The following is a 58,613-nucleotide window of genomic DNA, read 5'->3' on the forward strand; positions in this document are numbered from 1 at the left end:
TTGCCACAGCTGCGCGTGTGCGAACTCGCCGAGGGACGTCACTAGAAGAAGCACAGGTGTTTGAAGCGAAAAGCTTCACTACGACGGTCAGAGCAGAGCTTCGCGTATGCCGTGACGTCACAGCCAAGGCCAAATGCGCAGCCCCCTTACCGAGCTCTGCAGGTGTTGCTTAGAAGCGCTTAACAGGTGTGCGACTCCTCCTTATAAAAAAATCGGGAATCGAACCTCCATCCCTTGGATCCCAAGCCGAGCGCTTTACCACTGCGCCACGCCGCGGGTCATGAAGCGCTACTCATAATTCACTTGTGTACCGCAAAGATGATAGCGGGATTCTGCGCGTGACAGATACTACGATTGCCGCGCAATTTGAAAGTACCAAAGACTAAAATAGTTAAGTCACTCAATTAGGGTGACGTCAAGGATGTTACGTCACCCATCTGACGTCAGCCATGAGGACCAAGCGGGAACGAGTGCGCTCCAATGCCACCGGACGGCGCTTCTTGCTTTCCGCGAGTGACAGATGCTGCACCTTTCCTTTCCTGTAAATAAATTATAGAACGCCGGTGAACTTAGACGCGCTCGACATGGAAGCCATGGAAAGTTTAGCTTCTGGCCAGTCACAGAAGACTGGAGAAATTACCTTCTTATGATGCCGAGGTAGTCACTGCTTTTCGCTACGTATATCCAGGCATAGCAGAGCTAAGCCATGTTTAATTTTTTAACATTCATTTGCAAAGCACAGTACACGGATGTCTTGCGTTTCGCTTTAATCGAAACACGACCAGCGAGGTGGGAGACTTCCCTACAATGTGTATGCGGTTGAGTGTTTGGCGAAGCTGTTAAATATGTCATTGCCGCGCAGTTCTCATCTCACAACGAAAGATCGTTGCAAAATTGTACACAATAAATTTACAGTGATGCAGTTAGTTTCATAACGCTTTTCTCGGGTCATTATTAATTTGGTCTTCGGCTACTTTGGAGAATTTTTAAGTCCGTTAAGTCCTTATTAAAGAGATTTTTCTGTGCCACTGCAAAGTGTGACTTAGAGAAATATGAAAGCACCTTTATGGAAAGGACATTTAATAAGGGAGTAATCATTAATTCAAAATCAGAGGACATTGAACAAATGGATAATCTTAGCTACAGAGTAGTAAATTTGTAAACGTTACGGAGTGCTGGCATGCCAGTACTTCCATGGAGCCTACGATGTGAGAGACATCGGTTTTTAGTATATAATACCTCGCCTTCAGGGCACCTTCCGCGTGGCTGCGATGAATATCTATTTTGTCTAACGAGTGTGTCGTAGTGAATACATGGTTTAGCTTGCAGTGTTTCCCGTACATCTGTAGCATTTGTCGGGACAATCAGGAACCTCAGTGTTGAGCCTATACTCTCACAGTAAACTCCATATTTGCTTTTGTAAGTTAGGGAAAAGACGATAATTGAGGTAGTTCAAATAGTGGTGCTCATAACTACGCCTCGATTTGTATTGTTGTGAGAAGGTGACAACACTTTGGACAATGGACGCACAGACTGACGGAAAATTCAGTCTCACTGGATTGGATAGCGCCCGCAAAGCACTGAACAACACGGCGTCGACGGAAGGAAACAAGCGTCCTCAAAAGCCTTCGAACCTAATTACCGCCGCTCTCGATCGCTTAGTTGGAAGGTCAAAGACGTTAGAGATAAGGCGCAGCTATTATCCGCGACAACCTCGGATAACGCAGAAGCAGTGATCTATTGCTGCGGTCATTCCAGGCAAATTCGGTTGCATGCCGGGTCGCGAAGTAATGAAGTATGCTGGCAGTTTCGAGCTTAAGCAAAGCAAGCATTCTAAAGTTTTGTGCCAACATTGTTTTCTACTCGCGATTGAGTGAAGCTCTGAAATGATGTTTTGGATAGGTATCAAACAACAAATAGCGATGATGTAAATGACGCACAAAATTTGGTGAATGAATTGATAACCTTGATGAGAACTCAGTGCGACTGCGTGCGGTGATCCATATGTGTGAAACCCCTTAGCGGTCTGCTATAGTAACCTATTCACTGCTGTCCTTGAAGCTTCTTACCTTACCCGGTAGTATCTCATTTCTTCATTTTGCTGTCACGCAACATGTGCAGTGTGATACGTGACGAAACCCCTCCATATCCATTCGGTGCATTGCTATCGTATCCCTTTATCGCGGCTACACGCATGCCGCCACCCAAGAGACATCGGCCCAACATTGGAAAAGCGCTGACAATGTGTGGTTTTTTCCACAGGCACCATAATTGAGTCAATGCTTTGTGATCCCTGGAAACCCTGCATGTATCGCACTCGCTTCGGAAACCAACAATGAGGGCCCAGGATCTATCACTAATTTCCATTATTTTAGCAATTTTTCTCATAGAACAATTGATTCAATTATTTGCTTGATGATTATAGCGTAGTTCTGGCGTGGGCTGTGAGACATCTGATGTCACATACCCTTTCCCATTAAATATTTTTGTCTGCCTTATTTTCAGCTGAAGGCCCACGAAATCCCTGTCCAGTCTTCAATTGTTGCTCAGCGGTATTTATTTAGTGGTATTCGGGCTCGCGATAAAAAGAGCGTGTATTTAATTATTTCTTGAAAATAAGCAAACATTCTGTAAATACGCACAGTTACATGTTTTGTACAGATCTTCCCAAGTTTCTGTGTTCGACGTGAAAAAATACGAAATATATAATGGTACTGCACAGAAACAGCATGAAACAAGACTAGGATGAAGGGAAAACATGAAGATGAGCGCTGACTACCAGCATGAAGTTTATTGTTGCTTGACGCGCGGAAATAATTTAGACAGGCTCAAACAGCAACATGAAACGCACACGAAATACACATCATAGTTGGAGAGTTATTCCCGTAACCACTGTTGATGGCAACAACAGCAGCGTTATTTCGCTGTGACCAAAAACGATGTTTCTATTTTTTTTTTTATTGTTCCCGAGGAACTGCTGACGCCTGCCTCCTTACCCTTGTCATTCAGCAGCTTTAGCAATTTCGCGTGTGGCCTGATTGCTGGGCTTATTAGCTTTTTCTTCACATCAAAGTACATCTTGCGTGGTTTGTGTTCTCCCCTCGTCCAAGTGTCGCTGCGAGCTGTTTCTAATAGTGGATTACTAACTCACCCAAGCCTCTGATTTAGCTTAACGAATAGCACACAGCAGTGCGTCCTTTTCAGTGAACGCATCGCATGAAGGGGTAAAAAAAAAAAAAAGCTGCCACACAAGCACCTCATGCATTCTATTCACATTACAGATTGCGGCACCTCGCAGCTGTTCCCGCGAATGAATGACTAAGTCTTGCGATGCCGTAGATTTGCAGCTGTCCTTTCCGCACACACCATTTTGCTTCGCATCCACCTCCAGAAATCTCGGAAAGAATGTGCAGCCGCTGGCCAACTGCAAATAGAAATCTTGTCAATGAAATATGACCTCACGATTTCCGCTTTCCTATCATTGAAATAATTTTCAGCAGTCAAAAGAATTCAATTGCTTGAAAACGCACAGGACCCTCTCGGCGAAAGCGTGTATTGGTATCAGTTCCGCGTGCGCTCGTGTGCACTGCGTCAATATTATAAAGGATCCCTGCGAAGGTACTACGCAGCGTGCTGGCAATGAACGTGAAATATTAAAACTTTGCTTCTATTTGAGAATTGCAGTTTTGCAGAGATAGGAATCATACGCAACTGGTCGCTAAGGATGACAGACTGGATTCCAAGTGAAGAGAAGCTTATGGTGCGGCATAAAGCTATGTGGGCGCATAAGTTTAGGAAGTTTGCAGGGACAAGTTGGGCTGCCGATGGCGATGATGACAGTTGTGTACCTGTAAAATAACAGGAGGTGTGCCTTAATCCTCGTTAGGTTAAAGGCCTGAGCAAAGTATTTACAACGACTTACAAATAAAAAACCTCCTCTTCACGGCAGTTGAAGGAGGCCGAGATAAGCCGCGCCAAGCGTCGTAACACTAGCGCGCGAAAAGATAGCGACAAGTTCATTAGATCTATGATCTACCAACGTTAACCACGCCAGACAGTCCTTTCGCGCATTATATTAACTTTAGCCACATTAAGCATCTGCAACTTTTTTTCATGACTGTTTAAAGAAGTCCTGTCATTTTTCGCTCGTCATTTATACATGCATGGAACAAAATCAACTTTCGTTGCTTTCTGGCCCAACGTCTGCATAAAAATGAAGTCGCATACTTACAAACAAAACGACTGCACATGTGGCTTGGAGATACTACCCCACTCCATTAAATGGACTGCAGAACTGGACAAATCCTGAGAAGAACGTCAGTGTATCAGGGGAATACATCGAAAAAAAAAAGTTACAGGACTGTGCTTAAGTCTGCTTATGAACGGAAATGGCGAAGGCCATTGCACAGGAGTTTTTTTTTTTTTTTTTTTTTTTAATAGACCCTTGTCCTTTTAATCCCTGCTACTATCCTCACTATCACTTCTATCATCATTATTGACTAAATGCACTCCCATTGCCATCACTACTACCATCGTTATCAATATCACTGACTGCATCGTCATTGTCAACACTATCATCCTCACGCTAAACAAGGAAAATTACGATCGGTTTCTCACAAGCCCGACGTGGTGTAATGGCTTGCGCACTCAGATAATGTGGCTCGATTCCTGGTGGAGACAGGTTTTTTCAAAAGCAAAACATCTTACTACGCCCCCCCCCCCCCTCCCCCCGTAGCTGCTTCGCCGTGTGCGCAATGTTCACCTTACACCGAGAAGAAACCACGTGACAGCTGTGACGCCCCTCAACCGCCACCTTAACTGAGCTCTTCCTCTGCCTAGTCACGTGACAGCCATTATGCCACACAACCGCAGGTACGCCGTAGCCATGCGCTCGCTTTTTCTAGATTGCCTCCGCGGCCTCTTAGCCGGTGCCTTCGCATTACGACAGCTCTCGGCAAATTCTGCAGCAGTCATCTTGAATGACCCAAGCATGACGCCGGCTACTCACAAGTGGCGAAGACGACAGGCCGAATCCGATCATCCAGTGTGCGGATAGCTCGCCGAGAGGCTGCCCCACACAGATTAAAAAAGGCGGGTGGAGCGAAACGTGCCGTTTTAGCTTTGGTTACTTTCATTTCGTGCGAACATTTCCTACGCACATTTACTGCGAACACTTCCGCAACCGTACATGGCAAAATTACTTTTGAAAAGGAATTAAATTACATTACTAATTACTTTACTGAAAATCGCAGAAAAGTAATTAAATTACATTACTCATTACTGCTCCCAAAAAGTAATGAAGTTACATTACAATTACCTCTACTGAGTAATTCAATTACTTTTAAATTACTTTCTAGTTTCCATCCATGCAAAAACTAAGTAAAGCTAGTAAACGAAAGAACAACTTGTTCTCCAGACGTGATGCACATTCTTTCGTCTTCCCGCCAAATTCCGTCCCAGAGAGCTATTCCTTCCTTGTTTCCTACAGCACTTGCCATTACAAAAACAAGACAACGGCAAAAAAAAAAGACAACAACAACAAAAGCAGAAGCATGGTCGAATGATCGTGAAATGACCGGCGAACCCAGCGTCTTGCTGACCCGGAGCTGTCTCCGCCATTTGAAGGGCCCAAAGAGGGTAGGTTATTTATTGCTTCCGGAATCCCAAGAATCGACGTCGGCACCTTGTGCTCGCTGCTCAGGAATGCTCAAGCCAAGGTGGCTCCCGCCATGGACCTTTCCGCCTATCTCTCCCAACCCCGATCCTCCCTCGCCCCATGGTGACGAGTGTAACCAGGCATCGCTGTGCCCTAGCCGACGTAACAGGGAGTGCCACTGCGCCACGCCCCCAACTAGTTTTCAACCAGCCTTCTTGCACCATCTCTCCCTTCAGCATTCCCTTGACGCCTTGTATCCTGCTGCTTGGAGAATGGTTGCCATGGGATAGCCGCACTAAGCAACTCTGCTACACACGAGGTCTCAGACGCACTGTTGTGCTCAATTCCGTCTCCTTTTGCCGATCCGTTACGCTGGCTTCGGCTTGCAGCACGTCGTTCCTGCTTTCGCGGCACTCTAGTTTGTTGTCTATTGAAGGAGTAGCGGCGCACTTTAGTGGAAGTAATTTCGAAAGAAATTAATTACTTTTGCTGCGACATTACTACGAAAAAGTAATTCATTACATTACAAATTAACAGAAAAGTAATTAAATTACAGTAATTTCATTGCTGTAATTCAATTACTGCCATGTATGTCCGCAACCCATGATCACAAAAGGGCTTTCACATCAACAACACGCAATATTCATCTTTTCTGACAACGCATTCGTGTTGCAGAAGACGAAATGCGTCGCTTCGACGAGAGCACCCGTCAAGCTGGGCATGATATTGAATTGCTATCCAGGGAAGCTTTTCAGTGTCGACGCAAGTCTTGATGCGAAGTACGAACGCATGAACCAATCAAGAAATCTCGGTATTTTAGGTGCTCTTTCTCCTCTTTAGCAGTGTCACTATTTGACTGTTGAGCACGCGTTCTAATGATAAAGTCATGTTATGTACAAGCTAAGCTGAGCATAAAACTTTAGTGCTTCCCTGCTGCTTATTGTTTTGCCTCGTCAATCTTCTAAAACGACGACTGTACCTGAACGGCGGACGTCTGTTCGCAATCTCCCAAATTGGCAACCATATATACGCAGCCCAAGAATGCAGCTTTCCAACAAAACATGTTATTTCTTTCTTGGTTGAAATGCGCCGTCATTATGTAATAAAAGACGTTAATGTGTGTGCCTTTAAAATGCTATTTTTGGTTTATGCTGCCGCGACAAAGCCATACGATGCTTTGTTATGTGCGTAAGTATTTCAATATAGGGCTTGATGCCAAAGCTGATGAGGATTTTTTGCGTTAGGATGATAGCAAGGGGTTGGGCTTGCAAGTAATTTCACACTTTCGCCTCATACCAGCAATACTGGTATGCACGTTTCCAATATCAAAATAATCGACCATCCCTTTCAATATTAATACTGTGAGGTCAGTGCACGAAATTTCACCTCTTTCATCTGTATAGATCCATCATCATCATCGTCATCATCATCGCTGACTGCTGCTCGGAGCGTCGCGCGCTGTGTGCCTGCTGGTTCTAAAAAAGAACAGACGTTCCTGCAAGTGCTACCTTACAATACTTCAATTCAGAACTATGTACTGACAATATGCCTTTCGGAATAGGAAAATTTGAAACATATTGTGTAAGCAGCTAGCTATTTATTGAACCAATGTATTGACAACATACCTATCAGAAAAGGAAAATACTAAATATGTCATGATCAGGAGCTAGCCATTTATTCTGCCGTACTGTATTCTCAGTGACGCATGTTTGCGCCGAATCGTATGCTTTCTTTACAGCGTTGCACAACATATCATTGAGTAATGGCAACGTTTAGGTACTGTGCAGTTCAATATTTTCTTGCTGCAGTAAACTATACTTTAGTCAGTCCGTCAAATCATTTTTTGTCTGTTTTTTTTTTTTTTCAGTTGGAGTCGCACGAGGAAGCATTTCTCAAACCAACCTCGTTCGAAGTGGACGCAATGCGACCATTCACAACGGTACTGTATGCCTTCTCTTCGGCGAATCCATATTGCCTGCCAAGGCACCTCACCTCTCTATCTTCTATAACGGTGTAATTCGTGGAGCTATCTATTCGCACCCCGTACACACCAACCTTGAATAGCCATTCATGTTAGGTGATTTGCTCCCAAAAGCCAATAGCACACATATTCAACTGCTTGCTGTCGAGCAGCAAGCATAGGACGTATTCATCACGCTAAATTTGATTTTCTCCTCTAAAATAAAGAACGGGCCAGGACTAAGAGTCTTTGAAATAGCTTGACGGGCAAATTTCGCTGCTCATGCAACAAAAGGAGGGACGTGCGTAGAAGGAATAAACTGCTACCAAAAGATTTTGAATTTAGTCATGAGTCTTAGTGTTGGTAGTAGAGAGAAGGTTGCCGTAGCTAGGCTATATCTGGCTACGTGTGATCAGGGTGTCATCGTGTTTACCATGCAGGAAGAGGTTTCTGAAGGAAACGCATAACAAAAACATGACAAAAAGTAACGGGGCAACTGGCCACGCGGAATGTTCCCTTAAAGGAGACCTGAAGACGTTTTAAATCCGACGGGATATGCAAGCAGTCCAATGCTTGAAACCTGAAGATTAGCAAGCGCAGTCTATTTCTGCTAGTATTGGAAATGTTTACATAATCGTAGAATAAAGCCGCGAAGCATTTAGAACTTGAGCGCAATGCGCAACCCCCGGCGGGGATGCTTGATGGCATTGGTTTGAGTGCAGAAAATGAAAGCTGCCGAAGGCAATTAAGGCCAGTGGAGCATTGTTAGGCAGCATCCCACGACACACTAAAGCAGCGATCTCGGACACGCGGAGCTGCGGGATGGGGCCCGCTAGCCACGAAAAAATCTGGCTTTGTTGCGAAAACATACTCCAGCTTCACGAGTCAACTCAGCTTCAGCGCTATCAATATACGCTTCTTTGAGGAGGCAAAATGGCCCCTTGGAAACTTGGTGGACGCGAGTTGCCTTCAATAGCGAAGCGTCGCCACAACGCATCCTCTCTTTCATGTACAAGTATACTTCTTTTCTCCTTTTTTTCTTTTGGAGACAGGCAAGGGAAGTTTTAACGTTTGCACGCTTTTCCGAGCCATATTGAAGCGGCAACCATCCGGCGCTTTGGTGGAATGAGCGCGCGCCTCCTTTCTTTTCTACGAAGAATAGGAGAGTGCGGTCTTGCAACAAGGTGTTCTGGTAGATGTTCTTCATTTTGTTGTTTCATTTCCAATGTTTTGGATTTATTTCAGTTATTAGTTTTTTTCCTTTTCCGGTGGCTGGCCGGCGAGGACGGAAATTTTCTCAATGCAGCCCGCCTAGCAAGATCAGTTTTGAGACCCCTGCACTAATGTGTGTGTGCAAGTTTGAATTTGACCGATCAGAGCATCAGCCCCAAGCCTCGCCGCACTTTTCTAGCATTGTGAAGTTAAACATAAACTATTACGGTGCTATTTTTAAACGTTAGAACAAAAACAAAATAGCACGTTTTGTCTGAAGGCTTAGCCCTTTCGAAACATTGAATCACGTGGAACGGTAACAAAATACACAGTTGAGGTTATCTCTAAATGCCTTTAAACATCAGCAACTCGACTATGAGCTTATGTGTGCTATAATATAGGGGGAAGGGGGGGCTTATTGCGCCTCCTCGGGTTGTAGAAACATGGCGATGGCACTAGCGCTGTCACAGATTTTGTTTTGAATTTCCGTTTCAGTGGAAACTGCTTCAGCATGCAGACATTATATGTTGGTATTTCATAAGGCAGTACTAACCACACTACACCAAAGTTATTTGTGTAAATGTATTATGCCTTCAACTGGACGAAACCCGTAACAAAACTTGTGATTGTAAACTCGGTAATTAGCCAAAAATCATCTTCACGAGTCTTTTTATTTAAGGGCGTTAGAACGCATGTTCACACTTATAACTTGGGAGCAGTGTTATCGAAGGCTGCCTTATTTTGCGCACATTTATTAACTCGCTTGTGTCCTGAGGTACGTACGTTTCAACCTTCAACCCAAAACCGTCTAGTTGCTTGACTAGAAAATGGAGGAACTGGGGACTTGAGATTGCTTCACGTTTCTTTGGTAGCATATTACCCACTATATGAACCATCTGTCTGCTGCTGGTGCAGTTTCAGTGAAAGGCTGTAGGAATCGCGTCCAGAAACGAAAATAACGCGCCATATAGAGATGACTTCTGCGCAACTACAGCGTTTGGTGTACAGTGCTTAAATGAGAACAATGTAGGGTGCGGTGGGACATGCATCACCAACAGTAAAATTTGTGTTGCAATGTTTCTTTTTCAGGCGAGCAACATAAGAAAGATCCAGTCAAGGTGCGTAATCGATTATTTTTCTGGTTCTAAAGTTTGATGAGTCATTTCCACCTTTAAAACAATCTCTCGCGTTGTTTCGCAAGCAGATATTTAATGTTGCCTAAATCTCGATGAAACTACTCTTCAGAAAATGTTGAGAAAATGCGAAGCTTTCGTTAACAGTATATTCTGCTCTTTTTATTCTCGAACGCACATATGTATTAATAATGCAAACCATAATAATATTGAGTAAAATAATAGTACTAAGTGCACAAAGACATATAATTTAATATTTCTAATGTGAAGGAGAAAAAACACACAACTCTCATCACTGTCTAACGCAAGATTCATTGAGACTACAAGGAACTTTCATCAGACAATACTTTCTTTTTAAATTGTGTTTAATTTCCTACCAGCACGTTTTCCTCTATTTGCGCTTCTTTTCTATCCGCCGTTCCAGTTCTGTAGCACTGCCCTCCAGATGTTTCTACGCTCTCTACGTACCCCCTTATATGGTAATCAGCCTCCGAGTGGTTCCATGCTAACCATTCTCTCGAATGCAGTTCTGGGTTATCTACATACCCTCCTCCTTCCATGGTAACAATTGTTTGAATGGCTCCAGTGGCAACCATTATTCATCCCTCCACTCTCGTCATCGCCTCACCTTTCCACGGCAACAAGTCTCCGAGCGGATTCCGTCACAACAACCTGCTAGTAACTCTGTTCTATAGGTTCTCGCCATACAAGCTTCCTGTGGTTGTCATAGCAACTACCCTCTAGTAACGCAATCATATAGATTTTTGCCATGGCCTCCTCCTGCTATAGTGACAACGATACGAATAGATCTGATGGTAAATTTGCTGCGGTTATCTGCTCTGCTGTTCTCATCGCCTCAGCATTCCGCAGCAACCATCCTCCGAATGGCCACTGGGGCAGTCACCCTCTGGTTCTGCAATTCTAGGGTCTCGCCCTCCTCTCTCCTCCTCCCATAGTGACACGTGTCCACGGCTCCGATGGCAACGGTTCTTCTGTCTCAGTTGTCATCATCGCATCACCTTTCAGCGCTAATCTGCCTCCAAGCGGTTCTCGTGGCGATCACCTTCTGGTAATGCTGCTCTAAATTCTTGCCATATATTTCTCTTCCCAAGTATCAACAATGCAGACGTCTTCGGGGCCGGCTAATGATTGTCTGGTTACCAGCCCTCCTCTCGTCATACTCATATTCTCGCGGTAACCAGCCTCATAGTGACCTCGTCGTAGTGGCGCAGTGGTTAGGAAGCTCGGCTGTTGTGCCTTAGAATGCGGGCAGCTTTTCGATGGAAGCGATGGAGGCATCTGTGCTTTGCGATGTCAGTGATCGTGAAAGATCCTCAGGTGGTCGAAATTTCTGAAGCCCGACACTATGGCGTCTCTCATAGCTTGAGTCGATTCGTTACGTTACACCGCACAAACCAGACCAGACTAGCCTCATAGTGGTTCCCATGGAAACCACTCTCCGATTACTCGGACTCCTACTGTTACTGCGAGAAGTTAAAATGTTGGCTCCTTATTCTCTCATTTCACTTTCTCTCCCACCTTTCTCCCTTTTCTTACGATGCGATTCGAGTGTCCGCAGAAACAACTGTGTGACAGGTACTGCGCCTTTCCCTTGCTGTGAACCAATTAAAAAAAAAATGAGGCTTAACGGAAATATGCTGCGCTGCAGTATGCGTTTCAGGTCTGAGAAATGCTGGTGCAAAGGCTAGTTTTCTTTATGTCGTGCTTTTAGCAAGTGACAGCCGCGGCCGCTAAGCCTTGCCGACAGAGGTCGAGCTGAGCTGAATCTATTTCAAGTGTCTCTGCTGAGGAACAAGACAAACAAGTCTGATCTGAATATTTAGATTCACGGGCAAAAAAAAAAATATTCAGTTTTCTTTAAACATCAGCTAACACGTTTAATGTTGATTGTGTTCGGCAGCACGTGACATACCAATGTTTGAAGAGGGGGAAAACTGGACGTCGACAGCGTTGATGATGATGATTGTGACTTAGGCCGTGATAATTAACGATTCGAACAGATGGCAGCTTTCTGAAGCCTTCTTGTCCAGCAATCAGCACAAACGAGAATTAGCGCCAGGAGGGAAGCCGACGACGATTAATCTTTTTTCCCAAGCATGGCTCATGAGATTGAGGCTTTCTTCTCAGCGGTTACGCAAGCTTGCGTTATAAATAAGCATTTCTTGCTTAGTACGTACCAAGCCTCTCGTGACGGAAAGCTTCGTACGTGCGTAAAAGGTCGCACGCGCCGCGGGCCTCATCTGGCCTGAGCCCAAACACCTCAAGATTGGTCGCGCCATGCTGGTAATGGACCCTGCCACCTTCCATTTGGGCTCCTCGCTGCCGTGGTCCCCAGCGGCTGAGGAAGCTGGAGTTTCCAGAGCGCCCCCATGTCCCCTGCTGGAGCGTGCAATGCAGCGCTACCGCGAGCGGCTTCTGTTCGGCCCCTGTGCGTCTCTCCATTCCGAAGATACCGATGGTTCCCGTGCTCGAACGAAGCTGCGATGGAAGCGGCGAAGCCGTCTGCTGCAAGCGTCTCCTGTCCAGACAATCTTGGAGGCGCTGGTCGTGAACCTCACCGGCCGCTGCGAGGACACACCGCACGAAAACATAGATGAGAGCTGTGAGTATTGGAGTAGCCTCAACTACATGCAGTACAGTGAGCTATGGTACGGAATGGCACGATATGGTATGTTGCAATATGTTTAACATCTCATAGCTCCACGCGACTACGAGAGGGGCCCTATATTCTGGCGGGCTTGGAATTAAGTTATGCCTCGTGGGCTCATTCAACGTTCACTGACACATTATGCAGGCGTTTTTGAGTTTCTTCAAAATCGAAGAAAATCCAACTCCGCGACTTTAGGCTCGACACCAAAATGCCACTGCCGCATACACTTTTCTATCAGAGAATTGGTTAGAGCTAATCTTCACTGCTCAGCCCATAAATCTCTACTTGTATCCTGTTTACTTCTTTACGTGTCGGGCTGAAGATTAACAACTCCTAAAGGAGTTGTTAATCTGACGCTTTGCTCCGTCCGGTTTTTTTTTTTTTTTTTTTTGCCTTCGGCTTCCCATATGCGACAGCGCGTACGTAATACATTGTCTTCTGTGCGCGAAGAATTTTATGTTGTTGAGCGGCAAGCTGTTCCTCGTCGGCTATGGCACTAGCAGAATTAGAAGCGAGACACGTTCAACTCGTGTTTTTTATGCAGCATGGTCTTTGTCGTCATGATGCGCACACTGCTGTGGCTACGGCACTGTGTAGGTGCTGCATTGTTGCGGCCTTGCACCAGACGCGTCATCGGACCACACCGAACTAGGGTTCAACCCTAGTTCAACCTTGTTCAACCCTAGTTCGGTGTGTTCAACTGTTAAACTAATTCGGAAACTTCTAATTCGGAAAGACTGAAAAACTAATATATCAGTGCGAAACCAGCACTTCGAGAGGTACAATATCAGTAATCCGGTTTGGTTGCTCCTTGCGTTGTGGCCTTGTCACCCTAGCATATGAATAGCATAGCCATAGTCAAACAAACAAAAATAAAACATTTCGGAGCAAAATTGATTCGAAACCAGATATTTCTCGTGCAAAGGAGGTGCGGAACCTCGTAGGTATATCATCGCATTTTGTGATATGACAACCAAATGATAGTATGTTTACTGAAAAACCGTCGCCGCATTTGACTTGGCGATAGCGACAAAGTCCAATCACACTGCATATTTTACAGCCACTCTTTCGTGGTGTGAATTGCACGTCGCCGTCCTGATCAGCTTGCATTCGTGCACAATATATTCAAGAACACTGCTATCGCATTGAAAACTGAAATTATAAAATTGAATTTAACCACGTGCGAAACGGACTGGCGCACCCTTGATATTTGGCTGACCCACCGCCAAACGTATGTCGGAAAGTTCTTAAATTGGATAGGGAGCCGAGGTTTGGACGCTTTCGCCGGACGTTGCTTGGCTGAGTTAAACCTAATGTCATATTTGTTCTATGCCTGTGTAGCATAGTATCGCCTTACCCATTGTTTTTCCTTTAATATTTTAAGCTCCTATGCGGAAAAGTACATAATTAGCCAGCGATGAAGACTAGTCGTGCTCTAACTAGCTCGATGAAGTAGGGCTGGAAAACTCTTCGAGGCACCTGATTGAAATTACTCTCACTTTACAACCGAAGGCTCGCTTCTCTCGAAAGATGAAGCGTCAATGCTCCTCAATTCTCCTTAGGCTCAAAGCGCGCAATGTGCATTTTTTGCCACTGTTTCTGTTTATAGTGCTGCTGTTATCGCCAGTAGCCGATACGGCACCGAATGGCGTCCATTATGCCACCTTCCCAACCAGTATTTCTGTGCCGTGTTATTGCAGATCGCCTTGTTCTCGCACCTTTGCGGCCGTCCAAGCTGACCGCTCGCTCTGTGTGGGGGATCCTGCGCGGTCTTGAGTCCTTCAGTCAGCTCGTGCGTCGCTACAACGCCACACACGTGCGTCCTCCTTTCCCTCATTGCCCCTTTGAAGCGCTGCTCTCACGTACCACAGAATGCAGGGCCTAACTGGTCTACATAACAGGCGTTGACCTGAGACAGGAAAGAAGTGGCAACTACAAGCGACTCTAAGATGCCACCTAACAATCACAATGGAGAAAATCTATAGACATACATTTTGTACGCGCGATCAGAAAGACCTGCTTCAGCGTTTTTGCTGCTGTAAACGTCGCTGCCGTTCACGATGTTACGCATGATGTTAGTTAGCTGGAGCTATTCAGTAAATAAAATTGAAGGAGAATGTATGCAATCTTGAGGAAGCTATGCACTCACGCACCATTCGTGCAGTCATAGCCGTGTTCTCATGATGGTGAAATCTGTGCTTCCTCCTCGCTGCTGCTAGTTTTGGACCAATGAAAGCGAGCTGGTGGACGCACCGAGGTTCCGGCACCGAGGAGTATTGTTGGACACCAGCAGTCATTTTATTCCTGTGGCCAACATCTTAGAATTGCTGGTAAGCAACGTTAGTAAGGCGACTCGCAGTGTCTCATGCTCCCAGACTGCATGGTACAGGCGACTTGACAATGTCTCTGGGCTGAAACATGGTCGGAAGTTGATGTGTGGGTACGTGGTACTGAAGAGTGCGTGCGGACACAGAATGAATATTTATTTATATATTCGTACTGCACTACTGTATCATCCGTGCAGCTACCGCAGAAGTGCGAAGGCAGCGAAAAAGTCAAGATACAAACACATAAAAGCAAAGAAAATAAAAATGTCATTAAGAACCAATTTTCTTCACAAACTATTGGTTTCCTATCAACATCTCGGATAAGATCGTTAGTAAGAAATGCTAGGCGAGTTTCGCACTTAATATATCTTCCTAAAAACTGCGCTGAAGAATTTCTCATGCACTAAACAGAGGATTAAATCAGACGACGTATTTGAGAAACCCATAGAAAACACCTTGTGCATATATTAGATGGCAGTTGAATCAGCAATGTATACTTCCAGATTTATGCTCCGAAATAACAAAGAACGGCACTTTCCAGTAGATTTTCGGAAGATCGATCACAGCAAAAACTGCACGAAGTCTATTGATTAGTCGAGAAAAGCAAAAACTGCACGATTAATGCGACCATTAAAAATTGCGGATAGTTATTCAGCTGTGCTTCTCAAGGAAGTGGGACTTCTTTTGTCTGATGCTGCAAATATGAAAACGTACAATCTTAAGCTGCCCGTTTATTCCCGCCTCATCGATGTCAATCGAAAAAAAAATTCATGGAGCGAAGATGAAGTGTCCAATTAGTTCAGGGTGCTGGCGTATGAAAAATGTGAGCCAAACTTTTCATTCAGTAAGTACCCAGCAGAAGGTTTCAGTGCGAAGGATTCTACAGCAATTCGAACACAATACAATATTTATGTTCAATTTTTCTCACTTCATTCAAAATAGGAAGGGGGGGGGGGGGGGCGAGAAATAAACGAGTATTTCATTTTTGGTTCTCAGCTCGGCGCGTCGTGTTGTCTTTCGCGGGCATGATGGCCTTCACACGTAGTCGCCAACTACAACCCGGGCATCCATGCTAGTAACAAACCTGGATGGCAAATATAGGACGAGTGAGGTGGGAACTGAAACCTAAGCGCGGGAAAGTTATCACAGGTTGGTTAATACGGGGTTTTTAATTTACGCCCCCTAGTGAAACAATCCGTACGCAGTGTTATGGAAAACTTATGGACTCCGTAAAATTTCCACAAAAACTTGTGCGGATGCTATATGAATTTGAGGAGTCCATACATTTTTTCATTTTCCGGTGTTTCACGTAATGTGGTAGATTGCGGCTGTATCATATCGAGTATGCGTTACGTTAGTGGCACGCTAATTAAAGGTGTCGTGATTAAGCTAGTAGCCAAGTGCATGTTGGTTGATTAGTATGTGCGAACGAGGATCCGCAAGAACCGCTGACGGCAGCCATTAAGGTTCAGCTTAATTGTCCGGTAAATTCATTGCAATATCTGTTTAATTTTTTTCCACAGCTTGTCTTGTTAAAGCTCCTGCCAGCTCAATGTAAAGCTGGCAGGGATAATTTGAGATAAGGATCCAAACGTATCAAAAGATATCTAAAACAGTGTCGAATCACTTGCACGTGACTAACATTATTCATGTTATAGTTCATCACGTCTAACGGGACAAACCGATAAAACTACGTGCGAGCGGCTTTGTGCGTAACAAACAGTGTTCACAGCATAGCCGTATTATTCCTTTTTCAAAGAAGCATGAGATGCTTTAATTTTTTTTTTCTAATGTATCTCATGCTTCATTGAAAAATAAATAATATGGCGATGCTGTGAATACTGTTTGTTACGCACAAAGCCGCTCGCACGCAGTTTTATCAGTTTGTGACGTTAGACGGGGCGAGCTATAACATAAATGATGTTGGTCACGTGCAAGTAATTCCACACTGTTCTAGATATCTGTTGATCCGTTTGGATCATTGTCCTAAATTATCCCTGCCAGCTTTACAATGAGCTCGGCAATGAATGGAGATCAGGCGCGCTGGCTGCTTTCGCCGCTGATTTATTCAGTTCTTTGTGAGAGCAAATGAGTCCAACGAACGGACGAACGAACAAACGAACGAACGAACGAACGAACGAACGAACGAACGAACGAACGAACGAACGAACGAACGAACGAACGAACGAACGAACGAACGAATGAACGAACGAACGAACGAACGAACGAACGAACGAACGAACGAACGAACGAACGAACGAACGAACGAACGAACGAACGAACGAACGAACGAACGAACGAACGAACGAACGAACGAACGAACGAACGAACGAACGAACGAACGAACGAACGAACGAAAGAACGAACGAACGAACGAACGAACGAACGAACGAACGAACGAACGAACGAACGAACGAACGAAAGAACGAACGAACGAACGAACGAACGAACGAACGAACGAACGAACGAACGAACGAACGAACGAGCGAACGAGCGAACGAGCGAACGAGCGAACGAACGAACGAACGAACGAACGAACGAACGAACGAACGAACGAACGAACGAACGAACGAACGAACGAACGAACCAGCAGACGGGCTGGCGGGCGAAAGGGCGAAATTACCTAGTGTGCAAATGAAGAAACGAAAGAGCGAGAGTACGCCAGTTGAGAGTTACTGCCAGATCATATGCTGGCGCTCACCATGTAGGAGGTTGGAATTACGCTCGCGAACATACCGCTACTAGCTTCTGACAAGAGCCCTGCAGTGTCGAACAAACCAGGCAGCACAAACTACTAGCCCGACACATGTGAGGCGTTTCTAATTTGCTTTCCTACAAATAACCAATGCATTGCCAGCATGTTCCAATATTGGATCAATGGTTTCTGCTGCTTGTGATCGTATAGCGTGGTACATCATCTCGGTCTATCAGCAACGAATTTAGCGCAGTTAATTAATTTTTGAACACGAAAGGCGTTTAACCAATAAAAATTCTTCGCCAGTTGACGGAAGTGTACGGAGAGTCGCGCGTGGATGCTGAAAACGTTCGCAAGTGGTGTGGGGAGTTACCAGCTGGTCGCACTGAAATTCACGCCGGAGAAAGAAGCAGTCAAGCGCTTGCTCAACAGCATGGCGGAGAGCTGGTATGGCATGGGCATACAAAAACTGCCCCAAAGTATGCAAAAATACGTAGACCGCAATGGCGATTATGTGGAAAAGGAGAATGGTCTGTCTTTCAAATGATTTGTAACTTGCTTAAAATAAACATTTCCTTCGGCTTATAAAAGAAATGGGAGATCTTAATTTTAGGATGACCTTCGTAGGTTGTCAAGTAGTTGTGTTTCATATAACTACATGCGCATCAGACAGATATGCCCTGACGTAAACGTTTGAAGGTTTTTCTATTTTCATCTTTTAAACAGTAACTATTTCGTAACTAACAGTAACTAAGAATCCCTGTGCGGTAAATTTTAGTTCGTAACAGGCGCTCGGTCTGTGTGGTTTCTTCGTCCGTTCTCATTTCATACCCAGAGTGCCCTACTAAGGAAGTGACAAGCTCTAGTATCTTGTTTCAACCTAGTTGCACCTGGTAAGGGGAACATCGGTCGCTAATACGCCAAACTGTCTGTAGTAGTTTGACACTGTTCGTGCGCAGGACCTTCTGGCCTTCAACAAAATGAACGTGCTACACTGGCGAATCGTGGGCGACCACTCCTTCCCTTTCGTCAGCGAGGCCTTCCCGGTTCTCAGCGTGAAGGTAGGTCAAGCACCTACTGCGGTGTGGAACACAAGTCTCTGGAACACCGCAGGCAGCGCATTTGTTCGCCGACATGGAGGGAGAAGCGACGCCAAGACTGGCGCTTTAGGCATAGGATGACTGGGTTTCGTTCATGTACACCGCAGCTCCCCTTTCTGAGTACGACCAGTGTTGCTGAGGTTTCAGTCACTTTCACCGTCCCTTTCCGATTCATTCATTACGACAACGTTGTTCTGGCAATAACTGACTGCTTCGGCATAAAACTGATCACGTCGATATAAAATTTGCACTGAGCTGTGTTGATCTCTCCATAGCGGTGATTGCTGATTTGTGACATGTATACTTGTTTCAAATCGGTGTTCATTTGTCGATTTCTGAGATGATTTAGTGAACGTGTATACAATTTTGTGCTTACCCGGCTTCACAGAACTAGAGGACCTGGCCATTTTCGCTGCCTCTTCTTTTCTCTCGTCGCCTGCTAGTGTGGAAAAATGTTTTCGGTGTTAAGATTACGTTTTATTTTAACGACGTTCACCTTACCAAATATGCAACTGTCGATACATTTGTAGTACGGGCGAGGTCTCTCTTCTTAGACCAGAACTACTACTCTCAAACTACCAAGTGTTCGGAAAATAATTCCACCAGAATACATAAAATGCACAATATTTTGTAGTACAAACACCCACGTCGAGTAATTTTTCCGAACTGCATATGCATGCCTTTAAAAGCGCACATCACAAGGAGAAATATTGTTCTATGCATGTGTGCTAGAACCTTATGCACTGGAAAAGCGTTGTATGGCAAAAAGGAAAAGATTGTGCCGTTGTGTTCCAAAAAAAAAAAAAAGAGAGAGAGAGAGAGAGGAGGCAATGGGGGGCCGCTCAGTTAAAGATCGTATTCTCTGCAGGACAAAATGTGATACCTCAGTATCCAGCCAATAGCATCGTGAAACGGTGTTCCCTGTTGACGGAATCCGCATCGCTAACTTAACAAACCATCGTCTATCTGTTCCCCTACTGCGTGCCGGGCACACATAAATCTCCTCTACCTATTTACTTCTTCCAGCCCAATGACGGGTTCATTAACTGAATCTCTAGTGCCCCTGCTTTCTGTGTCTTAAAATTGAGTTTTGCGGCTTGCCGCGGTGCTTTGAACTTAATGTTTGGCTTTCTAGTTTGTTGACCGCTATGATTGATATTGCGCGTGAGTACGTACTGGATTGACCGGTAATACTTTCGAGAATATCACTTAATTTTAACCATAACCAAGCAGAGAGCAGGTTCATGTGACCGAGAGTAAAAAAGAAAGGAGGAATAACATGATCGTATACCGGCCATCTATACACCTTCCTCCCCTCTCAATCTCATCTTAATGACTACAAGCGTTGTTGCTTAACAAACAAATAAATCGCAGTGCTTAGAAAATCATTTTGATCCTAATCCTTTCTATACATTTACTCTCCTGTCCAATATGCCGACACTAATTGATCTAGCTGGATCCAATTTCTTACTCTTTATTGGACTGAATTGCTCATGGGAAGCTTGATTCTTTCCAAGACGGGGCTTTTGTTTTCTTAACATTCATTGGTACTCCTCCTATTGGGCTCGGCGAGCTCAGGTTCGCAACCATTCGATCCGATGTCAGCCTCAAAACACCAAGGAATGTAATCAGCTGTTGGTAGTTCATTAAATACACTTCACCGGTCTTCATCTTCACACCTATCCACTCAAGCTTTCAAGATAACTTTTTTTAACGTCTTCTGAATAACATTGCACAGAAATAAAATCCAGCCTGTCATCTTCTGATGCGGTGTTGTAATCACTTACATTTGCTCTGCAGTTCCAAATATAGGATATTGTTAAGTGGCGGCAAGCCTGTGGACACAGGAGAACAGAGGACAAAGACAAGATGTTTGATGACCGTGAGATGACATTTAAGGAATGGTTAGCGGGCCTAGCGCGAGCGCAATCCTGCCCGCGCCACTGCCCGCTTCTTCCTCCTTGCGCGTCCATAACATAACCCGGGGCCGCCGAGCGATCGTACCGATTGTGGACGAGAAAGTTTACTGATGTTGATGAGCCCATGACATGATGATGGGAGTGTCTGGATGACTGAAGAAGAAGAAGGAAGAATAGAACGGCTTGCCGGCACGATGATTCTCGATGAACCTTGGTCCAGGACACTATCGGGCCACACGTTGCCACGACTCGATGGCGGAGGCCATGGCACGCACCGCACGGCATATGCAGGGGAGGATGTCTTGAAGTGTAGCGGTGTCTCGGGTCGTGGGGTCGTTGGTCGGTACATCAGGGCAGTGGGGCCACATATGGTCGTTCGGGTCACTCCTTATGTCTTGTGGTCATGTGTGGCGTCTCGGGTTCGAACCCGGGCATTCCGGACATTTCTGTTGTTGTGGCTGTAGGAAGAAGGAAAAGAAAATGCACAGGCCACCTCCGCTGCCTCGTGCGGACAGAAGAGAGTAAGTAAAGAAAGTAATAAAAAGAAGAGGGAGAGGAAGAGGAACATGTGCGCCGCAACAGCCGTCGTCCCACCACTGAAGTGGTGGCGGGTGCAATGACGGCCTACAACAGATAAAAATTCGGTGGCAGGCGCTTGCGGCGGGGGCTAGCCAGCCGCCGATTTTTATCTGTTATAGGCCGTCATTGCACCCGCCACTGCTTCGGTGGTGGACGACGACTGTTGTTGCGGCGCGAGTCTTTCTCTCCTTCTTCTTTATTCTTTACTTTTTTTCTTCTCTCCGCACGAGGCAGCGGAAGTGGCTCAGCTACAGAGCCAGTAGCAGGCCCGTGCATTTTCTTTTCCTTCTTCCTACAGCCACAACAGCCGCAAGTGGCAATGGCCTACCTGTCTCAGCCCCATCAGGGACAGGATCAGCCACCCTCCATCGCCTCCCCCCGACATTTCTGTGGAACGCGCAATGACCATATTCCGTATTTAGAATATAATAATAATAATTGGCTGACAGGAAAGAAAATGCGCAGTATCCGTCACACTTTTAGAAGGAAGGTGGCAGTGAAGTGAAAAGAGGAGCCGGAGAGAGGGGGGGGGGGAGAGCTACGCGTAATTTTGACCACCTGGGGATCTTTAACCTGCGCTAACATCGCGCAGCACACGGACACCTCTTCGTTTCGCCTCCATCGAAACACAGCCGCCGGCGATCGGGTTCGAACCCGGGTACTCGTATGCATGCTTCGTTTCTGGAGGCCACGCGGTTGTTGTTGCTGTGGCTGTAGGAAAATGGAAAATAAAATGCACGGGCCTGCTACTGGCTTTGTAGCTGAGCCACCTCCGCTGCCTCACGCGGACAGAATAGAAAATAGAGAAGAAATGTAAAAGAAGAGAGAAAGCGAGAAAGACGCACGCCACAACAGCCGTCGTCCACCACCGAAGCAATGGCGAGTGCAAAGACGGCCTGCAACAGATAAAATTTGACGGCTAGCTAGCCCCCGCTGCAAGCTGCGTTGACCCACCGTCCCAGCCCCGTAGGGCCACGAACTGCCCGAGGCCACGCAGGATGTACAGCAGCATGGTGTTGCTTGCTATTGTTTTTAATCATTTCGCTTTCACTCCCACCTTCCTCCGTTCCCTTACGGCGGGGTTCAGATGTCCACAGAAAAAAGCGAGACAGATACAGCGCCTTTCCCTTCCTGTGAACCAATTAATAATATTATCATTTCCTCATTAGCGATCTCATCAGAGTATTTCATCACCAGCTCTAGACAGAGTGTCCATAATATTCTTCTGGCAAGTATTAATTAAAAAATTGGTTCCACGCTAACAATCGAACCGCGCCACCCTTCCGGGTCCCAGCCGAGCACTCTAACCACTACACGCCGATTTCTTTCCTAATTCTCCTTTCCTAGCGTAAGGCCGCCGGAGGGCGCTGAGAGAAAGCAAGGGAAAAGATGAGACTTAAAACAAAAGTGAAGTAAGTACATAAGTGAAAATTTAATAAATAAAAACAAGACAATAAATACAAATTGAACAATTTAACACGACTAAAATAAAAATTAGTTGTGGTTAACCTCAACCTCTTACCTAACCTCTGGTTAACCCTAGTTGAATTGCGCAAGCAAGGGTGGAAGCTTTTTTCCTTCTCACGCCCTGTCAGAGTAAGGTGCTACATTATTGGATACACAAACTCATCATTTCAGGGTATGACGCAAGAGCGGAAGCTACGAGCCCACATATAAGGTGATTACGCTTCAACCAAGCCGTATGGGCCCCGCCGGGGTGGCACAGTGGTTACGGCGCTCGAATACTGTTCCCAAGGACCCGGGATCTAATCCCGGCCTCGGCGGCCGCTTTTCGATGGCGGCAAAAAGCAAGGCGCCCGTGTGCTGTGCGATGTCAGTGCACGTTAAAGAACCTTAGGACGTCGAAATTTCCGGCGTCTTCCACTACGGCGTCGCTCATAGCCTGAGTCGCTTTGGGACGTTAAGCTCCACAAACAAACAAGCCGTATGGACGTGCCTGCGTGTCGTAGGCGTAACGAGTGCAAACGGTTCTGGCAGGCTGATTCTGATATCACCCTCCCATATGAAAGGAGCAACTCGAGTTGGAATCTCCTGCCCGTGGCATTGGGGTAACGTGAATTCAAATGTCATGGCAGGCTGATTTTCTTACGAGGAGACCGTAGCTACTCCTCTTCACGGCGTAGCTGCGGCCATCCGAGGTCTCGCTTTGGCTGTCGTAGTATTGCTTTCGTAATAATAAACCTATGCAAATCGGAAAAGTAACGAAACGCAGAACGAGCTCATAACGCAACTAGACACGCCACTCGAAATGATTTCGCATCACGGCACGTAAGCAGACTTAAGTGCATCGTTGTTATGTTTGTCGTAGAAGGACATCCTTTCCGCATCCTTCCCCACGATGTTCGGTCTTCCTTGAAAAAAGTGACTTCAGTACTTATACCAGGCTCGCAGGGGGCGTACGACAGCGACACGCACGTGTATCATCCCGCAGACGTTGAGCGCATTCTCAGGGAAGCAAGCGACCGCGGAATCCGCATTGTGCCCGAGTTTGACACGCCAGGTAAATGCTGCGCTTTTTGCGACGATTACTTTACGGCTCGCGTTTTGTCAATGCATCGGAAGCAAACAAAAAAATTCACTGTGCAAAGATTTGTTCTCACGCGTTTTCATTGTTTGGTTTGTTCTATAGCTTAATTCACGGTTAACTAGCAGAAATAAGTGGACTCGTTCATTCTGTTGTCAAAAATGCTGAATGACAATGGTTCTTAAGGCGAAAAGCAGGCTAGAACAACAGTCAGTTCTGACGGAAGACGAATACATATGTTACTTTTCCTCGTTGTTCCTAAATTAACTTAGGGCTGTGCAGTGTGCGTATAGTATGAGTCGATATGATAATGTATACTGGCTGCATCTTCGCGTCTACGCGACGTTGCGCGATTTTGGGGGTTTCATCTACGGACCTCAAGGCCAATGTACTGAAATGAAATGAAAGAGGTTTAAGGTGTAATCTCCAGATTCGGCATCTTGTTTTCCTCCAGTTCATCGCGGTTAATTCCCTCACGATCTAATTTTGTTTTTCTTGAACGGGAGCTAAAATCACTTCAGATCTAAAACCTGGGAATGCTCAACATTCGCGCTAAATATCATGCATAAAATTCGGGACAACGAGCTGATGATCACGATTATGATTAATATAGGGCCATACCCTTTGTATTGGGCGATCAACGGGGCTCCCTGGATCTGATCAAAAATGTAAGAAAAAAATAGAAAAACACGCAAACGACAAAATTTTTTAAGATTATTACGCTCACGCACTGCAGTCGCGTGTGCTCCACCAGCGCTTCTATCATCTCTTTGTCGCTTCCATGACTGGGACTTTGTGGAGCAGTGTGCGTTCACATAGTGCTCGCTGTCTTCCAAAGCCTCAGTACGATTTACCATAGAGGGAATAAGCAAAACGAAAGAAACAAAGTTACACAAATTTATAAGAGTGAACAACGTATGTGGAGCATGTAATAGTGCCCAATAAGCAATGAAATTGCTGTAGGCAGCTATGCAAGTATGCAGTTTTCAATAGCAAAAATGTTTCCGCAAGAAAAATTTGTTTTGGGACGTGCAGTTGCTGCCCCTGACATATTTTAACGCCCTCTCGGACTAAAGCCTCTTTAGAGGCAGTTTCCACGAATAGAATTTTTTAAACACTATGCACCATTTTCTGTGGCGAAACAGGCACATCTCATTATCTACGCGATGCCATATTGTCTTTAGGGAATACAAGGTCCTGGGGTAAGGCGTTTCCTCAGGTGCTGTCCCTGTGCGAAGAAGAAGATTCCAAAAGCCACATCGCAGGTCTTCTAGATCCCACCAAAAACGCCACGTTCGTTCTTTTGGAACATCTGCTGTTGGAAGTGAAGCGGGTGTTTCCCGACGGCTACATCCACCTGGGTGGGAACGAGCTCAACCTTGACTGCTGGTAAGCAAAGGTCACAGCGATTAACCACACATTTTGTGCAATAAATATGCTTGAGTACGCTGGTTTTGTAGTGGCTTCGCCGAATACTGTGCCATGTTCATAACAAAATAAGAATTTCATCGCGTTCCCATTTTCTTGTTCCGAGACCAATCGTGTTTTCTTGATTTCCGTTTATGAGCAAAGTGTAATGTTGCCTAAATTTTATCTCTTTGCGCAGCGCAGATATTCGTGCACCTTTTATTAAAAAAAGCTTAGTGTGCATGATTCCGAGCGTTTCAGCAAAAAGTTTCAAATCTTCCTAAAGGCTTAAAAAACTGCAAAAGACGCAAAAAAAAAATCAGGAATCAAATGTCAGCCTGGCAGAACGTCAGTTAGTACGAAAGTTATTCTAACTGACTATATAATTACCGGTAGTTGAATATTTAATTGTTCATTAAATATTGAACTAACCCCTCCCCCCCCGCCCCCGTTACGCCGGTCCGCCAGCTGCTCCTCTTTGGTTCCCGCGCATGCGCATAACCGCACGGCGCCGGTGCGGAAGACAGCGGTGGCCGCTAGAGTCACTCGATAGTTTTTCAGAGTACCGCGATTCTCTTCCCCGCGCCGCTGGGCCACGAATTGGTCAGTTTGGGTCACGTGGTGCGCCGCGGCTCGCTTTCGCCATCAAGCTTCCGAACAGGCACAACGTAGACGTCTTTCACCGCAGTGCATGTGCGGTGATTGCTTTATTTGGAGTCTGGGATCTATTGCTCGGCTTTTTATTCTTGTAAGAAGTACTTACCGGCACAATTACGGGCTACAGCGCCTTCGGCTACAGCAAAGCCTTTCTAGGCTAGCTCGTTTAGCGAAAATGTGTGTGCGTGATCTGTGCTTCGCGTCTGTGCGCGAATGTGTCGCTCGCAAATAGCGGCCATGTGAGGAGGAAGGTTAAGAATGAAAACGATTGATAGTGATAGCTAATGAATAAAGGTTATGGACATCGACATAGTTAATGACTAATGCTAATCACTTATACTGATGATTATAACGACTTGTTATGACCATATGCCACGTTTACACGTGGCATGACATCTGCATGTAGTGGTTTGCGTGCTCGGCCTGGTACCGGACGTATAGTCGGTCAATTTCCTGTAGAGAAATTTCTTTTAGTGTGCGGCCATGCGGACATTTCCTGCGAATATTTGCGCAGCACATAATCCAAGAAAAGAAAAATGCATCACTCGTTTCTCTAGAGAATAGATCTTCCTGTTTTTTTTTTCTCGTCTGCTATGAATTCGTGAAGCAGTTGAGATGCCTAGATATTCCCTTCGATAAGGCTTTTATTTTTAATTTTATTTTTATTTACCACCGGTATGGTTGTCGACAAGACGAACGATGCCATCTTGTGATTTTCTTAATCATTTGTTCGTTTCTCTTCCTATTTAACAATTGTTAACGTCTTTGTCATCATTCGCTGCGGGTCATAATAGGCGCGCGTAACATGCGCATTTTCAGGAAACTAGACATGGAGATTGCGAAGGCCCTGGTGAAGATGAACATCTCTGGACACTACGACTCACTACTGAGGCGTTATTACAAAAGGTGAAGCGAATTCTGTTCCGCGTTCATTTGTTTCATGATGTCGAAGTTCCCTTTACGTTGCTCCTATATTTTGGATTCACTTAATATCACGAATATAAAAACCATGAATTTGCTGGTAGTAATGTATAAATTGGGAATGACGGCAAAAATTAAAAAAATTAAATCATTTGGCAAGAATGCGCCCCTATAGGCTTAGACGATCATTGCAGCTCAGGGTCAGGGAAAAGATACCAACTGCAAGGCATAGATGCGTATCAGAATAGGACTCTTGTTTTGCTGCGACCAGCAGTAGCTTCCTTTCGAGATTTTGAACATTTTTAAACCTTGCAAGCATGTGGTCATGTATTGCCATGTTTCCATGCTTGATCTTACACGGAGCTATCTGTGTTGTCTGTGCACGTTTTGTTATAGATTAGTTATAACTCGTTTATTACAAGCGTTAATGGCTTCTCTGAGTTTTTGGACATTCGCTTTTTTTTTTTTTTTAACACAAGCTATTGCTGGCTGGATCAGACCAGTGCGCTTGAAAATTGTTAAGAGTGGGATTGCCGTTCTATACCTACAGTCTGCTCTCATGAAGTGCTGTTCACATAGAATCTGAAAAAAAAAAAAAAAAAAAAAAAGATTGAATGGGCATCGTAGTCACGCTTATCTCTGCCAACTTTCTCTGCGCAGTCGTGATGGCAGTAGCACAGCGCTACAATAAAAGATCAAAGCCAAACAGTAACAAAAGGCAATATAAAGTGCAACTGGCGGCGATACCGTATGTGATTAAGTTGTCACGGAACCTGAAGAAAGCGGTGGCTAAGTGCACCGTGAACATAATGTTTACAGCACCATTCAAATAGCCAAAACTATGCCTCCTTAAACCTAACAATAAGCCAAGAAAAGAATGGATACAGCATGGGCTATCGTGAAGGCTAACGCAACCTATCCGTATCAACTAGGTAAGCAAGACACCGTCGCCCCTGTGGTGTCTGCCTTCTGGTCTTAAACCAGAGCACGGAGCCGTCATTTTGAGAGCACTGTAGCACCTCTATCGGCGCGGCAGCGGAACGACGGCTCTAGACAGTCAAACGAGGTGACCACGGATATACGCCGTGCTCGCACTTTTACGTTTCTTTGAAGTTTTCGTGACTGGGTGCTCGTATAAACCTCTAATGTTCATTTCAGCCTCACGGTAAGACTACCTTGCACATCTCATGATGGCAAGGGTGTGCAAAGCGTCCAGAAGTGGAGCGTATATGGTTCGGGTAAGGGCATGGTATCTTCTATGTAAAACTACTGCTGCTGTGACTTTTCCGATTTCCTATGTATGGCCAATAGTATACCACGCACTAGCAAAGCCCTTCCACTATGTAAAACATTATACATTCGGATGATGTCGGCAAATATCTAATATCCTGCACCCCATAAACATACGGAATGCCGCCACTGCGAGTAAACACGTCGCGTTTGCGCTCATCCCCTGATGTTGCTTCAGCAGGGCAGAAGAAGGAATTAGCATCAGGTCAGCTAACTCGGAACTACAAGGAAGTGTCGTTTTTCTAGCAACAGTTGTCGGCGTTGCATTCTGACTCTGTTATGATAAGCGACATCAAAACGTGACGGGGAATTCTGATCATGACAGAATGCGTATTACACGCTGTCAAAGGTTGTTTAAAAAATGACATTTTCTCTTTGCTCCAGCTAAGCTAATCTGATACTACCTACTTATTTTTTCCTGCTGAAAAAAAAATGAAGACAACAGGGTATAAACGCACTTGCGCTTATTTCCTGTTGTCTCCATTTTTCGCCGTATATCATAGGACTTGTTTCTCGCTCTTGCTGCATTGCGTATGTTTGTGAGGTGCAGGCTGTGACAGATCTTTGCAAACACCACGCAAAGAGTGTATTACGTACTGCAGCGTTTTTGCGAGTACATAGTATATTATTGGGCATGCATATCTAATTGGAAAAGTCACGGCCGTAGTATTTTTGCATAAAACGGTACAGTGACCTTACCCGAACCTCCCGCTCCACTTTTGGATGTTGCTGTTACCCCTGACAGCGCAAGATGGGCAAAACAGTCTTGCTGTGAGGCTAGTATTAACTTCAGACGATTTTACGAGCAAGCAGTAGCGAAAACTTCAAAGAAACTTAAAAGCGCAAGCACGACATATATCCGTGGCCACTTCGTTTGGCAGTCAATAGTTGTCGAAGTTTCGCTGCGGCGTCTATAGATGGCGCTAAAATAATTTGCCCTCCATGCTCTGGTCTATAGTTTGCAATGTTTTCACCACGAAAATGACGTAATACGGATAGGGGGCTTACCTTAAAGACATGACGTTTCGCTACTGTTCACAACACGCTTATGGGCCCTATTTAGAGTGCAGTACTTGAAGAATTGGGGGTAATAGTTACTGAAGTATCTGACTTAGCAACTACGGTTCGTCGATGACGTCGCCTTGCTAGTCATTGAAACTGGTCAACGGCTGACCGTCGGTAAACGCCTGCACAGAACTCGACAGCCTGTATGCTCGGTCAAGCAATGAATACTCACATGTGGGCCCTGGTTGCCTGCCGATTGCGCTGATTAATAGTTAGCCAAAAGCTTTCAACCAAAAACAGCAAATTTGTAGGAACGTAGTCGATACCTAATGCTCGCAGCCAAACATGGCTTTAAGTAAGGCCATGGTTAGCTGCCAGTAAGGTTGACCAAGCAGGTTTAGCCAGCAACAAGTTACGCCTGAAATTGTAGGCTGAAATTCGTAGCATAATATTGCAAGCCTAATATATTGCACGGTTAATGCGCATGGTCTATTACATCAGGCTTGTTTCCGTAAACCCAGTGCATGCAACATTAGTGCAACATATGAACATGCATCGGAAAGGCGCCTTCGTGAGAATTAGACGTATGTTTTACTGAATGAAGTTTCATGATGTTCGCACAGAGGTGGCGCAGCGGACTTTTCAATTAAAGATTGTTATCAACGTGACCGTGTCCACCTTTGTATTTGATTCCCGCTGTCCAAAGCTTAAAAATGACTAATAATTTCGCATGACTAGCGAGTGTCACTACCTCTGAAATGAAGACAGCATGTTTGGGATATACAAGCAAGCTGAAAATTTATCTTATGTGTGTGTGCGCTGCTCGGCAGTGTATTTTGTTTCGTACTCTTTCTTTGACGTAGTATTTCTTGTACCTGTGACATGAACCTCGTCGCCATGAAATGCTTGTCTTAATTACTGAACTGAAAAACGTGAGCCCTTTGGTAGCTCGACGTCGACGACCACCCTGTTCGGCCTTGACCCAGGCTATGTCGACAAGGATGAGCTAAGGTTGATATTGGCTAATGGACTTTGACTGGCCTACCTTCGGCTGCCGACATGGGGCTGTGGCAGGAGGCTAACCCTTGAGGCACTATTCATGTAAGAAAAGTAAACACGCTGCCTGAATTTCGAACGTCAGTTCGCAACTTTTCTTAGATGTTGCTGTCACATTTTTTTATCACAAGGAAAAGTACACAATAAAGCTAGTATGGCATTTGGGTAATGCATGACATTATCCTGATGTTGAATTGGCGACAACTGAAAACAAGACGCTGCTTACTTTCTGCCAGCATTGGGCAAAACACACGCACGTTTTACGTGAAACGTTTGCCCTCAGAAACTATTCAGGCAACGCTTTGCTTTGCTTGGGCGGAGAGTGTTTCCGAGGTTGGCTTCCGGCAATGGCTCTATATTGGCAGCCAGAGGTCGGTTAGTGCAAGGCCAATAACCAATCTCAAACTTGGCCCGCCTTGCTGACCAAGACTGCACCGAAATCGACCAGGGTGGTTGTCTCCTTTGAATCAACACAGGTCCAAAGTTGTTTTCTACTTAGGAACTCAACGGACAAATTTTAGAGCATGGTCGGGGACTGAGATAGGCACAACAAAAGATGGGCTATAGAATTATTATACAGATAACAAATTCACGATTGAAAACTTAAGTGCTTGTCAACACGGGCTGCACTTTCCGACATTGGGGCGAAGCTTCACGGCGACTTATCCCGCGAGCTAATTCTGGCCGGTGTCGGAGAATTTGCATTTCTGGCAACTTCTACTTGTCTGGGAACACTGCACAACATAAGCAATCATGACACCCCGATCCGGGAACATGGCGACACTTTCACTGGGGACTGAGGTTTGATTTTTAGATTATGCGGTAGCATTCAAGGTTCTTTCTCGAATATATTCAACTCTACCGGCCAGGAATGTGCACGTAGTCAGACTTAAGATGATTTTGACCACGTCAAAACCGCTGCCTTGTGCAGCTGTGTGTAGAGACGTCTGTTCGCAACGTGAGCCGCACCTGATTGCTCTCCTGTGCCTCTCCGGATAAGCCAAAGTATTGGGAAGCGAGCGCATTTGCACTAGAATCTTTTCTGCGAGGTGTAAATTCCGGTAGGCGAGTCGCTTGGTGATGGTGACTGGGGCATCGGTGAAAGGCCACTGTTGGCATTTCTTAAATGCTTTAATGTGAAACTGCATTTCTCTGCTGCCTGCTAGAGTAACCTAATTAGAGGAGCAAAAATGACGGTCCAGGAATGGCGAAGTGGCGGCGCTTGACATATATCTGTAACGTCAAATTACGAGAAAATGTTCTGAGATCTTCTGTTTGGCCCGGTACTGTTAGAATCGTGCAATACTCCGGAGACCAAGCAGTCCTCATATTGTTCTTGTAAACAAATGCTGATAACTTGCGGGACAATGAGGAACAACGTAAACAAGTCTTTATCAAGGAGAGCACACCCAGAAGTCGTTTTGCGCTAGTACTGAGTTAGAAGGACCAATCTTATTTCACAGATGGAATCGCCACGTGCCTACGATGAATGAAAGCTGCAAATCGTGCGAACCCCATGAATTCAAAGAATTGAAGCATAGGAGCATGGCGTGGGGAATTTGTACCAAAAAGTCCAAACAAGTGTGGGCGTAAATGGAAGACAGCAGTGAAAGGCTAGGGAAGAATTTGAGGTAGAGAAAACAAGTCAGAGGTCAATTTGGAAATTTGGAAAAATTACCTGGCTATGCACTATCTTCATACTTAACCAGCCAAAGGACGAGACACAGGAAAGAAGAGGACAGAACAAGGCTGGACTAGCAACTGAATGTTTATTGATCAGAAGAAAACAACGAAGACTCCTTCCGAAAAGCACGCGCGCAACCCAACCGGTGGAATGGCAGGAAATTGAGAAGAAGATGAAGAAGAAAATTCAAAGCTAATTCAAAGTCAAGGCCTAACTAACGACTTTTCTAATAGATCAAATTCCTTACAATGAAGGCTAACTGACGCCTTAGCCACACTCTTGTCCTCGGCTTTAGCAATGTAAAATGCTTCAACCAACTCTCTGCAGAGTTGGTTACCTGCTGTAAACTACACCCGTATTATTGACATCAGGCGCACAAAGGCATTTTACATTGCTAAAGCCGAGGACGAGAGTGTGGCTAAGGCGTCGGTTAGCCTTCATTGTAAGGAATTTGATCTATTAGAAAAGTCGTTAGTTAGGCCTGGACTTTGAATTGGCTTTGAATTTTCTTCTTCATCTTCTTCCCAATTTCCTGCCATTCCACCGGTTGGGTTGCGCGCGTGCTTTTCGGAAGGAGTCTTCGTTGTTTTCTTCTGATCAATAAACATTCAGTTGCTAGTCCAGCCTTGTCCTGTCCTCTTCTTTCCTGTGTCTCGTCCTTTGGCTGGTTAAGTATGAATTCTTACCAACTTGCCCAGTCGTCAACCTTGATGCACTATCTGTCTCTCGATGTACTGAGCTCACCGCCTCCTTGTCTTATATTACGTCGTCCAAGTTCAGCATGTATCGCTACTTGGATATAAGATGTCTAGGGAGAGACTATCAGCGCTCGAGCGCTCTAAAGGTTAGCCTCAGGAGTACTCACTGAAGGCAAGCATCAATTACAACAACTTAAAAACAACTGAAGAGACTGAATGCTGAAGTGCAAGTCCAGTTGTCAGTGACGGCGTGCCTACAGCTTACAAAGCGAAACCGTGGTCACAACATAATAATTCATGATAACATCAGCGATTAAAATGTAACCTGATGCTTATTGGCGAGGAAGAGTATTCTCGAGTGCAACGACTCAAATAAACGACAGCGGCAGTGGCCAAAATGTTCAAGTGCAGCTTTTTTCTCCATGTCGATCTCCGCGGTGCGTTGTACTCTGCTTTCCTCGGGAAAGAACAAAGGGGCACTTTTCCAGCGACAATGTACTTTAAATATAAAGCAGCTGTACTGTTCCCACGTTCGCTTTCTCGTTTTTCGCCATTCGCACGACGACATCACGGCTCTTGATGAACACAGATGTAGTTATACAGGCCGTGAGTAACAAAAAAGTAGAATGCGTTACTAAGCGGGGCCTGAATCGACAGTTCCCGGACAGGCCGCTTGAAGTCAGGAAATAATGTATAGCTGCGTTTTATGAACGTCTCGTGATTTGTAGTTTTGGACTAGTGTAGTGGCGATGTTTTCTCGTTTGGCTGACGACATTTGAAGACAAACTTTTTTCCGCTTGCGAAGTGAACGCCGCAGATACGAGCGGCTGCCTAGCTGATACTTGTCATCTACGAGTTCCTTCCATTTCTACATCTTTTATGGTTAGAAAAGGCTGTGCATCAGAAGTTCAGGTTATTTTAGTTTATTATCCGCACATCCGGGCTACCGGCGCGCTAGTATACAGATGCTAAAGTACAATATTGTTACGTTAGGCGGTAGATGCACTGATATACTCATAAAAAGGAAAAAGAAGAATCTCGGGAGTTTTAGCGAAGACGACAACGACATTCGAGCAGTGTCGGCCTGCAGGAAAGGTCTGTTGTGTGAAAGCCTTGCCTCCTGTCTCCGCTCTCTGCAACCTCAAGCTCAACCCTCGTAACAATATGTACATGACTATGTACATTCTTGTGTAAGAACGACCAGAAGCGGCAAGAAGGGGGGGGGGGGGGGGGGGGTTCCGGGGGGCATTCGTCTGTGACTACTTGGTGGGTTTTGCGTCGACAGGTGGCTGTAGGCTTACTTGCGTAGCGACTGAAAGGTTACGCAAACGAGGTTTACCTTAGGAATTGTTTCAATGGTTTGCATACTGAGTGCGTGAGTCGCTAGAAGAGAAGCAGATATTAGGAAGCTGATGACGCGCGTAGAGGTGTTTAAAGAGCAGGACATCTCCCTCTCGTTGAGCCTGTAACACCTACTTACCTGTGAGGACGTGGCCCTGCTGCGCTTTACAGACTTGGCTGGCCACCGTGTCAACTTGTCAAAAGCCGAGCTGCTAGCGTGATGGCCCTTCTAGGCATGAGCGTTTGAGGGCGGTGGGTTCGTGGCGGGGCCCAGGGACCTTGGAGCCATGTCATGTGCGTGGTCTGTAACAATGTAATGTTTGTAAATATGTATTAAGTAAATAGATTCCGCGGCAAGCGATACGGCGCCTGAGTCAGGTTTTCCACTCTCTCCGGCAGTTTTGCAACACAGAAACAGGAATGGCCTTCAGCCAGTCTATTATAGCCTGTTCACTGCCTTTGTTCCTGTAGATGTTGCTTTAGCCTGTAGAAGAGCTGTCTAATGAACTGAATTCCAGTTATTCATTCGGGGGCTAAAGGACAACAGAGATATATGTTGGGGTACAAAGAATGCGTACTCGAGTGCCGGCGTCATGTGATAGAGCGTTGCCGTCATGTGACAAGTTTTTTCGATATTTCGCCTTACGCGGGCAAGGCTCTTTCGCAGTCTTTCGAAGACCACACGATAGAAATGCTGATTGTGAGTTGCCTATTTCCATGCTGTCAAAAAAGCCAATGATCAGGAGTTTCATCTTGCACTTCCTCTATGTTTCTTTTTGTCGGCAATACTGAGTTAATGTGTCATTCCTCGTCTAAACGTTTTGTACCTGGGTCGCACTCGGAGGTCTGTGTTTTACTACCCTTTATGACGTATGCAAGAAACGCCAGATCGTTTTGAATCCACTCTAGAACATCACGGCGTATTTCTTCTTATGATTTGCCTGTAGGAAGTGAGGCTTTTGGGGGCGATTTCAAAACAATATTTTCTCTTCCCAGATTTTTCTGTCAAAATATTGTGTGCTTTTGCAGATTAAATTGAGTTCATCTAGCTAACAGTTAAAAGACGGTAATATAGCAGCAGGCCTCTGTTTTGTTCACATTTTTGTGAGTTATTTACGTTCCTGACTGTGGGCCGCCTTTAACGCCTTTAACGCCTTCTCGACTCTTTGACAATGCTAACAATTTAGAAACTTAGGCTGTTCTTAAATTTCTCGAAGTTTGAAGCGAACCTTGATCCCACAGCGTTGCTCGTGTCTGTGCAATCTCATTTTCGGAACACACAAACACACTAGACAAGGATCTCGCTTCAACTTAAGCTGTATGGGTCAGAGTTCCTCAATATTACCACCAGGGAAACCGAGCACCACCATTTATACGAAATCCTTAAAGAACACAGCGGGAATGCTGGAAATATGAGATTTCGTGAATGGTTTGACCAGTTTAGGACCGATGACCTGCATTTCATTTCATTTGGTAGCTGCGCTCTGATTCACCGCTTTTATGCCCAGTCTAAATTTTATCCGTACTGAGTACATGTGGATCAAAAGTAGACTGGTATATACTTTCAAAGGCAGCAACGTGGACACTGATTGAGAATTACTTATACGCGATAAAAGTTTCCTCCTTAATATCTGCTCTTTCTCGCTATTCAGCTACGTGATAGCGATACTTATTGATGTCAACCGCAATCTTTGCATATCTTTAAACTAAGGCAGCAACTTAGCATTCACTGAGACCTGCTTATACGCGATAATAGTTTTTTTTTTTCTTAATCTCTGCTCTTTCTGGCTCTCCAGCTACGGATTATCGTTAGTTATTGATTCCATCTGCAATCTTCGCACATTTGTTTGAACCAACTGTTAGATCATATTTAGCTATTTCACAACCACAGCTACGATATTGTCCTAAAGACATCTTTGCAACAAATCGTCAAGGACAAAAATAAACGGAATGAAATCCGCTGTTGAAAAAGGCGCTTTCTGCATTTCCCCGCTCGCCCATTTTGGAAGCGGGCGCTATTTATGCATTCAGGCGCATGCAAATAACCCACGTTTAGCAAATACCTGTAACTCATTCTGCAAGGCGTCAATGTCGATTTCAGGCGTCATTTATTCTCTGGTCACTGCTGCTGTGTGACGTAAATGCCGCATTCAAATGTTCGTGGGAACACTAGGAAGCCGCCGGACCATTCGCTGCTTTGCTACCGCACTTCACAGCAGGGTGTGCAGTAAGCGCTATCGTTCACGTAAGGACCGGCTACATTGCTAAGTGGTGCCACTAACCGCTCGCTGCTTCCGTCAGATGCTGCAGTCGCGCTGTCATCGTGAAAAAAGAAACGCTAATGGACGCTTACAGAAAGCACTCTTTTTTTCTTACGGCAATTAGAGTCGTCCACGCTTTTGTTTGCCCTGCTATTGTGGGCGCAACGCTTACGTATACTAAATTTCTACCCCCTTTTTTTTTTCAGATTATTCACCATTGTGAGGAAACTACATAAAAGCTTCATTATCTGGGAAGACGTATTCACGAGTAAAGTCCGGGTGAGTCACTTAATTTAGTAGTTTTTTATTCCATAACGCTGCTGGCAGCGCCATTTCCCCGTCAAAAGAGGTTGCATCTCTAACGTTAGGGGTGCATTCAGAAGCTCATTCAGCAACATATGGAGGCGAACACTTGCATTGCACGGCACTGTACGAAAGGGTTGATTTTTTGAAACCTTTTTGCATTTGTAAGTTTTAGGAGCACTATTTTGAAATGGTTAAAGCGTGATAGGTTTTTCTACAGGGACAGGCAAAACAGTCTTTTATTAATTCATATTTCTGTTAGTAAACTAAATGTTGCTTTTTAATTTGGTTCCCGTATGTTGAGCGGCTTCATTTTAAGCTGCTTCAACGTTCAGATCAACATGTAGACATGTGATCTTTGTCAACAAGTGAGGAAGTCGCTGGCTCTGTTGCATCTTTAGCGTAGGCATCCCACTTGACAGTCGTGAGGACGCGGCGAGCGGTGGTGCAAAGTATACTAAGATACTATGTCATCAGGCCCTACCTAACCAAGCCTTACGAACCTGTCTGCATGGTATGGAGATATCCTGCCGGAATCGAGATTCATGGGGTTCAGGAGAGTTTGATTCTAGTTTCACTCTCCCATCTCAAGGAAGCTTGTCAAGGAAGCTGGTCGTGCCACATCAGCAATGTCACATGATCTCGGGACCCCGCAAAATCCGCCACGAAAACAGCGCCCGGCCGTAACACAGCCAACTGCCAGCAGCCACCTGCCGGAGGCATGCGCGTGATTCTCCGCTCACAGTGCCGGCACCAGACACTCTGGCGAACAGGGCCTTCAATGTTTCCGCGATAACATTGTACACTAAAAGATTTTGTATTCCTGAATAGTAGTTATATAGGTTCGATGATATTGTAACTAAACGTTACTCAGAAGGCAATCTGGAACCGATCAAGTGCAACGGCCGGTCAAGAGAGCACGAGCCGGAGTACAGCGTCACTCCTTCGCCATCTTCCCCTAACGCACTTTTCAGTCTCCGTCGTTTTTTATGGCAAGTGTCAGTATATGCGAAACGATGGCGCTTCTTTGTACAGCAAGAGCTGTTATCAGAACCTCGAAATGTGAAACTACGGGACACCGCCGGAGCAGACGCTCTGCTAGCTTCTTGTGCATGTGCGGCGGTCGAGTTGCGCCTCGCGGTTATTTGGAGATACAATAACACTTCCGCTGATGCGAAACGGAGGTACTAAGGGCATTGTATCATGCTACAATAGTAGGCGAAGCGCCAAAGACGAGGCTTACGTGTGAAACTTTGCAGATTCGTTTTTAAGCGTCTCCGCAAGACCTGTTTTCCAACCGCACGACATCGTACTGAGAGGCCTCGCGTTCTTTGTGGAAACGAAAAGAGCCAATTTCCCCTTTCTCCGTAAACTCATAAATGTTGACAGTTGACAAGGTGGCTTGGAGAGGCATCAAAAGAGAACAATGGATTAACACCATGCATATAAAGTGAAGGGGATGGAGGATTACCCTTCTCTTCGCTCCCCGCGTGTCTTCTTTTACCTATTGTTTGGGCTCTCTCCCTGCTTTGCAAGTGCTCTGAAAGCAACCAAATCAACAGATATCCAGCGTGCGACGTCCGCGATCGACACTCATGTGTGAATGTGCCCTAAGTGCCCACACCTGCCTTTTCATTTTTAAAACGACTAAGAAAACATCTAGAAACGAGGCCTTCTTTTTTCGGGGGGGGGGGGGGGGGGCAGGTTGGAAAACATGCCTTGGTGAGACGCTTTTACACATTTTCATAAATTGGCCAACAAGTGAACCAATTTATTATTATTATTATTATTATTATTATTATTATTATTATTATTATTATTATTATTATTATTATTATTATTATTATTATTATTATCATTATTATTATTAATGCAAATATGTCAGAAGTGCAATACAAAACCGATCCTAGCTATGACTTGATTGACACTATACTTGCACGGAGCACCCAATTCGCGTCACAGGTTTCGTAAGTGCAAACCAAATATTATCATAAATGGAGCGCAACCATTTAATACTAACCTAAATAAAACACGAATATAGTACAAGCTTGGATTTCACCTGCCTTCCGAGCCAGCGAGCCGGTTATGCCGCATGCAGCGACGGTGCCTTTGAAGACACACCTCCTTCAGACTATATGCTTATTAATCTACTGCAAGATTTGCTTTATTAACGTCGTAAGAATAAAAACAAAACCGTAAATAGATCCCATGCTGCAGGCCAAAACGAGGATCAACGAGTGAGCCGCTTTATTTCACAGTACTGATAATACTTTCGCAGCTTTTAAACATATTGTTACGTTTCGGCAAGCGATGACAACAGGAGAACAGAGGACAGAGAGAAGATGCTCGATGGTCGTGAGATGATGTTTAATGAATCTGTGTGCGGGCCTGGCGCGCACGCTCCTGACCGCGCCACTGCCCTCTACTTCCTCCTTCATCCGTAACATCACCCGGGGCCATCGAGCGATCGTCCCGATCGTAGACGAGGACGTTTACGATGATTCCATGGCATGATGATGGACTTGTCTGGATGCTTGAAGAAGAAGAAATAAGAATAGAACGGCTTGCCGGTATGATGTCTGATGCGTTAGTGATCTGCCTCCCCTGGAGCTGTCAACCATCCGTCACCAGAGTCCATGGGACCGATGGCTCGAGGTCACGTCGGGCAGCTTGGGCGGGGGTTGCGTGTTCCTGTCCATCGGTTTCTTCGGGTCATTCGGGTCTTTCGGGTCCTTCGTCTCGGTTCTGATTGGTCTGTCTGTTCTCCTTGTCTTCAGGTCTGGGCTGGGGGCTGGGTGGTGGTAGTTGGTCAGGTCTGGGCTTGAAGGGCTGGGGCGAAGCTGCTCGGCGATGTCCCTGGGCCCTCTGTCGATGGTCCCGGCTTACAGATGGCGTCGATGCTCCAAGGCGAGGATGGGGATGACGTACGCCGCACCTCCAACCAAATGTTACGTGGCGGCAAGCGATGACAACAGAAGAACAGAGGACAGAGAGAAGATGCTCGATGGTCGTGAGATGACGTTTAATGAATCTGTGTGAGGGCCTAGCGTGCGCCACTGCCCCCTTCTTCCTCCTTCGTCCGTAACAATATACGACAATATAATTTACCTAGAGAAATACTTCCGACGATTTCGCTAACGTGGAAAATGCATTTACAATCAATATTTACTTATCGCCGTCTGTCGTCTACTCTACAGTGCAGACGTGAATAAAACGTTTCTCTTCTATAGTTAAGTTTCCTCCATAGAAATACGTGGCAGGTTGCCCAGTCATCAAGACAGAATGCAGGCGGCATGTCGCGATGCGCCTATGGGGGCGCGTCAGGGCGCGTGCTCGTGCGAGAGAAAGCACACGGCGCAAGGCACGAAAGCAGCGAGCACAGCCGGCGGCGTCCCAGTGTGTGCTTTTCTGTAACAAATGGCGCTGCCCATCAGGAGCCGCAGCGCCACACAGCGATGCTTTGGGAGCCTATATGCTGATGACATCACCACATGTGGCAACATCGGCAGCGTCGCGGAGTTGGAAAATTGCCTACAAGTGTTAGTAGATATCGTCAGCGCCATAGTGCTCGAAAACGGCCCGCAATGCTCTACAGAAAATGTCACATCACAATTAGCATGACGTCCGTCACATCCTTGACATCACCCTAATTGAGTGACTTTACTATTTCAGTCTTTGGTACTTTCAAATTGCGCGCCAATCGCAGTATCTGTCACTCGCGGAATCCCGCTATCATCCTCATGGTAGACAAGCGGAATTATGAAGAGAGTTTCACGAACCGTGGCGTGGCACAGCGGTATAGCACTCGGCTGGGGATCCATGGGGTTCGATTCCCGTATCGGGACTAATTTTTTTTTTCTAATGAGGAAGAGTCATACACTTCTTAAGCATTGCTAGGCAACGCCGGCAGAGCTTGGCGAAGGGGCTGCGCAGCTGTCCTCGGTTTCGCGCATGTGCAGAATATGGCTTTTGCAGCATACGGCCCACGCGAAGCTTGGCTCCGACCCTCGTAGTGAAGCCAAAAAAGTAGCCGCCGCGACATGGATATCGAACACAGTCACACATAGTCATGCACTGACAATGCAGCTTGTGGCTCCAGGAATGTAGTATGCCGTTGAGAAATTTAACACACAGCTGGGCAGAATGGTTGTACCAACGGCTCTTCTCATCACTTTCCTTTCCACTTTTTCTTGTAGGGCAAGAAAAATACATTGCCTTCTTCGTGCGTTCATTCATTCGTGCATTATAAAATATCGAAAGGACTCCAATTCGTGACGCGCACTTCCATAATTTCAAGCCTTCCATAATAAGCCCTTCCCCCGCCACCCTCTTCTGCTTAAGAAAAAGGGGGCGTAGTACCGCCACCGTAGCTGGAATGACCGAATAGTGTAGCTTGACTCTTCACCCTGGTAGTCAGGACGGCTCTGAGCTGCTGATCAATTTCAAATGATTATGTATACGCAATAGATCACTACGAAAACTGCTCATTTAACCCAAATTACGGTGAGTGCAGGAGCGTACTTTAAATTGGCTGTCCACATGAGTCGAAGCAACGTTGGCGCTACGCTTTGATGCTGGACCCTCCTACAAATACAGTGTATGTTGCCACCTATCAGGAAGAAACCGTGCTATATATCCAAGCAAGAAACTGCTGCCAGCAGTGATTGGCGGCCACAGCCTATGTCGACGAGAGCCGTACACATTTTTCTCATTTACATTTTCATGACGCTGAATTTTTGCTAAACAGAGATGGGATTTTTTCCACCCTAATGTCTTCCAAGTGAACACACGAGCACGCAGCAATTGTGCTAGTCGTGAAGACAGAATAGACTGTCATTCAGAGTGAAAAATGGGCGAAGACTTGACGCATCCTTTCTGGCATAAAAATATTAGGCAGGCTTAAGCATGTTTAAACCAATCGTCTTGAACAATCAGCAAGGCGTTTTTGTTGTAGTTCGTTTAACACGATTTTGAATACGGTTGTCCTGCAGCCTCGCACAACCCATCCTTCTGGTGGTTCAGTAGCTCATACAATCTTATGCCTGTCACGAGTTTTCTTGAAAGATGCGGTCGCTTGGCCGCCTCTTCACGATCCACAGACTTCGCTTAATAGTATTGGTTGGCAGTTTAGCACAAAATTTGGTATAATGTTAAACGTGTTCATTCCAAAGCATAGAATTGGAGGTGCGTATGTCGTGGCGTCCCCAAGTTTGATACGATTGAGGGAAAATCTGACGCCACATTAGGGCGCATTAGTTAACTCGTATGAGGAAACGAAGTGTAAGAAGCAGTAGGTCAGGGAAACGTGCGAGAGGCATCCGTTGTGCATGCCATTTATTTATTTATGTTACCTCAGGGCCCCAGGACACTACAGAGGGGAGTGGGGATACATAAGATCACAAAATACACAGCAATGACAAAGAGAAAAAAATACAATTATATAGAAATAGCCACAAATAAAGGAGACAAATATATTCAAAAGGCAGCGGGGATAAAAAAAAAACACATTTTTATAGAGTAAAAAGTAAATATTCACATAGTTAGAAGCATAAAAACATTTAAAAGGAAACAATAGCGTTGCAAAGTATAATTTAATCCGACATTCAAACAATATTATGAGGAAGGTGATTCCAGCTGACACAAGCTCTGCGTATGAATGAATCATGAAAGCATTTTTTTCGTGACAAGATGGAGCCCCAACTTTATGGCGCGGATTAATGCCTGTCGATATTGCTACCTCGCGGTTTGAGGTAGCGATTGAAAGACGAAGAAGTTGTAGACTCTCGTGCGCTTCGGCTAGCTAGGACTGCAGACTCTTGAGTCTGTGTCCCTGTGTTACCGTTTCCCGTGAACCCCTGTCTTGACTGTGTGTCTCTGCCCTGTTACCGTTTCCCATAAATCCCTGTCTTCGTTACGATATGTAAGATGGTCTTGTTAGTAATCTGACTTTCAGATAACTGTTGTGATAAATTTTATGAAAAGGGCATAATGACGCTACTGGCCTACTGTGAACCATTGGTGTTACTATTGCCTCACTTGCCAATGCGGTGGCTAAACAACGGCTGGCATCACAGTTGTTGTGGCAACCATGCGCGGAGGCATCTTCTAAACTTGAGGAGAGGGATCCTAGATGAGTGCTCTCGCGCAATATTTCGATTGCTTCGTTTCCTTTCTGGCTACCAGTCAAATTCATTCGTTTCGAACCAATTTTTTCAGGCATCTATTAATTTCTTCCTCTCTTAAATACACTGAGAGTGGTAATCGATGAATTGGGCTTACAGATGCCTACCATATGTTCTCCTCCCGACGCAGATACCTGAGCAGGCGATCGTCCAAATCCGGCGCCAGGATGGCGGCCAACTTCTTCATAGTGTGACGTCCAAGGGACTTCGAGCCCTGGTGTCCCATTGTTGGCTTCCGGGCGAGCGCTCCAGCGAGGGAGGCTGGAGGGCACTCTACCGCTGCGAGCCGCACTACTTCAATGGTACACGAGGGCAGTGCACTGGCAGCCTTCGGGATACTAGGCCGCTGCAGCCTGGCAACTGAACTCTTGTGAAGTTTTAAAGCAGAAAGGGTGCATATGAATATAACTCATTTGCATTTGCTTAATCTGGCATTCGACGTATGTATACGTTTCAATCTAAACTGCTATTGTGTGATTACGGATAAGAACCCGTAATTGGCGGCTAGTCCACATCTTAGATATACGAAATATTTATACTGCTTTACACATCTTTTCTTGGTGGCTGGGGAGACGTGCCTAGGAATAATATTTGCATGCATAAAAATGGCCACAAAATTACTTTCACTCTAGCAAGGTTAACGACTTCGGCTACAAAGATTAATAACATTTTCACCTGGTTCTGACACAGGCAGTAATAACAGACATGGGGATGACTACAGACTCTTACAAGGAGTTAATGATGTTGCATATTCCTCCAGCTATGAGTTTTCGTATCGGCCAGGCTGAATATCAGACTTTTTTTCCTTGGTGCGTCTAAACCAGCCCCGCTCATTGCGCTTTTTAATTACGTATAGACGTGTATATTTTTTTTTTTTTTGTCTCGCAGGCACCTCCACGCAGAAGGCGCTTATTATTGGAGGTGAAGTGAGCTTTCATGGCGACGCCGTCGATCGCACCAATCTCATAGCGCGGACGTGGTGAGCATTGTCCGAGCGCAACTTTTCGCAGGCACTAATTTCCTCACCTGCCTTCAGCAACACTGGCTATTCGACTCAAATGCCAAAAACATAAACACGCAGATCATGCATTCTATAATCAAAGAAAAGGCGACAATCCAAGAAAAAAAAAGTATGGCAGAGAGGATTTCTTTACGTTTTAATGAATTATGTATCTCAACGTTGATGCTTACTAGAGTAAGTAGCAACGATTTGAATATCTTGTTCTTAACGTGGTAGCGTTAAATTCCCAGTTACCCAGGAAACTAGCTTTGTCTATGGCGTTTACGTCGGTATCGGCGTCGTCTTTGTGGGAGAAAAATTATATTCATGCATCTGGCATGTACTAACTAGCAGGTAACATGAGCGGACGTTGTTTGATTTGTGGGTTATCTGACACCCAGAGATCGCGCTGTCAATTCAGACCACTCAAGTTTGATGGGAATTGAACCATCGGGCACCTTTCGATACCGAGTCAGACACGCTGGCCCTAGGCCTTGTGGGCTCGTTCGTGCAGCCAGTTTAAAGCAGAAGTTTACGTCTATGTCGGCTGGCCTTTCACGCAATGCGGCAAGTAACCACTGTATGCTAATGAATATTTATAAGGTAAAAGTCAAGGTCGCATGATCTGGTGGTCGCCATGTGCCTTTGGGGCATAGTTACGTAGGCCACCAAGGAACTCGTGACCCCTGTCAAGGTGACATGAGCACGGTTTTCATATTGAGGGAAATTTAGAGATCAAACTTTAGTGTTCAGCCCTGTGGTCGCCATGTGACTTGTTCAATGAAAACATTGGCACAGTGCATGTTTTCAAAATCACCGTTACTATCTGAGCATGCAGAACCTAGGAACACCTAGTTGTAGGTGCGCTCATGCTACCGTGTAGCCATGCGAAAACGATGCTGAAACATGAACAGACCACATATTTATTGCTTTATACCGCTGCACATACTGCGACAATGTAACAATGCTGCACTCGCCTGCATTTTATACTTTTCACAATTCCTCGTGAAGTAGCCCCACAGGGTTGCAGCAGGTGCAAATCACATTGAAGCACCTTCCTAATAGTACACCATCTTTTTACTAAGGTCTAAACAATTGCTCATCAATCTCCTCCCAGCGACAGGTTAAGACATCATGTTCAGCCAGTTTCCAAATTAGTTTTAGGACGTACTGGACCCTGATATAATAAAGTAGTAGGAACTAAATTTAAACCGAAAATTGAAAATTTCAAGTGCCTGGTCATGTCATGCCCAACCTTTAAATTAAGGATGTCATGGCCTGTGTACGAACATAGTTTCATGCAAGAATATCAAACCACACAGACTATCGACGAGTGCATTCTCTTCTAGGAGTAGTGTGGAATAGAAGAGTACTGTTTGTTCGATATAGAACTGTAAAATATTTTCCCATTTTCTTCAATTTTTTTGCTTTGGGAACAACATAGGGTATACTCTGGGCTCATGTCTGTACCCTCTGCATACATGTTCCTTCTTGAGAGAGAATTTATGTGCCAGATATACGGTCTTAGAAATGATTTTTATATCAGTTAAGGCAACAAAGCCTTACTTTGGTAAAGCGTTTTTAATGACTGAATGATTTTCATTCCTTGATGGCTGCTTTGATGACGGGCAGCTTGTTTATTTCATTGTTCCACGAAGTCTGTCATTCAACTCTTTATTTTCCTTGTACAAATTTTATGGTCTCTGTGCGGTATATTCACTTCTGTATTTTCACCCAGCTGGTGGCTACAAAGCATGGATCAGCTATCTTGTTACTGCTGATGCCTATATGGCTAGCACCCAGCAGACCTTAACTATACGTCCTTGTGTTTTAGCTATTCCTACACCATGTATCATACATCCTACTAATGATTCAGTTCCAATTTTGCAGTGCAGTGCTGTGATTGTGCTGAGAGTGCCTTTTTAGTTAATACTGTGTTCAGTGTTTACTCTTTCCTACATATCTACAGACAGAAAAATTGTCTTTGACTGTGAAACCTGATGCACAATGAGGCAACTTCCCTATTTTCTACCATGTGTCCTCTACTAAGGCACTACCAATATAAAGTGCTACTCTGGAACCATCTGTATAAAATTCTATGTAATTTGTATTCTTTTATCCACTGCTAATATAAGAACTCGTACTATATAATCGGGTGGTGTCTGCCTTTTGTTAAATGTTCAACTGCGCTACTGTGAGGTCACATACACAAGGAAAACTATAGACTGTTTTACCGAGAGCAAGCAGGAGAGGTGGAAAATACTCTCTAATCAGATTCCTTGCTCCGACCCATTGTTGCCAGTACCGAGTGGGCGTGCATTCGCACGCTTTATGCATAGCAGAGCGACCTTGCACCTAGGTATTTTGTCGTTTAAGAGACCTAAATATCTATTAGCGCACATTTTAGTGGTAATGTCATCGGGACAGCAATGCGTGATCGTGGACTGCACAAACAAACAAAGAAATCGCAATATGATTGCCGAAAGCGTATGCGGGAAGCATGCATGCATCGACAGTCCGAGTTCGGCAGTGATATATTTCTGCTTCACCGCTTTCCAGTCTATCCTTATTTAATTCGCCTATGAACGTTTTATGTAAGCCAGATGGACTTAGTACCAATGACAGACTCACGAATATGATGCCCATTTCACTTCCTCCGCTGTAGTAGCCACGCACGTCGGGCAGGCCGTGCCTCCCGCAAGCCCTCCGCGCCAACGATACGGTGGATCTCTTTCGCCAACGCAAGAGCGTACTAAAATCTGTTCTGCTCTTAAACAATAAACCAATAGCAAAAAAAAAGTCTTTCTTGCAGATTTCTGACCCATACCGTGTTATTGATAATTGCAATACAAATAAATTACGCTACATATTGCCGCTGGTGCGGCGCGCGGCAGATCGTCTGCACGCTGGCTGCGCTGCTAAGGCATCACCGACATTTACATCCTTTTACTGATACAATGGGATCGGCAGTAAGGCAGTTCCATGAGAGACCATTTACTCTAGCGCTGAGCAGAGCAATTACAAAGCGTCCTCGGATGCGCCTTCAATGCGACAAACTTTAGGCCTTACGACAACTAGGGAATAGCGCTCGACGAGAGTGCCGTAGTCCGCCGCGCCAGCGGGCGGCGCCGCTTTCGTAAGCGCTGCTGTATGTGCTACGAATTTGTCGTCTTCTTTCATGGTGCAGCTGAGAGCACACGTTTTTCGACGTTTTGGTCAACAATAAGTCGTGCAAACGATGATGGTACGGGACAGGGGTATACGATGTTGTTGCGCCGCAGGACGAATACCAAGGCTTTATAAAAACGTCGACGGATGGTACATTAGACACTACGTCTTTTATGTGCTGGTCTTGAACCGTGGTTTAACTTGAAAGTATATATTGTTGAAGCAGGACAGCTCAATCATATATCGAAATGGGTCGCACTTCATGTTAAATCAATGCGGCGATAACTAGAAATCATCTTTCGCAGTTTCTGCATTCCGCGTTCGGTAGCTGCCCGTACGGTTCATTCGCTGTGTGTTTGTGTGTATAATTACCATTGCGATTATAAAATACAATTGAAAATACATGTATCGTGAAAGATATAACAGATACATCCTCACTGCGGAAGTGGAGCGCAGTCCTTCGCTGTCACCTCGGCCGCTAGTGCTGTTTCCAACAGCTGCCGCTATGTCAAACGGATGGCACCAAAGTGTCGGATAGTTTTCACGAGCACCTCAAAACAGCACTTTTACACTGCCGCACCGCAGTATCAACACGCACAGCACAGCCCAAGATGGCGTCAAGAGGAGCCGGAGCGGATGCTCCCAGTTGGGCTCATACGGGGCGCCACCATCAAACTAAGATGGCTGCACCCAGGCATCAAAACTAAAAAGGTCTATACCAGGGTGGCAGTGGAATTTGTTGTTAAACTGAGGCCTAGATGGGCACTTTGTAATTAGGCAGGACTTTGGCCCTCGGCATTTAAGCAACTTTACCTAGGTTCTACGACACAATTAGGAAACTAGTCGTCGATCATTTGCTGGCCTCAATTGCTTGACCTGCCATCATAAAAACAGAAAGACGAGTCCAACAGTCATTTTATTGGCCCCCATAAAACACGAAGATGATCCCCAAAAGCTTGGAGGGAGCATTTACTATATGGGTCTCTCATTTTCTCTTGATGAGTTAGAATGTTCAAATGTGTAAATACACATACATATTGCAACATACATTAAACATAAAACGTGTCTCCCTTTGGCTACATCTCTAAGTAAAAAAAAAAAAACAAAGTTCACGTCAGCCAACTGAAAGCACACTTTTCAACGGCTCAGCGCCTTATAGTGCAAAACGACAGTTCGGTGCCGAGACAGCGAGCTTATATCATATGGTGTGGTTATGCCAAAAAACTCTGGAAAGTGAGCAGTTCAGCCAGTCAGGGAGGAGGGGGGGGGGATGCACCCTATCCGCCTCAAACTTGGGGACCAGCTCCTCAAGAGAGCACAGGCAGCATTGGTAGTCCATAAAGTCCTGGACTAGGCACCTAACCACATCAACCTTAATTTCAAAATGTAGAATTAACTACTGCCACAACATCAGACAAAGACCTATTTGGCTTTCACTGCTGAAGTATAAGCTGCAGCTTACGGATGTTCTTCGGAAGAAAAAATTTCATACAGCTGTATACAGTGGGTACACATTCTGTCCCTAAATATGCATAATTAGTAACGATTCAAAATAGACTGAGAACAGTTAAGCTCCCATACCCGTGCCACTCAAGATAAGCTAGAATGCTGTAAATTTACAAAAAGTTAAAAACAAGGCCTGAGTTTCTGTCAAACTCACGAATTATCCCACAATAAATAATGAAACACATGAAAGAAAAACATGCTGAAGCTTACAACTCCCTTCCTAGGCTCGGGTAAACATTTCAAATATTAAATTAGGTAAACAACAAGAGTTTCAGGTATTATGCACCTTGGCGCACATAATGAACACGCAGATCGATGTCATAAGCATTTAAGAGCACAGCACTCACAAATGTCTGGAAAATAGTTCCTTTCTACAAACTCCACTCAATGTCAATGTACTGTCATGCTCGTTGTCCCAAGGTCATTCCTCCCGAGTGGGCACCATGGTGTGAGAACCGAGATTTTCTCCCTGAAGAAATGAGAGGTGAAAGAGTGTATCAGTGGTAGTTACATTGTAGCGATGGTTACATTGTAGCATTGCAGTGTCAACGCTCAGCACACCAATTTCACACCCTGGCTCATAAGCTGAGCGGCGGGTAGTGGTTAGTGACTACAGTCCCCTGAACTCTAGAACTAAGACTCAGGTATCAATTCTTCATTCTCTGCGCTATTACCTGCTTGAACGGCCTGGACCCCCCAGTCCATACGCAAAGCTCTAGTTTGGCACTGGCCTTCAAACTGCTCCCTCGTGTCAACGAATATTAGGCATTCAGTATAGAAAAGCTTATCCTTAAACGGATACAGTATAAGCGCGTCACTGTTCACCTTCTGAATCAACAATTACACTTGCGCCATCCGCCCTGCTGCTATAACCCTGTACCTCTTTTTTGTCAGTGATATCAGCGGAAAATAAAGAACCATTAGTGAAGGAGGAGGCTTGGGAAAGAGTAAGGGAAGAGGGCTCAAGTATTCTATTTGTACCCTCCTGTGTCAATGCTCATGTTCCTATTGTCTTCTTCAGATTTACGAGTTTTGCGGCTACTTGAAAGATCAATGGTAGCTATTTATAAGCGAGATGTATGTACAAGGTATTTACTACGAGTTGCAACAGGAACATTTTTTTTCACCGACCCTCTCCTAAACTACTCGAGCATTGCGTGTGCTAACCTAGCTCTATAGACAAGTCAACGAGTTGAAATGGACGAAATGAATAAGCTTTCTGGCTGCCCGATTGACTCTCCAGGGCTACAGGAATTTGGGCACTGTGCATCTAGCTCCAGACAAGTCGACACTTAAGAAGCAGCGCGGCGGTGAATGAATAGGGAAATATTCTCAACCCTCTCCTACATAAAAGTAAAATATATAAACCAGAGCTTTTCATGACATCAGTTTGGAGCTTTCCAATTCATGAAAGGATGTCAGGATTTCTCACTCTTTCGTGCAGTTACCCAATGATTGTGCAATATCACATATCACACATGCAATCATGCGCGAGGCTGATGGGGCAAACATGGACCCTTCCAAAACAGTCCTGATGCCAGCTGCCAGTAGAAGAGCATTTGACACAGTCGTGCTCACTCGCAAATGCAGTCATTCAGTTCCCATGCTGGTTTCTCATTGTAGAGATGCTAGAAAGCTGTACGTTTCTGTAGAGAAAAATAAGGTCTGGGTTTCTGTCCATCTTGCGAAATATCCCACAATAAATGATGAACAACAAAAAGCAATTACATCCCAAAATCAACCTTACAATCATTTACTCCGTGATACACCTCCCCACTTCACTGCGCTTTTTCACTGCCTTCATCATCCTAACCGACGATGTTGAGAAACCCTAGGTGATACAGCTAATATTGTTCCTTTTATTTTCTCTGCCTGGCGTACAAGTCTAGAAGTGTGGAGAAGAGTAGTCTAATCTTCTAGCTGCGTCCAGATCCTCTTAGATGCAATCTAGTCCTCCTTGGGGTCACACTTTTTCTCGTATCCTGGAGCAGGTTTCTTCGGCTCACAAATTCGGTTCACAATTAGCCGACATGGCATTACTGTGGTGCATAGCGTGAAATGAGCTTCCACAAGTGCTGCCACATTGAAAAGCTCAAAAGAGCTATTTAGTGGAAATGGCTGCGGCAGAAACGTGGCAGCCTAAATGCTCCCATTCAGCTGCTTCTCCATGGAATCAAAAAGGCACCTGACATAAACAGCTAAGTATACAGTCAGAAGTTTGGATAGCATTAGAAGATGACTGCAACACCATGAATATTGTCCTGTGAGGGACATTCGCTGCTCTGCTCATGAGTTGTATCTATATTACTATGCTTGTATATGGGTTTCAGGCATTAAAGATGTCACATGGTGGTAACAAGGCCGATGACACAAATGAAGAGTCTGGTAGTGCACTGAAGAAACTTTATTGGGCTGAATTGCGCCCGCAAAAAAAAAGAAAAAAAACACGAAGTGATTCGGTGGCCGCGATAGCAACAATAGTGCTCGGCTGTCGTCGAAAAAAGAATTCCCGTTACACCCGTCAACGTTCAATTTAAAGACGGCTAGGAAACATCTAGATAAAGCCACCAGCGGTGACTAGCACAACCTCGAACATTGCAGAAATAGACGCGAGTGGCCGGAATCTTCGAGACACATCTCGACGCATCTTGCGCGACAAGAAACTGGTAAATCGGCGTCTCGCGAAAACGAGCAGGAATAAACAAATAATACAGAACCTATCCGCACGCTGGAATCGCAGTGATAAGGCCACATGCCAGCGCCTGTCGAAAAAGAACAAATAAAAGATTTTAATGTTTCGAGGCAATATATGAACGAAAAGTATAAACAACCACATGCTGTGTGTAATCTAAACCTATCGTGACCTTTTTATATGCTGTTTTTAAGATTAGGTTACATGCAAAAATACCCCAAGTAATGTTGGCAGGAAAGCCACTACTACCGTAGCTCAGTTGGTAGAGTGTATTATGCGTAATCTAAGCATGCCGTAGGTTCGGATCTCACTGACGTCATATGCTTGCTTTTCTTTTAGCTTTTAACGTGTTATCTTTTAGGCATCAAAAATTGAAATTTTCTGTTGATTAATGCTTGAAGTAAAATAACTCCCAAGTGTTGTCTTGGCTTCAGCAAATGCAGTTTACCTTCATATTATATATAATATATAATATGTAAGCCATAAAAACACCTCCTTTCCCTACCCTTGCCTGCCTTTAGAAATTTCTGACACAATTTCAGTGTTGCCTACAATGTGGACGTCAGGTGATGAGTATATCTAGAGCTCAGATGTATTGAACCCGGATCTTTTTAATTGTTTAAATATGCTGAACACGCAAATTGTCTACCTGAAACTTTAGTGTCAAAATAAAGCACAAGTTTTGCAGTATACTAAAAGACAATTGCACGAATCACTTGATGCATCTAATGGTGTGCCACACCCTCGAAAGAGGTACTTCTCCTAATGCCCCTTTTCAATTCATTTTCATGTGCTCAGTCTGCTAACAAGTGTAAGGGCAACAGTGACAATGTCATAAGAATCATTCGGTGCCATTGCTTCCAAAAGTCCTTTTGATGGGGCAAAAGTCAGTTTTCTCTAAAACTGTACCGTGCTGTACTTCTTTATAGCAGTCAAATGCAGAAACAATATCGCACAAACCATATAGGCGCTTCTTTGGCAGAACACATCGTGACCTTCCCCCTTCTTGGCTTTGGAGCGCTTTTCTACCATCGCGATTAACCTCTGCTTGGCACCACTTAAACTCTTGCCCCCACATTTTCGTTGAAATAAAGAGCAGCAAGTGCAGTGTTGTAAAGTACCATATCTAAAATGCTTTTTCTTACAAATCAAGCTGAAATGCCCTAGTTCAGAATCAAAATCAAATTCAAATACCAAGAAAAAACACATGACTAAGGTAAGGAAAATAAATAGAACTAGTCTCATGCAATTATTTTCAACCAGGAGTATGTTTGCGATCCTTAAAGTTGTGTACTGATAGCTACTCCGTCTTGTTCAGTTTTTAGTGACAAGGCAGATATCGACAAGAAATGAAATGTTAAAACCTTGTCAGTTATACTGTTTGAATCAAGCAGTGAGCCTGAAAAAAAAAATACAGAATGCAAAGTACATTAAGACAACTTATGGTCAACATACGTGCTAATTAACAATTAATATTGAAAATGAAAGTATAAATGACACCAAGTTTTACCAGGGTGATATTACTCGCAACCAAGGAGTGAAAGAAAGCTAAAACAAACTCTCACAAGTGATTTTACCTTACGTGCATTCCACTGCAGGAGAAAACGTGATATTTTGGGGCAAAACAGTTGGTGATGGAGTGCAATATTACCATCGCATATGCCTGCTAGTAAGGCGACAACTAGCGGATATCCCCAAGTAGGCGCTTGTACGAAATGGTGCTGCTGAACTTCTCATTGTATTGTCCTTAGTACAGAGTGCAAGCTGGTGTCATAACATTTCGCTTCCCCTTTAGCATTCATCTGCTAGTCATGTCGGCGCCTACAATTCCACAGGGATTAGAACAGGCGACATTTGTACTTACATACCTCCAATCGTATGCGGTTAATTCTAAGACGGTGTCCACCGAGGAGCAAAATAAGTCCTGCGACGTTTCTTTATGCAAATAGCAAATTAACTAAATACGTGTAACTAATTACAAAACTCCGTTCCAGTCTCTATAAACTGCCAAACAAGGCCACGTTAGACAATACCAAACAGATCTTCCGCACGCGTCCGTGTGCTGTGCGACGTCAGTGCCGGTAAAAATCCTAAGGTGGTCGAAATTGCTCCGGAGCCCTCCACTACCGCACCTCTTTCTGTTTTTCCGCTTTCACCCCCGTCTTTCTCCCTTCCCTTACAGCCCGCGGTCCAAGGAAAAAAAGTGACAGATACTGCGCCTTTTCTTTGCCGTGAACCAACTGCTGTTAATAATAATAATAATAATAATAATAATAATAATAATAATAATAATAATAATAATAATAATAATAATAATAATAATAATAATTATTATTATTATTATTATTATTATTATTATTATTATTATTATTATTATTATTATTATTATTATTATTATTATTATTATTATTATTATTATTATTATTATTATTATTATTATTATTATTAGTCACTCTATTAATATATATCCTCTCGGATTCGCGATATTTCTCATTGTGACGCGCGCATCTCAGCTGTTAAGTTTGACGGTGGCGTCGACGCCTGTCTTACTTTATTTGTGGTATTTTCTAGTTTCTAAAGCACCGTTGGCGCTCTAGAAGATTATTCTAAAGCACTATATCCTGACTGAGAGCAGAGAACATTTGCTCTGCTACGAAGCATCCATTCCGGGCAGAACTGTTCGTCCGAAGAGGGCAATGCATGGGCGCGACCGTTCATTCGGAGAGAGCTGAAAATTCTGGCGTTTCCCTCCGCGTATACCGATGTAGTCGTGCGAAATTAATAATAATAATAATAATAATAATAATAATAATAATAATAATAATAATAATAATAATAATAATAATAATAATAATAATAATAATAATAATAATAATAATAATAACAATAACAATAATAATAATAATAATAATAATAATAATAATAATAATAATAATAATAATAATAATAATAATAATAATAATAATAATAATAATAATTATTATTATTATTATTATTATTATTATTATTATTATTATTATTATTATTATTATTATTATTATTATTATTATTATTATTATTATTATTAAAGACCACATGGTTGTTCCTGCGCACATTAAATAAAGATTGATTGATTGATTGATTGATTGATTATTATTATTATTATTATTATTATTATTATTATTATTATTATTATTATTATTATTATTATTATTATTATTATTATTATTATTATTATTATTATTATTATTATTATTATTAATTTCGCACGACTACATCGGTATACGCGGAGGGAAACGCCAGAATTTTCAGCTCTCTCCGAATGAACGGTCGCGCCCATGCATTGCCCTCTTCGGACGAACAGTTCTGCCCGGAATGGATGCTTCGTAGCAGAGCAAATGTTCTCTGCTCTCAGTCAGGATATAGTGCTTTAGAATAATCTTCTAGAGCGCCAACGGTGCTTTAGAAACTAGAAAATACCACAAATAAAGTAAGACAGGCGTCGACGCCACCGTCAAACTTAACAGCTGAGATGCGCGCGTCACAATGAGAAATATCGCGAATCCGAGAGGATATATATTAATAGAGTGACTAATTATTGCCCTGATGGGGCTGGGACAGGTAGGTCACCGCCGCTTGCGGCGGGGCTAGCCTGCCACTGATTTTTATCGGTTGTAGGCCGTTATAGCACCCACCACCGCTTCGGTGGTGGCGGACGACGGCTGTTGTTGCGGCGCGCATCTTTCTCTCCCTCTTCTTTTTTCTTGTCTATTTTCTCTTCTGCCTGCACGAGGCAGCGGAGGTGGCTCAGCTACAGAGCCAGTAGCAGGCCCGTGCATTTTCTTTTCCTTCTTCCTACAGCCACAACGACAACAACATATGTATTAATTAATGTACGTTAACTTCAAAATTGCCGCTGTCCGTCCTTTTCGTCAAGGACGTAGATTTTGTCAGATAAGCGCACCGCGAAAGTGCCGGAAAAGATATTTTACTGATTACAATATCTCCCTGGAGCTGTCCTCATGGTCCCCTGGCGAAACTGCGTACACTTAAGTCTCACCTTCATAGCAACACGAGGAACTGCCACCGCTAGAATGCACGCTGCCCTATAGGTACGCAGGCAATCTTCATATCTTGTTTCGCCGCATAACGTAGCGTTACGTGCTACTAAATTCCGCCGAGAAACGGAACTTCGTGACAGCGTTGCCACTGCGCAGACGCTGTCGCAGTGCTCTCCTCAGCCAATTAGAAAATACACCTCCTCCTACGTCAGCAGTACTTCGCATCATCGTCTGAAGTGTCAAAGCGCCATTTGAGGGTACGAAGGAAGTGCGCCGCAATTCGCTTTCATAGGGTGTGGAACAGCGTAAACGTGCTGTAAGCGGAACAGCGCCGAGCGCATGCAACACGGTAAAGCGTTCACTTTGTTCGCCCTAGGTACGGCGCATCCGCGGCCGCGGAGAGGCTGTGGAGTCCCAGGGAGCACACGGACCCGGACGCGGCGAGGCCTCGGCTCCGGGAACAGCGGTGTAGGATGCTGAGGTGCGGCGTTATTATGCCTGCAGCGTTATTAAGGAGGCTGCAGCCCAAGCCCTCATCACTGAGAGCAGGGGAGGAGGAAAAGGAAACATTTATTGACAACGAAATGATTTGGGAAGGGAGGCTGTGGAGCTGAATGGCAGACCCTATTCCGGGACGCCATTGGCTGCCGCCGCTGCCCGAGCTCTCTGGACCAGGGCACGCTGGGCCTCCAGGTCCGAGCTGCACAGGGCCGCCTCCCAACCCTCCCTAGTTGGCTGTTTTTTTTTTTTTTTGTAACTTTTATTTTTGTATTTTGCTGGCAGGTACACACCGTGTGGTATAGGTCAGCATACTGCCCGCAGAGTTTGCACCTAGCCGTGAATGTCGGGTCCACGTGTTTTAGTATGGCGGGATTCAGAAAACGCCCGGTTTGAAGCCGTCTAAGGTGGCACACCTCAGGTCTGTCGAGACCTTTGGCGGATCCTGGGAGTGCCCTCCTGCAGAGGCGTAAATAATTTGTAATGTACGCATAAGTTATGAGCTATTTTGGCCCTGGATCTGAAGGGCGCCTTTGACAATGTTAAACACATCAGAATTCTGAAAAATTTAAACGCCACCAATTGCGGCGAGAAAACGTTTCGCTTCATAAAAAACTTCTTGAAAAATCGGAAATCTTTAGGCAATGAAAAATTCCGACCTATCGATATGGGAACCCGAGGAATGCCTCAAGAAGCTGTTCTCTCTCCGCTACTCTTTAACGTGGCCCTTATAGGCCTCCCAGAGAGGCTTAACGCTGTGGATGGCGTACGCCACGCCATCTATGCGGACGACATTACCATCTGGTCGTCCCGGGGCAACCTAGGGCAGATGGAGGAGGCCCTCCAAGAGGCCGCCTCGGTAGTAGAAAGCAGGGGAAGAGTTTCCATTTACACATGAGCATGAAAAGCCCTGTTCTCGCAGGCATGGCCAGATACTTCTCAGGGATCATCGACACAGATTACACCTATGATCTGCGGTGACTTTTCCCAATGTCCATAGCGACTTGATGTGAGCGTACACTCTAAATGCACTTGTGCCGAGCGACGCGAGACGTGAGGTGCACGAACTCCGATGCTCCCGTTAGCTCCTGACACTCACGTGATGCGCGCGCTCGACGTTCTCGCGGCCGCGGAGCGGTAAGTGCAGATTCCCCCAGGATGCTCTGCTTATCGGCGCCCGGCAGGAGGTGACGCTCGGCGCGCGTGTACGCCTCGTAGGTCGGGGCAACCGCGGCGAGTAGTGTTCTGCCGTTATGTGCTGCGGGCAGCACGCCCCTGCAGGAAACGCACCGCTAGAGTGGGTGCACCATATTCAGATTTCTGGGTTACGCTCTCATCTATTGGAATGTTTTATATACCGAACTACTTCACCATTCCCTTCGAATCCGATAAATCCAGGATCGACTGCATAGGGATCATTCTGACCGAGCCACGCAAATATACCCGTTCGATGTAGTATGAAAAAAAAAAATCCGTCTACCAAATGCCAATTGTGTGCACAATCTGAGCTCGAACAACTCATCGATTTAGCAGAGAGAGGCCTTCTGCGGGGTGCTTATACATTCAAAACACGCAGTAGACACAAGCGCTGACTTCCCTTTGAAAATTTGTTACAGCATTTTAACAAACATCAAATTTTTTGCTCTTTTCAAATCGTACAAATTTGAGAGAAAAGTGCGTTTAATTGCCACTTGCAACACCTCGCAAAACAAATCCAGCCTACCCTCACGGAGCGCAGCAAAGATGCATGTTACGCATACTTGCATGTTACGCATAGATGCATGTTACGTAGATGCATGTTACGCTCGCAGAGAGTGTATCTGTGTGCGCATAGCACGAAAGAGATGCTAGCAGTGCACCGATTAACGAGAATATTATTTTTCTCCCGTGCAGGTGCGGCCTCCAAGTCTCCCCGATAAGCGGACCTGGATTCTGCGACTGTGACCACGTGGCTTGAAGAAATCTCCCATAGCGCATTTTTTTACTTAGTGCCTGCGCGCTGGTGTTAGTAGCGCGAGCTATAATTGATTGTTCGAAAATATTGGTCTTATATGAATCCTCACAACTCATCATGCTTTATAAATGATTCGTATTTATTTGCTGCAGTTTATCAGATGCCTCGATTTCCTATATGCCGTGATTAATCGATTACAAATACGCTGCGACAAAGTGCTAAAAGCCGGTAATTATAACGGTGGCTTCCTGCTTGTATTTTTATTGCACGTGACGCAGATCTTTAGTTTTCCTCTGGTGGAGCAGTCCAGCCATGGCAGCAACGTAAATATTTGAGTTTCTTTTAAGTATATTTAATTTCCTCACTTTCTGAACATTACCTAATGATCTGGAGTCTGCTCTTAGTGACTTCTGACCATATTTCTTCATATTTAGGCGTCTTCGTCTCTGAGAAATATGGACTAGTCCCCGACCCTCGGTGAAACCGGTTTGACTGGGTTGTTTAAGTGGGAAGTCTTCAGCTCTTTCATTTCCAGTACTATGAGGAGGATCGCTCTCCAACGACTTTCTTTTGCGGCATCTCCCATAAGGGAGCGCCCAAGTGCCATGCAGGGGGCTTCGCCCCTACCATTTATTCCAATGGCAATAAAATATTTCTACCACCACGTTTCCTGCGCTACGAGAGCAGCCCAATGCCCCAACATGGCAGCGCCCTTCATCCCCCTGATTTGTCACTTGTGCACATTCATCTTTTTAATGCGAAAGAATTAGAGCTCCCGAACATCGAAACCCCGCTGCTGTTAGAAACGACGACCTCCGGTTGGTCGTGAGGCTGATGATGCTATAGATGTCACGTTACCACGAAGGACCAATAAGAGCGCACCACCTGAGAGAGTCGAATTCCGAGATTGGTTCATCGGTGCACCTTTAAAGTTTAGGTGAGATTCCGACGCCCGATGAGTGTTAGGTGAAGGGCAGCAACAAAACTGAGGCAAACACACAAAGTGTACTTGTGAATTCGAATGTTCATGTCCTCTAATTAAGCAGCCCCATTTCATTTTCCTTTTGCGTTCTCAATACGTATGCTCGTCTGCCTATGTTAGTGTGCATTGTCGCAAAACTTACGCTCTGCATGTTGTATATCCTAATATACG

General features: G+C 44.9%; 1 protein-coding gene across 1 annotated transcript; it reads left to right on the top strand.

Annotated features, from left to right (window-relative positions):
* The first annotated feature begins 12,259 nt into the window (after positions 1-12,259).
* On the top strand, positions 12,260-42,966 carry LOC146192237 (beta-hexosaminidase subunit beta-like). The gene is made up of 9 exons (XM_084600437.1): positions 12,260-12,650; positions 14,333-14,448; positions 14,852-14,962; positions 18,614-18,715; positions 23,665-23,773; positions 24,982-25,186; positions 26,681-26,767; positions 27,941-27,947; positions 42,733-42,966. Exons 1-9 carry the CDS (start codon positions 12,260-12,262, stop codon positions 42,964-42,966), a joined length of 1,362 nt encoding a protein of 453 aa, XP_084456563.1.
* The last annotated feature ends 15,647 nt before the right edge of the window (positions 42,967-58,613 follow it).

This window comes from Amblyomma maculatum, chromosome 4 (genome assembly GCF_055883805.1).
Source record: "Amblyomma maculatum isolate TAMU_Amacu chromosome 4, ASM5588380v1, whole genome shotgun sequence".
NCBI lineage: Eukaryota > Metazoa > Arthropoda > Arachnida > Ixodida > Ixodidae > Amblyomma > Amblyomma maculatum.

What these genes read in the sequence shown, in the direction of transcription:
- LOC146192237 (XM_084600437.1), top strand. Translation starts at nt 12,260, where the DNA reads ATGCTGGTAATGGACCCTGCCACCTTCCATTTGGGCTCCTCGCTGCCG. An exon ending in GTACGGAATGGCACGATATG is followed by an intron (nt 12,651 to 14,332) that starts GTATGTTGCAAT and finishes GTGTTATTGCAG; the next exon opens with ATCGCCTTGTTCTCGCACCT. An exon ending in GAGCTCAACCTTGACTGCTG is followed by an intron (nt 25,187 to 26,680) that starts GTAAGCAAAGGT and finishes GCGCATTTTCAG; the next exon opens with GAAACTAGACATGGAGATTG.